Source organism: Dermacentor silvarum, chromosome 8 (genome assembly GCF_013339745.2).
Source record: "Dermacentor silvarum isolate Dsil-2018 chromosome 8, BIME_Dsil_1.4, whole genome shotgun sequence".
In the NCBI taxonomy this organism is placed as follows: domain Eukaryota; kingdom Metazoa; phylum Arthropoda; class Arachnida; order Ixodida; family Ixodidae; genus Dermacentor; species Dermacentor silvarum.
In genome coordinates this window covers 100,274,794-100,346,882 of record NC_051161.1, presented here as the reverse complement: position 1 = coordinate 100,346,882, position 72,089 = coordinate 100,274,794, and the positions used below count along the sequence as shown (strand labels likewise).

The 72,089-nt window shown below is 46.7% G+C and overlaps 1 long non-coding RNA gene across 1 annotated transcript; it reads left to right on the top strand.

Moving 5' to 3' along the window:
* The first annotated feature begins 39,093 nt into the window (after positions 1-39,093).
* On the top strand, positions 39,094-55,483 carry LOC119462774 (uncharacterized). Its single transcript, XR_005194196.2, has 4 exons — positions 39,094-39,164; positions 48,788-48,817; positions 50,785-50,817; positions 55,440-55,483. It is a non-coding gene; the product is annotated as an uncharacterized LOC119462774 (long non-coding RNA).
* Positions 55,484-72,089: the final 16,606 nt, after the last annotated feature.

The following is a 72,089-nucleotide window of genomic DNA, read 5'->3' as shown; positions in this document are numbered from 1 at the left end:
ATACTAACCCCACTGAAGCGTATTCGCAAACAGAAGACTTGATCATTCGCCACTACTCTGACCACCTAGGCACCAGTTAAACCCTAACGACATTGAACGCGCCCATCGCCTCGGACGACACTCTAAGGACAGGAAACGTTGAATTATCGTGAAGTTTACGTTCTTTAAAACTAAAGAATCAATTCTTTCTAAAGGTCCAGAATTCAAAGGTACCGACTACAGCGTAGGTGAACAGTTTCCGCGCTGCGTTCAAAACTGCCGGAAACAACTTGTCGCGTTTGCGAGGGCGAAGTCTGTGCCTTTCTTTTTCCCTGAGATTTAAAACTTTGCATATTGGCCCAAACGTTACGTCTTTGATGAAATTGCAGAATGTGCAAAAGAAATATCTTAACAATCAACTCATCCTTGCCGTTCATCACGCTATCCCCCGCCTACTCCCCGTGTCAACGTTTCGCTATCAGTAATCTTTACTAACATTCGCAGCTTCCTGCCGAAACGCGATATCGTATCAAACCTTGTAACTTCGTTAGGCAAGAGTGTACTCATATTAACCAACACGTGGTCGAACAACAGATCACTGACTCAGAAATTCTGTTTGACCTGCCTAATTTTCATCTTTCTCGCGCCGATCGCAAAGATTCTCTCGGGGGACGAGTTCTAATTGCAGTCAGTGAACAATTGTCTTGTTCGGCCATTAATGTCGCGTCAGACTTAGAAATTTTGCCGGTTATGAGCCGCGCTTCACCACTTACGCTATTAATTGGTGTGTGTTACAGGCCGCCTCGAAAAAGTCCTGACTTTCCCCGCAAGCTTCACGATGCTCTACATCAACTAGTTTCAAAGCACCCTAAAGCACGCATCCTATTATTCAGGGATTTCAATTACCCCAATATTGACTGGAGTAGTCAACGTCAGCCCATAAAGAGCCGAATGACTTCGTTGAAGTTTGCCTTCATTTTAACTTGACCCAAATGGTATCCGAACCGACACGCGTCGCAGGGGAAGCAGCTAACACTCTAGAGCTCATACTGACCACTCATCCAGACAGCGTTAATTTCATTAGATGCCTCCGAGAAATCAGCGACCATAAAGTAATTCATGCCAATTTTAACTTCTCACCTGAATTAAAACAAACTTCCCAGAAATCTATTAGGCTCTACGATAAGGGAAACTACGAAGCATTCAACACTGAACTAACGAACTTTCTGTCGGCTTTTGAAACGACCTATCTTTCCAGAAGTGTAAATGAGAACTGGACACTTTTCAAACATACAATTATCGAACTAACGAATCAATAGATCCCGTCATGCAGTTTTCGAAAGAGTAATCAGAAACCCTGGTTCACAAGGACACTAAAAAGGCTTGAAAACATGAAAAAACGCGCATTTCGTGCAGCTAAGGGCCACGCAAACTCACACGCGTGGGAAAAGTATTATGAAGCTGAGCACGCATACCTCGCCGCAATTGGAAGCGCTCATTTTACGAAGTAGAGCTACAAAAATGATAGTCGATAACCCTAAGAAATTCTGGAAGGTGATGAACCCGGAGGAGGCCCGCGCTGTCACCCTCACCAACGATGCTGGTGAAATCATGACTGATACAGACTGTGCAGACACCTTTAACACTGCATTTTCATTTGTTTTTACCAATTAATCTGAAGCACCACGTTTTACATTACCACCTATTGTTACTACAACCATGCAAGCCATAACTTTCAGCAGTAATGGAATTTCGCACATAATAGATAAAATAAAAGATTCATCTGCCGCTGGAATAGATGACATCAACTGAAACATTTTGAAAAACGCTAACCAAACCTGTTCCAGTATTTTCTGTGTAATGTTTCACAATCATTCTCTGAAGAATCCATTCCAGACGACTGGAAAGTGGTGAAGGTCATTCCCGTGCGCAGAACAGGTAATACTGATTCACCTCTTAATTATCGGCCCATTTCATTAACAAGTATACCCTGCAAAATCACGGAACATGTCATTTACTCCCAAATCATGCAATTATTAGATTCCAATAATTTCTTCCATCCGTCACAGCATGGTTTTCGTAAGGGTTTTTCATGCGAGACTCAACTAGCCATTTTTCTTCATGACATTCACGCCAACCTTGATATTATTCTGCAAACTGACGCCATCTTCCTAGACTTCGCTAAGGCGTTCGATAAAGTACCTCACCAACTCTTGCTTCTTAAGCTTTCCCAGTTGAACCTCTATCGAAACATCATCGCATGGATTAACAAATTTCTCATGCATCGCTATCAGTCTGTCTTCATTAATAACCAACCCTCACCTCCGTCACCTCCGGCGTCCCGCAGGGTTCTGTCCTTGGTCCGTTGTTATTCCTCATTTACATAAACGACTTACCCCAGCGCGCATCTTGTCATATCCGTTTGTTCGCTGATGATTGCTTTATTTATCGTTCGGTAACTAGCCCTTCTTACCAAGAATCCCTTCAGGCAAACCTCAACCACGTGCTAAACTGGTGTTCGCAGTGGATGATGACACTCAACCCTAACAAATGTAAGTACATGTCTTTTCACCGTCATCGCAACCCTTTTGTCTTCGAATATACCGTTTCTAACTCCGCTGTTGACCTCGTCCAGTCTTTGAAATACTTAGGTATCACCATTTCTGATGATTTATCTTGGCATCTGCACGTGACTAACCTGATGTCATCGGCTAATAGAACACTAGGTTTCTTAAAGCCTCATCTGCGGGAAGCCCCTCAACACGTCAGACTACAAGCATACGTCTCCCTCATCAGAACCAAACTGGAATACGCATCGGCCATCGGGAACCCTCATCAAGCATATTTAACCAATGCCATCGAAGCGGTACAAAACCGGGCTACCATATTTATTCACTCTGCATACACATACGACGTTAGCATATCATCTCTCAAATCGCAATCAGGTTTCTGTAATCTTTCTGCTCGCCGTCACATTGCCAGTCTTGTTTTGTATCACAAGTTCTTTTATTCGCCCCTAAGAAAGGAACCATAGATCTGCGCACCCCCACCATGCAGATCCGCTCGCATCGGTCACCCTCTGCAAGTTTTGCGTCCACGAGCCCATACTACTACCTTCATGTACTCATTTTTTTCACGAACAGCAACCGACTAGAACGGCCTCCCCCCCCCCCCCAACCATATCGCTGCCATAACCTGTCCATCGACATTTTCGACTGCTGTAAACGCCTGCATGTAACGCCTGCTGTAAACTCCCACCCCTTATGTAACACCCCAGTAGGGGTCTTTAAGGAAAATAAAGGTGATGTGATGTGACTTCCAACCTCAGTGGGCCAGTGCCTTGTGCCTTTTTCAGGAGTAGCTCAAGGCCAGTGATGTCGAACAGCGTGTCTAGCTCCGTCGTGCATGTAGCGAGTCCGCCGCCGCAGTTCCACTGGAGGACGTAAAGAATAGTTGTCAGGTGTAAAAGCGAACGAATATGCAGAGATAGGTGAAATGTAGAGGACGAAGAAGATGGCATCGAGATGGTGATGCGCACATTTCTGCCGATGCAGAATTGTGCGCATTACCATCTCTATGCTAACGGGTTTGGAGGAGTTGCATCATTTGCAACTTATGCCGGTGTCGCTGCTCTAAGAGCTTCATCTGGCATTGCCGCTGCTGCTCGAAACCTTTCCGTTGTTGCTCGAAGAGCATCTGCATCTGTTCTGTGTCTTCCTTCGGTAACTCGAGTAGCTGCGTGAGTAATACAATCATGGGGGTGTTCTCTGGATGCGTTTTGGCCTCCCGTTTCTCTGGGGGATTGGGCGCACCATTTGCCGTCGGTACTTCAGGCGGTGGTGGTGACGTTGGTTGTGTGGAGGTTGTATTGCTTGTATCGACTGGTTACAAGTGAGACTCGTATAACTGGTTGCTACATGCACCCGCCGTTTTCTCCTATATTTACAGGCGATAGTCGTCTTGCGCTTGTGCTCCTATTGGTTCTGCGCCTGCAGCTGCAGGACTTCCTTTGCCACCTTTTCTTATTTGCTGTTTCTTCGTTTCAGCATTAGTCAGGTAGTTCTTGTCTGTGGCAAGGTGTCCTTTCTTCTTGCAGTTTGCGCAGTAATTAGACATGTCTGGACTAGAACATTCATCTTGTTCGTGATTGGTTCTGCACCGCGAGCAAGTCCTGGGGTGTGGGCAAATACCCTTTTTATGGTTGGATTCGTGACGATTTTGGTACACGACAAAGCACTTCTCGTATGCCACAACACGGGTGATTCCGAGACTGTAATTAACTGCATGAACTACCTCTCCCTCGAAGGTAACTAGGCATGTGCCTGCTTTGCCCATGAGTTGTGCGCAAACGATGGGGTGTGTCTCTGCACGGATAGCCTGCATCAGCCTTTCATTGTATTCAGTGATATCGACGCCGCGGACCACACCACAGCAGGTGCATTGTCTGTAATTTTTATGTGCAGTTACTGGGATGGAGTTCCTGCCGTCAACGCTGAGCTGTTTCATGACTGGTCCAGCAGATTCCCATCTGTTGGGACATTGCATATTACTGTTGGCTTAAAGCCGGCTACAAAGCCGCGGCTTCAGTCGGCTTGTTTTTAACCGTACCGCCTCTTCGACACCATTTCTGACGAGTTGATTTTTTTCCATTTACAGCTTTCACTTCGTCGTAAGTGATCAGCTGTATGGTGTTAGTGTCCTACAGAATGCGGTAGGATACATGTTTGGTTTCTTTTGATTCGGGTGCAAGTCCACGTATCTTCTGTTCAAGTGTTCCAGCAGCTATAGAGCCAACGGAAAACTGCATTCTAAGCCTGATGGTGGTGCGATATACTGCAGGCGAATAGGTCATTGTTTATTGTCAGCCATTGCGTTCTCGTTTCCTTGTGCATTGGGCTGGGTCCATTCAGGTCGATTCTGGAGGCGGTTTATTGTGGCTTTCACATTATAACGAGTGGGACCTTATGGCGGCGATACAGGCGTAGTTTTCACTATGCCTTTTCTCTTTATTATGTTGTCGTCCTCCCGTTCGTCTTGCGTGCAAGAAGTGGCATACGCAGTGGCGGTGGTCATCGACGTGGCGTCGTTGTCGCTGGAGCTGCATGTTCGTGGTCTTTGCGCTACGGAACAAAAACATTTGGACGCATATCGGCTTGCTTCGCTGCAAATGACGCCGAAATACGATAGTCTGCTGCCGCCTCTGATCCGTAACATCCTCTCTTCACCCCCCTCCCACCTTCTTCCTCTCCCCTTTCACTCCTCCCATAATGGATGCAATGGAGGTTTTGCTGAATTCAATTCAAATTTCCCGCGTTAGTTCTGCTCTCGCGCAGTAGGGACCCATCTGTTGGGACATTGCATATTACTGTTGGCTTAAGGCCGGCTACAAAGCCGCGACCTCAGTCGGCTTGTTTTTAACGCGTACCGCCTCTTCGACACCATTTCTAACGCGTTAATTTTTTCATTTACAGCGTTTCATTTCTTTCTGACTCTCTCTTTATCTGTGTTCCTTTTTCTTTCTTTCTCTCTCTCTCTTTCTTTAAATGTCTCTCTCTCTCTATCGCTCTCATTTTCTCCTTCTCTCGCTCATAGCAAGTTCTGTTACAATCGTTGAGCGCCGGAGTCCAGCCGTTGAATTCGGTGACACGCTCAAAGGGATCGAGCTAGTCTTCAGCATCATCGAAGGCATCCCCATGCAAGGATTTGGGGATTCGCGGGTGGTTAAGGACGACCTGGGTCGATGTGGTTGAAGAAGCAGGAACCGATCTGCTCATTCTTCTGACACGGATGGGCAGAGGCTCGTGCTCAAGTGGTACTTCTTGAAATCGACGGCTTGTCCGTACGTGAACAGGAGTCAGCTCGACCGGACTTCGTACCGGAATTGAAGACGGGGTTCGATCTGGGAGCGGTAGCAAGTACCCAGCACCTCCACCAGAAAAATGTAATGTAGGTTGAAGTCTGAGGCTGGCAAAGTAGACGCTTCTCTTTAATGGTGGACAAGAATAAGAGCGTGCAGCTAACGCGCTTTGTCGTCTTTCATGGCATCCACCATTGCGCGCGTCTTCCTGCGGTGTGGAAGCCCCACATCATTGTGTCAATATACCGAAGTATATGAAAGAGGTCGGATGCAGTGAAGGAATTGCACCAGATATTGTCAAGGCGTTTCCGAAGTCTTGGGTAGAGTTCTAAGAGTTGCAAAACAGATCCCTAGGGCTTCCGTAGGGTGTGCTTACTCCCCTTTGCTGCTTCACTGTTTTTGATGTATCCATTCCTCGGATGCGAATAAATCTCAGAAGGCTTTCTTATAATTTTAAGGAAAGAACGCCGGTCTCAGCACAAAGCACGGATGTAATGAAACACATGAAAAGGCTCAGGTATATCAAACCCACTGAACAACAAATATCCGCAGGACGTCCGGAAAAGAAGCGAAAGACCAGAGCCGATCGCTGACGTCCGACAGACGATCGGAAGACGTAACACCCCGGGCGATATTTTTTTGGCCGAAAATGAAAATCCTGTGGACTTCAGTAGTGTTTCCACTTGGGCTTATTGGTTTTCCATTAAGAACGTGTAGCATTGCGCGTAAAAAAAAACATGTACAAAAGAAGGAACGCGGTTTACACACACGAAGCGCAACACATCCATAGACGTCCACACAAGACGCCCCACGGACGTTTTGGTATGCATGGTTTCGGATTGCCAAAAAAGACATCTGCAGGACAACGACTGCGGAGTTTTGCTAAGAACGCGGGATGCAGTTTGTGTAGTGCAGAAATTCAGGCACGCGGGTTGTTGTGTCTGGCTGCTGTGCTTTCTAGGAAGTAATTGAATCATTTGGAACCAATTTGTCTATGTCCGTGGATTATCTTTACTCAGAGGCCGTGTAAATGTCTATGTAAATTTCTCGACAGTCAGTGCGCAGGGCCTGCTATATATGTACATTATGTGCCACCTTCGTCACCAATTACGCCGTCACATAAACATTGAACGATGCAAGCATATGAACGATACAAGCATTGAACGATGCAAGCATGGAACCGAGCTGTTCTTATTAAACACTACAGAAAAATAACATATTTGAACGCACGCCGTCTTGATAAACTGCGCGGCTGGAGGCCGAGCGCCGGACTTTATTGGTGTCCTTCCGTCCGCGAGATGTTTCTTTGTGTCGCATAACGAAATCGTGACAAAAGGATTCATTGTCTGACTATTTTATATCTGTCTACCCACGAACACCGAACTCTCTCAAAGATCGCAGTTGGGAAACCACGGACCCCGGTATAACATGTTTATTCAGGGTAATGAAAATTTGGTTGCAAACAAAAAATACCCTTGGTAGATCTTCTCTTTTCTACATTAAGTAATTTATGCATAATACAAAATAAACTGTCATTTTTGTATAGATTTTTTCGGTGTACCGCGCCTTGGTGTTTGTTTTCCCTAATCGATGATGATGATGATAGGCTCGACACGGGTACTAATTTAGGAAACAAATAAAGCGCGCACTTTGTAATTTTATGATAATTTCATTGTATAACTAAAAAAGTAGGAAGCATCATCGCAAGCACGGGGCACGGGTCGCGGTGGTCGAGATCTGGCCTCCAACATCCGGGAACATATAAAGGGAGCTGCCATCCGCAGAAGCAGGCACCCGGAACATCATGCCGGTCGTCACCAATCACACTATGCTCAGATGCCGCGCAGTGCATCCGAAAAGCAGCCATAACGGTCAGCGTTGTGGACCATAACCTTCAAGAGGTGGTCTCGATGACGGTCCGTACTACCAACGCCCTCGAAGCGGAGGAGACAGCCATCGTCTTAGCCATCACCTAAAGTCAAACTAAAGAACACGACCTCACGTCAAACTAAAGAACACGTCACAATTGTTACCGACTCCCAAGCAGCTTGCCGTACTCGAGAGGCATAATATCTTCCATCGCCCACCGACTCCTCCAACAAGCCTCCCATTTCTCGGACGTTGAAATAGTCTGGACTCCAGGACACGAGTCCCTCCGTGAAAATCAGCGTGCGCACGCTGTAGCCCGAGCTCAGGCCACCCGAGCGCCACAAGAGAGGAATACGGCCGTATCTATGGAGCCCATACCTTTACAATACAACGCCATATTACAACACCACAGATTGTACAGACGACAATACCCATCCCCACACAAGACCCTCTCACGCGAAGGCACAGCAGCATGGCGATAATTACAAGCCAACACAAAACCTCATTTAAGCAGATTCACTATACTCGTACAAATACCACCTTTTTAGCGACTACGCCTCTCTATACCACGCCACATTGGCGTGCCCCAACATACAGGTAGCCCCGCAAATTACCAACCCCACACCCGACCAGTGGGAAGCCATGTTGACTAGCTCGGACCCTCATGACCAGCAACAACTGGTGCGGCGGGCCTGGAAGACAGGAAGAGCCGCAGGAGCCCTGGGCTGAGGTCGCCTCCAAGCACAAGCAGGAAGCCACTTGCTTGCTCTTTTTGTTTTTTCTTTTTTTCAATAACGGTTTTTCCACCGCCACCACGAGCTTCGTAAGCTACAAGCTAGATGGGATGACGGAGGCTGCTTGTACTCCGATTTCCGCGCATTTTGTGTGTAGCATTTTGTGCTTAAGCATCACCATAAATCTGGTCCTTCGTCGTTCGTGTGTTTCGTTTTTACAGCGAAGCTGTCTATGGCTGTGATCCCGGTATCTTTTCGGGGCTTAACGCCGACACAAAACAATGGTGGGTTGATCCCGGCGGCAGTACAGGGCAAAGCAATGGCTTACACCCCCGTCAGGCAGAGACTACAAACCGTGACTCATCAATAGAGAGTTTTATCGTGTCCTGTATTCGGGTAAACGCAGGCAGACTTGGCGTTTTAACGGAGGGGCGGAAGCGTAAACGTGAGCGGCCTGCATGGTACTACCACCTGGTGGCGCAGAGCTTAGTCAGACAAACACAGCTAATATTGCAGTAACCAAGTGTTGCTGGTGACTTTGTTCCTGGTGACTTTGTTCCGGTTACTTTGCTCCTAGTGATAATTTTTGGTAGCAACACGATTACCCCGTGAGTGAGTGAGTCAACTTTAATAAATTGATGGCCTGGGTCTAGGCCGCGCCGGGGGCAGCAGAGAGACCCTGTCTCTCGGTAGCTTCCCGGGCTTGCTGGATGGCCCAAAGTTGGTCCTGAAGATCAGAGCTAGTCAGTGCGGTTCTCCACCGCGCCCTTAGTTCATCCGGGGGGACTGCAATTCTCCTCTGAACTATTTCGCAATCCCAGAGTAGGTGTTCTAAGGTGGCTACTCTATCATTACATAACTTACATTTGGCCTCAGGGTATAAATCTGGAAACATGCGGTTAAGATGTACCGGGTTCGTGTAAGTTCTAGTTTGAAGTTGCCTCCAGTCAACCGCCTGAGACCTGTTTAATTTTGGGTTAGGAGGTGGATATATACACCTCGACTTTCTGTAGAATTGGGTAATGTCACTGAATGAGAAAAGTCTAGCCCTATCCATCCGTTCCATCTCCTCCTCGGCCAGAGCCACCCCCCCCCCCCCTAGTCGGGCGCGGTTAGTGAGTCCTCGCGCAACACGATGGGCAGACTCGTTAAGGTTTGGGTTGGCGGTGGATTCGCAGTCTGTATGGGCTGGAAACCAGATGATTTCCTTGTCGTAATATTCCTCAGATGATATAAGTTTGGTTTCACTGTTTAGAATTTTTGCAGCTTCAACTGATATCCGTCCTCTGGCATAATTTCGTCTAGCCGATTGAGAGTCGCTAATAATGTATCTATACTTGGGAGAAGCGATAGCCAGAGCGATGGCAACCTCCTCCACAACCTCAGAGACACTGGTTTTGATTGAACACGTGCGTACGCTTTCTTGCTTTGTATTATTTGCTGCTGCTGTAAATGCTGGGTGATTCGAATATTCCGCGGCGTCCACGAACAGCGCTTCCTCATCATTGCCATAGGCTTTGAGTAGAGTTTTAGCTCTGCTCGTTCTCCTGCCCTGATTGAATTCCGGGTGCATATTTTTGGGTAAATTGGGGATTTTAATCCTGCTCCTGATCTCTCTGGTCAACGTAACCTTCGGTCCTTGCTGGTTATCGTAATTTATTCGTAATTTGTCGAGTATACTTCTGCCAGTCCGGCTGCTGGCGAGTCTTTCCAGCTGAGCTATCTGCTGAGCTTCGATCAATTCTTCTAAGGTGTTATGCATGCCCAGCTGCATTAATCTCTCTGTACTGGTGCTGTCGGGCAAGCCTAGGGCCTGCATAAAAGCTTTCCTTATGAGCGTATTGATTTTGTCCTTTTCTGCCTTGTACCAGTTAAGGTATGCAGCTACGTAAATGATGTGGCTTATCGCAAAAGATTGAATCAGCCTAACAATGCTAGCCTCTTTCATTCCCTGATACTTGTTCGTGATTCTCCTAATCAGCCTAATAGCGCTAGTGACCTTGGTCCCGAGCTTTCTAAGGGTTTCGCCGTTAGTTCCTTTAGACTCAATATTGAGTCCCTGGACCCTAATTTGTTCAACGATGGGGATGGCCCCGCCATTATTTGTACGAATGTGTATCTCTTCGTACTCTCTCTCTTTGATGTACCCCTTGGGCGGCCTTCCCTTGAGGGTGGGTCTGTAAAGGAGAAGCTCTGATTTCTCTGAGAGCATTCAAGCCCCGTGCCTGTAAGGTACTCCTCTACTTTACATACCACTTCCTGTAATTTCTGTTCTATCTCTCCATCACTGCCTTGCGAGATCCATATGGTAATGTCAACCGCGTACAAGGAATGATTGATTCCTTCGATGTCTTCGAGCTTTTCCGGCAATCCTATCATAATGAGGTTAAAGAGCATGGGCGACATCACGGAGCCCTGAGGCGTACCCGAACTGCCCATGTCCTTCACCTCTGACTTGAGTTCCCCCATCGTGAGGGTAGCCTTCCTATTCGTTAGGAAGTCTCGGATGTAATTGTACGCCCTTTCTCCGAGGTTTAGGTGACTGACCTGACTGAGTATGGCCGAATGTGCTGCTTTGTGGAATGCTTTCTTGAGATCCAACCCTAATATAGCTCTGGTGGACCTAGTGTTACTGTCTACTATTTAATGCTTGACTTGCAGCATAACGTCCTGAGTAGAAAGACCAGCCCGAAAGCCCAACATAGTATTTGGATATATTTCGTTTTCTTCCAGGTAATTGTTTACTCTGATAAGGAATGCGTGCTCCATTAGCTTTCCTGCGCAAGAGGTGAGAAATATGGGCCGCAGATTTGAAATATTAATTGGTTTGCCAGGTTTGGGAATAAGTATGACCTGGGCTTCCTTCCACTGTTGTGGTATAGAGCCCTTCGTCCAGCATTCGTTTATGTATTTCGTGATATTCTCTATTGCCTGATCATCCAGGTTTTTTAGCATCTTGTTATTAATCCTGTCTGGTCCCGGGGCAGATTTCGTCGCTGCCGAAAATTTACACCAGCACCGAAGTAGAAGACACCTGGCTACTGCAATATTAGCGCTCTCTCTCTCTCTCTCTCTCTGTGTGTGTGTGTGTGTGTGTGTGTGTGCGTGTGGTGTGTGTGTGTGTGTGTGTGTGTGTGTGTGTGTGTGTGTGTGTGTGTGTGTGTGTGTGTGTGTGTGTGTGTGTGTGCGTGTGTGTGTGTGTGTGTGTGTGTGTGTGTGTGTGTGTGTGTGTGTGTGTGTGTGTGTGTGTGTGTGTGTGTGTGTGTGTGTGTGTGTGTGTGTGTGTGTGAGCTCTGCAGGTGGCTGCACCATGCAGACAGCTCACATTTACGCCCCCGTCCTACCGGAAAAAACGCCCAGTCCGCCTGCGTTTACCGGAATACGCGACGAGTTAAAACTCTCTAATGGCTCATACACCCGTAAGCAAGCAAAAATGCAATGGCTCATACCCCTTAAGGCAGATGTTACAAGCACCCGGCAAAGTAAAGCGAACAGTGCACACATTCTTTGGAATCAAGCATACAACATAAAGAACACATGCGTTTTAATAAAGAACAAGCTCAAAACAAGCATCCGAACCACACAATCGATGATAAGGTGCTGCTGATAACATTGCGAAGTACGTAGTGCTCCCCGGATACGTTTCCCGGTAAAGATTACTGTTGCGCAAGCTGCCTCGGCGACGGCCGCTTTCGACGTTGAGAATGACGTCCCTAGCCTTTCGTATATAAAACAACCAGCCTAGCAATTGATATCAATGTTGTTGCAGCACAGCTATGGGTGGCGGGGTGGTGCCAAAATTACCGATGCTCCCATTACTACGATTGCTCTAAATAGCATTACTACCATTACTATAAAGCCATAAGGCATCGCTTGCTCCCCTCAGCAGTACTAGTGGCGGTTTTCAACACCTTCTCTGCACATCCACATCCAAGCCGGGAGGGCGAGTCAATTTTTACCTTCCACCTCTCGAGAAACTGAAGTTGCATGCCAAGTAACTTCAGTACCGGTGCTTACTTCTTGCAAGGAGGTCAGTCTTCTTTCTTAGGAATTTGTTGTCTCGAAACGTAGCAATTTGCCAATGGCGAGCTGTGCGGTAGTGGCAGGTTGGGGCTATAGTGTGCTAGTTTGGGCTAATTTTTCTTGTTTCGCTTTGCAAGTCACGACGAGACCATGCATAAGTTTCGCGGTAAATCGGCTAATAAGAAGACGCTGAATAAGAGCGAGGAACATTCAGGGACCTTGATAATGCTTGCGTTGGCGCCAAGGTATATGCCCGCATGGCAGCGAAGCTGCCATAGAAGCCCATACGCCCTGTAGTGGCGGCTTGATCATGATGATTTAATGGCCTTCCTTCTGAAACGGGGCGGTGACAAATAGTCGCCTAGCCTGCGTGATTTAGTCAGACATGCTATTTTTTATGCACATTTCATTATTCTTTTTTTTCTCAATATCTACCTTGCACTTCTACCTATGTCTAAGAGATCAAATCAGGTCGTATCAATCTCTTCCCTGCTTTTTTTTTTTTCACGAATACTCTAAACGTCTCTTGCTTATCCGACTGCTGCCCGGTCGATGCTTCCGTTCACTTTAAGCCCAAGCGCTTCTGGAAGGTGTACGTTACCTACTATTTTCACAGGGCGAACCCCTTCACATTCCATTAGGATGTGTTGAGTCGTCTCCTGATATTTGCTGCAGAATACACATGCCTCATCTAGTTCCGAATATTTTCTCCGGTATGTTTTGGTCCTTGGGCAACCGGCTCGAGCCTCAAGTAGCAAGGAACCGCCCTTTGTCTTATCGTACAGATTTCCCCCTCTAATTTCTTTCTTCTCATTCTTGTAAATATCCATTGTCCTTTTTGTTTCCATTGTTTGCATCCAATTCATTGTCTCTATCTCTCCCTTTCTTTCTGATGAAGCCTGGTTTTCTATTTACAGTTTGAATTATCCTGTACTTGATCGCCAACTTTCTTGACCTCTTCCTCCATTGTGTGTCCAGGTTTTCAGATACAGATACTTGTGCACTTTAGCCCCTAATTTATTTTCATCCATGTTCCTGAGTCTTTCTTCGAAACTAATTTTGCTCTGTGCTTCTCTGACTTTAACGAGGTCAAACCCATGTCACCTTGCACTGCCTCATTTGTGGTTTTACCGTGTGTCCCCAAAGCTAAACGGCCTACGGATCTTTGCTTAACTTTCAACCCCGACAAGATATCCGATTTTAAGCATAGCATGGCGTTTGCGAACGTTAGCGCTGGCAACATTGCTCGTTTACAAATTCCACACACCACCTCATACTTACCGTGGCCCCACTGTGCTCTGTGTTTCATTATTGCTGCATTCTGCTTACCCTTTATTTTCAGATTGTCTTGGGGATTGCTTGAGTAAGTCTTTCCTTCGTTTAGGTGTACGCCGAGGTACCTATATTGCTTGACTATTGGTATGACTTGTTGAATTGACACCACGTAATTACTCATCTGTTTCATTAAAGATCATAATTCCTGATTTCTCTGTGCTAAACTTAAGGCCTAGATTTGTCGCTGTGTTAATTTCCTTAGATATTAGGAACTATCTGTAAATCATTTTTATTGGCCGCTAGTAGCACTATGTCGTCTGCGTACATCAGTCCAGGGACTTTCTGTTGCACGATTTGTTCATTACGCATGTAGGATAAATCAAACACTAATTCGCTGCTTTCTAGTCGTCTTTCTATGCCCTTAACATAAAGTGTGAACAACGATGGTGACAGAGCGCATCCTTGCTTCAATCCTTGGTGAATTCCCACCATTTCATTACCGTTTTGACCTTCCCATACAACTTGGACTCGGTTGTCTCTATATAACTACCTCAGCAGCTCCCCGAAATCGTCATGTGTACCTTCGCGCTTAAGAATATCCCATAACAATTCCCTGTGTACGTTGTCATATGCTCCTTGAAGATCTACTGAAATAGTTATGCACTGAGTTAGTTCAAACATATTCTCTAAGCATCTGCCTGGCCTGAGCTCACTCTGTAGTCCCCCCAGTACATCATTTTTCTCCACCTACTTCGACAGTTCTAATTTTAGGGCTTGAATTTCCATTCTATATATCACCAATGTTACTGTAGGCACGGCAGCACCATCTACATTTCGGGGGGCCAACTTCTCGTTTGAAAAAAAAATCTACATTTGCTCTTCGAGGCTTGTTGGGCAGAGTAGTCTACGGCGCCTGCTCACATCACATCGCTATGACATCGCATATACAGCGCACACAACGATACAATGGTAAGTCAGAATATTCGCTACAACAACGCGTCACAATCTAACCTGTACTCACCCGTTTATGTTGCACCGAGGTACTTATATTGCTTGACTCTTGCTATGACTTGTTGAATTGACACCACGTAATTACTCGTCGGTTTCATAAATGATCATGATTCCTTATTTATCTGTGCTAAAGACATTATAGGCCTCAGTCTATGACGGCACGCATAACAGGTGAGCCTTGAGAGCTTTGCATGAATTCAGAGAAATAGGTTCACCCAGATTTTCGACGAAGTAGCATATCCATGCGTTTTTAGTACCAACACACATCTCTTATTTCGAGGTTAAGATAAAATAAATTGAAATGATTCACAAAAACCACACTTCACTCTTCACTAACACAGCACGCGTGCCGTGCCACCTGTAGTTTTTCTCTGGTACTGAAGACATAGCTAGCTAAAACATATTATTTAGCGAAAAGGCAGTTCAAAGTTAAAGTTTGTGATCAAATCTTATAAGTTTAATACTATATATATAGTCATTACTTTTTATGGCTACGCATAAGAGAACTTTAGGACATTACAAGGTTAAATACGGTAATATAATCTCGGCGTAGCGCAGCGTGCATCGCCACGAGCAAACTTCAGAAAACCTGCACAGTTTTGTGCTCATGATTATTCGTGCATGGGAGCAAACAGCCTGGGACTTCACATTTTTCTATTCTAACGACATAGTCTCTACTTTCACAAATGTTTTCAATTGAGACGTGTTGGATGAATAATTTTCAACAACTGTTTTCCCCGCGAGATGTAATCGCGCTTCAATCGCACGACCATAATTGATACAACGGCTCATTGGCTTGGAACGGTATTTCAGCCTCGCCTTCGCGACCATGTGAATTGACCATGGTGACACCCCCTAAAGTCCCTATACCAAGCAAACGCTGGTAACTGAAAACAAAATTTCAGCTGAGATACGATTCTTCGGAAGCCACGCCAACTTTCCAGACAGAAAATTATTGAGCCAACGGTGCCTGCGAGCATTGTGCGTAAAGTGGATACGGTACGATGCCAGTGATAGTAGCTGCAACAGCGCCGATGCGATGAGATTGCGCCACGCCGATTTTCGAGCCGAGCGCAACGCGATACCGCACTCGTTATCCAGAATGTGACGGTGTAATAACGGGCCAAAGCTTCAAAGAGTTGTTTCGGCGCTGGGCAGTAGACAGTTGTTTTACAGGAAGCCGCTCGCTGAAGAGCTGAAATTGTTGAAAAAGCAGGAGGGCTTCTCGGTTTTGCGACTGATGCGAACGGCGCGCGGCCTCCAGACAGCTGCCGGCAAAACCTGCAGCGACACGTTTTCAGCTATTGTCACGAGTACAGGCTAGTACATCCACTTTGGATTCGTATCTGGTCGGCCGCGTGCGCTAAGACGCCTAGAAAACCCTCCTGTCGTCCTGGGGTGCTATGACGTAAATTGATTCCAAACAGTTTTGATTCTAATTTCTGCAATCAGCCTCCACAATTGGTCAAAACATTTTCGAGCCACTCCCAACTTCACCTGTCTGTCACACGACGTCACGAAAACCGTGATAGCTCCCCATGTAATAACGTGTAAACACTGATTATGCATTAATAACCCGCACAAAAGAAAAAATTATCATTCCTGATTTAACACCTTTTCACCATTAGCCCTCTGCTATTCGTCCAATGTTTTCTGGCTACGCCCACTTCGCCTGTCTGTCACGCGACCTCACCAAACCGCGAAAACTGACCCCGTCAATATAACGTGTATGCGAAAAAATGTATTAATATGCTGAACAAAACAAAGTTTTTTTGAATAGACACAGACTGCCCCGTTCCGAAAGGAATAGAAGACGGCTGCCCGCCGATCGCTCATGCCCTCGCTACTCGCACCTGCCGGTGAGCATGTATTTATTTGTGCATGATAAAACTTTCTGCGTGGCAGTAAAACGTTATCGAGGCCTTTTGGCATGCATACGACATTGCTCTGCCAACTCTTCCTTGCTGAGGATCTGCTTCAGCGGCATACTTATCCTTCAGTTGCACGCCGCCACCATTTTTGACCAGCCACCGCAAGCTAAGTAAGGCGAAGCGGACCAATCGGAGAAGCCGGCACCACCATCTTCATGCGATTATCTATTTTCACTGTGCTGGCTCGGCCTCATCGAAAGCCTCTGCACTAGAGCGTGCTCCTCGTCTCTTGTCAGCCAATTAGATAAGGAAAACCGCTGAGTGTAGACAATGTTATTGGTTTTGAAAGGGAACAAGGTTCACCTCCTATAAACGATCAGAGTGTTTGATTGGTTTGTTCAGACAACGCTGCGGATCACCGCCCGATGCTTGCGTCAGTGGTTACGTAAATTTGACGTCAGGAGTTTGGAATCAAAACAGTTTGGAATCATTTTAAGTTATAGCGTCCCTGCTCACAGTAAACGTGGATGGGATTCCATGGGTCGAAAGCTCCGAAACATAACTCTGTTCAATTCAGCGCTCCATTAATGACTGGCAATCTTGCACCACTTGTAGTAGCAGCATATGCAGGTCTCTCGAAGCCAGCTTTTGTGAATGAATTGCTGCTCATTGAAGGCACATTCAAAAACATACTGAAAAATACTTTTGGGGAGATGTCGTTTAATGCCAGTCAATGAAAACTGATAAATGACCATGTATTGCATTTGAACCGGTTATTTATCAATTTTGGTTGATTGTGTTCTCATGTCTCCAACTGCCTGGTACTACAACCTGAAGTACTGCGTTGTTTTGCACTGGATTCCATTTCAGCCGCAGTGAGTTGGCTGCCGGATGGAACGACGGCTACTGCTGAGGCACATATCAAGTTATGACTGCGGCGTGCGACCGAGTCGCTCTCACAGTAAAGTTCTAAAAGACCTTGCAAGGCCTGTACAGAGTTTCTTTTACATCTAAAATGCCTTTAGAGCTTTTTATTAAGCTTACAGGTCTTAAACAAGGCCAAAAATTCCTGCACAAAGCTCTAAAGACATCGCAGAGAAAGAATTCCTGCACAGACTTTATGAGCAGCTCAAGCAGGTGTCGTTCGTTACTTGAGTGTTTGCCAAGCATTTTTTTTTTTTGCCGCATCTGCATTAAAGCTTACTGACATGATAATTTCAACTATCCTTTTTCTTCGTTAAGGGAAGGACCTGGAATCCTAAAGTCTAGAAAATATTGTGACGAGCCTCAAAGTGCCCTAAATAATGTATTATAATAACTTTTTTTAGCCAGTTTCGGTGTCTTCCCTGCAGGATACTGTGTTTGATGTCATGACACGGTATGAATTCACGTCAAAGCAGGGCATAATAACGTTTTGACACTCGCTCTGACTTTCTGGGTCGCCTCTTATGCTGCTACTCGTTCTGAGAAACGATGTAGCACCATACTGGATGGCAAAGAGAGTGTCAAAACGTCACAATGTTCTGCTTTGACGTGACCAGGTACTACGTCATGACGTCCCAACCCAGTAGAAACAATTTTCTGATGACGGTGGGGTCGCATAATCAGGCAAGTAATCCTTTCGTATTAAAGAGAGAAAAGTCTCACCAGTGCAAAATACATCCTGGCCTGCAAGTTTTCTGCGGGAAACATCATCCTCTGGTTGTTATCCTGCAGCAAGGTAATGATATTCGCGTAAGAGAGCGGCGACACCAAACTGCAACATTCATTTCTGCATATTGATTACTCTGCGATCCCATTGATAGCACAGATTTACTATAGCAACCCAAATATAAGCGACACCTTGCTCAAGCTCAATGAGCACCCACAGGAACGAAATAAAAAGTAGCTGTCGTGGCGCAGGTACAACAGAAGAAATAATAGTCCACACAGCTCCACAGAGCTCTCTCCCGAATATTCTTGTTTCCCATATGCTTGCACTGTAATAAACCACTTAAAATTTTAATTTAATCGTGATTTATTTCCAGTTTCTAGAAAAACAGGGTCTCAGGGTGGGAAGAGAAAATGAGTGTCACGGCATTGCTTGGCAAGCCTCGACACCCCTTAAGTCAGTAAACTGCACAAACAATACAATCAACACATTTTTCAGTAAATTCAGAACAGTTATTATTTGGACCAAAGAACCTGCTTCGCTGAAAATATTGTTACGTGGAATAATGTACCCCGCACATCCACGAAAATGCTACGTGGAAAGAAACTAGGTAGAAACTATTTACACGGTGTGTAAACAAGCATCACAGACACTGGACAAGAATGAAGCCAGTCCAGGTAAGCACAAGGCACCTGTTCATTGAGTGGCTGCTCTATTTTTTAGAGTGTCACGTAGCAATATAAAGCTATAAATTTTCAACAATTTTTATAATTGTGCATCACTCATACAGAATGACATGTTTCATGACAAAAATACAAAATCCTAAATCTGCAGCAGATCACGTGGGCAAGATCAAGGTGTGGCATGGACACACATTGTTTTTCAGACATGGAGGGATTAATGAATTCGGGCAATGTGAATTTTAACCTAGCAGTGCCGCAATTATTCCAGCACCGAGGCAAAACAAAAGGGCTCACGGTTTATATTTACACAAACGGTCGGACGAGCTACAAGAGTTACAATGTTCGAAGAAATTTTCTTGTAAAACGTGAAATAGCAGAGCTTCATGCAACGTATGGTCGGGAAATCCGAACACCACTGAACACACAGATTTATTTTGCGTAGAAGCCTACCCGGTGGCTCGGCGGCCATGACTTTCTTACTCTGAGCACACGGTCGCGGATCGGGTGTACGACAAGCGCATTCCGATGATCGCGGAATGAAAAAGCGCCTAGGCGCTTACACCAAGGTGCACATTCAAGAACTTCGGGGGCAAAATCAGAAAGACTTTCATTCTTAAGCGCTCGATGCCATTGCCGGCAACATTCTCTGCATATATGCATAGCATATATTCTTGGAACAGATGTAGCGTACGAACGTTTTTGTGATTATGGGTGCTGATGGACAAAATTATTCCAAACGCTTCCCCTATATACGGCGTCCCTCGTGGCCTAGCCGTTCAGGGAGAGATAAACAAAGGAAACGCAGGGAGGTTAACTAGGAAAATTCCGACTTGCTGCCCTGCACAGGGCGAACATAATTTAGCAAGATGGGAAGAGAGAAAGGTGAGTGTCCAAACGGACATCAACGCACAACTTTGAAGCGGCGCACGTCGCTTTCACAGCCTAGCTCGCAGGCCCGTAGAACGCAATGAGTGAACCAGTGCTCTGGCCACCTTTAGAGCAGGCGTCCGTTGTGACAACTGTCCAAGTCTCTTTTGCTTCGAGGTGTGAAGAAACTGTGATGTGTGGGTTATGGCTAGGTGTCCCGTTGAGAGAGAGAGAGAGAGAAACTTTAATGAATAAAATGAAACTTTAGGTCCCGTGGTTGGGGCCCCTAGTCCAGGGCTCCACTGGCACGAGCGGTTCGCTGGGCTTGGTCCAGGAGAGCCAGTTGGCTGTCCTGGTCCTCGTCCGCAAGCCGCGCCTCCCACTGCCTGTTAAATCTTGTGTTTTAGTAGTGTGGAGTTTATATGTTTCGGTCTGTTTGGGCATATCCACGTGATGTGCGGTAACGTTGGCGTGTCTCCGCACCACGGGCATTCGTCAGTGTATCGTGCTTGGTGAATACGGCTAAGTGTATGTAGGTTTGGTTATGCGTGTGTTTGAAGTCGGCGCCAATTCCTCGCCTGTGCACTGTTTAACTTAGGGTGAGGGCGTCCATATTGCCTCCGCTCCTGTCTTTGGCGTTCGAGGATGTCGCGCGGTGTAGAGGGAGGCTCGTCACTGGGTCGGTCCGCAGCTCGGATGCTTAGTACGAGAGCTAGCCGGTCCGCCCTTGTGTTGCCCTCCATGCCCTCGTGTGCGGGGCACCAAGTGAGGTTGTGGAATCCGGTAATTTGAGATCTAGAATTTTTATTACTAAGCGCGGCGCCGTCCCGGACAGATACAAGCGACAGGCGGTTTGTGAGTCCGTGAGTATGGCAGCAGATACGTCCCTATTCTCCACGTCCCTAATTGCAAGTGCAATCGCTGCGGCTTCTGCTGTGCTGGCAGATTTCGCCCTGACCGATGCAGCTATCACACGATTTTGGTTCGTGGCTACAACCGTATACTTATCCCTGTCCGTTTGACTCGTGTCTGTGTAGTACACGTCCGGTTGTCCTCTAAATCTCTGGTGCAAGGTTCTCGCTCAGGCCTTCCGGCGCCCTGCATGATATCTCGGACTGATATACTTCGGAATTGGGGACACCATTATGTGGTTGCCTGACATCCTGGGTCATCTGCACTGTCTCTTCTGCACTGAACTAGGGGCGAAGGGCAAAGCCCAATTTGGTTAATATGGCCCGACCCTGCGTTGATGCGCACAGTCGTTCCTTTTGCCCGATGAGGGTGGCCGTCGCATATTCCTCGAAGGTATTGTGGATTCCTAATTAGTCGAAACGTTCTGTACTAGTATTTTCCGGGAGCCCTAGAGCAGCTTTAAATGCCCGCCGAATGATCACTTCAAGCTGTTTGAGCTCCTGCTTGGTAATGCTTTGAAAGGGGAGTGCATACGTTATCCTACTGATGACAAAGGCGTGTACCAGTCGGATCGTTTCTTCTTCCGAGAAGCCCTCGCGGGTTCGCGTAACCCTACCGATCATCTTGGCTACATTTTGTGTAGTACCTTTGAGGAGGCGGAGCGTGTGCGCTACTCCGGCCGTTTGTTGGATCCATAATCCCAGGACGCGGAGTTTATCCACCTCTCTTACACGCCCCCCTTCCAAGAAATGTTCGAAACTCGGACGATTTTCTCGTCTCGCGTACTTCGCTCTTATACGAATAAATTTGGTTTTTCTGGGGCACATGTCATGCCGGCCCCTTGCGTGAAGGTCTCGACCTGTTGGATGGCCCACTGGAGAAGCTCCTGCTTATCCCCGTAGGATCCCCGATTTGCCCACAGCGTAATATCGTCAGCGTAATTGGCGCTCCCTAGGGCTTGCTTCGCATTCGGTTCTAGTGCGAGTTTACGCATTCCCAGATTAAATAGGAGAGGGGAGAGTATGGACCCTTGTGGGGTTCCTCGATCGGGGACTGCAAAGGGTTTCGACCTAGTTGAGCCCAGACCGATGGTGGCCGTACGGTTTCTCAGAAAGCTGCGTAAATACTGGTAAATGCACGTCGCGCTACCTACTGCTTCTAGTCCTTCCAGTATTGCATCGTGGGAAATCGTATCAAATGCCTTTTTTTATGTCGAGAGCAAGCACAATGCTGTCTTCGGAACCCCTTACCGGGTGCAGAACGTCCTGCTGAAGCATCAGAAAAACGTCCTGTGCCGACACATCCGGACGAAATCCGAACATGTTTGTGGGAAAAACATTGTTGCTTTCTATGTAGCGCGATAACCGGGTCTGTATCACCTTTTCAAAGAGCTTTCCGGCCCACGATGTTAGCCTTATAGGTCGTAGGTTTCGAATATCTCGGGGCTTCCCCGGTTTTGGAATAAGAATGATTTTTGCTTCCCTCCATTCAGCTGGTAGTTCTCCCTGATCCACCCATACATTCTCGTTAAAGTATTCAGTTAACTGCTCTATGGTTTCGTCACTCAAGTTTCGAATCATGGCGTTAGTAATCTGATCGGGCCCTGGCGCCGTGTTTCTTTTCAAGGACTGCCTCGCGGCAGAAACCTCCGCCGTAGGTATAGGTGCGTCCAGATTCGGTTGTTCCGGCCCCGTATAGCTACCGCACCGGCTTGCCCCTTTGGAATTCGTACCTATATAAATATGCTTTAAGTGGTCAATGAGTTCTTCGTCGTTGCCCTTGAATTCATTCTCCAGTAGCTTGAGCGTCGTGTGCGCTGCCGTCTTGGTTCAACCGGCATTCATCATGCTGCGGAGAATGTGTCATGTCTTTTTGGTACTGAGGGTCCCCCTAAAGGAATCGCAGAGCTGGCGCCAGTTATCGTCGCATAATTCCTGCGCGTACGTGTTTGCCTCCTGAGCTAACTGAGCAATGCGGATTTTAAGCTTCCTGTTTAACCTCTGCCTTTTCCATCTATTGCTGAGGCTACGGTGGGCCTCCCGTAAATGTAGCAGATGCCTGTCCACTACCGGTGTCTCGCGTTGTGTCTACAACCTTCGTCACCCCCGCCAGCATGTTGAGAAGCTGCTGCGCCCAGATTCCGACGTTCATTATCGGACCTGTGCTGCCCTGGCGATCGCGATATTTCGTCCAATCTGTCAGTGTGGCCTGCGCAACCTTGCGTCTTATACGGGACGAGTTTACCGAAAGGCTGAGGATACAGTGGTCACTTCCAAGGTTGTCCCCTAGGTTCGTCCACGTTATCCCATCCGCTTGGTTCGTAAAGGTTAAGTCCGGCGAGGTATCTTTCGAGACGCTGTTACCGATTCTGGTGGGTTCATCAAGACGAGTTAACAGGGTTAAATTGTACCTCTCCATCAAATCCAGCAAACGTTTTCCTTTCGCAGAGTCTGCCGCGTATCCCCATTCGGAGTGTTGTGCATTGAAGTCCCCTAAAACCAAGACTCGGTCCCGCCTAGACGCTAAACGCATCGCTGCGGAAACCACATTATTAAAGTCCGCCAGCCTGTCTCTGGGAGGGCTATATATGTTTACAATCACTGTTTTCGGCTTGCCGCGCTTATGTGGCCATATCGTGATTATTTGATGTTGTATAGTCTCCCCATGAATGTATTCTACACTTAGCGCGACACCCTTTTTGGCGAAAGTGGCGACCTGTGGGTAATCGGGATGGGTGTACAAGTCGTACCCTTTAAGATTTCTCTTGTGCTTTCCTATTTCTTGCAAACAAATGATATCCGGAGGAATAGGCACGGACTCCATATATTGTATGAAATTAGCGTGTTTAGTAGGAAACGTGCAGCAGTTCCACTGCCACGCCTCAAACCTTTCTGCGACACGTGTTCCTAGTTTAGCCATGGATTGTACTATCGCTGTCAGTCGCATCCATACCCTTTGGTCCCCGCGTCGGCGCTCCCGGGCTTACGCTCGTGCGCTTGCGGAGTCCCGCGCGAACTGAGGCAATGGCTTGTGAATGGTGGTGGTGGTGGTGAATTGTAGCAACAGGCGGGTTTAGCCTGGCGATAATGGCCGGCAATTGCTCCACCTGAGCGTCTCTTACAATATCGCTGAATGGTTTCACCATATGTCCATCAAACCAGTTTCTCTTAAGAATTCCATAAGGAGACGTGAAGTTTCTGTGCGGGCTATAACTGATCCATCGGGAAATACAAGGTGTTGCAGGCACGCATGCGGAAGGTCCTTTTTTCGTAGATTTTCCAGGAGAGCGTCCGTTTCAACTTGGAATTGCTGGCATGACCACAGAAAGTGTTCAATATCTCCTGTCTCGTCACATGCCATACAGTTCGAAGAATTGATTCTTCCCGTCTTAAATAACCAGGCCGGTGTACTAGCAGATCCTGTCTTGATTCTATATAAAAGTGATGCTTCCTCTCGATGAAATCTCTTGGTTTAAGCGTGTGAATCTCAGCGAATAGTCTCTGCAAATTTTGGGCTATCTGGTCTAGCATCGTCGTCGGCGAGCTAGTTTCAGCCTGTGTGTGCGCTGTCGCTGTAATTACCTGTCTGTTCGTGTCGGCCTGTGTGCGTGCATTTGTATTGTTCTGAGCAACCGATCTACGAAATGCCTCAAACTCGGCTCTTAGTTCCGCCAAGCTACTCTTGAGGGCACGCTTCTCCTCCACAATTTTGAGATATTCGGGGTTCTGTGTAATGGGCGTCGGCGCCTTTTTGGGAGAGTTTGGTTTGGCAGTGTGAGACGCGACTTGTGCCCAGCTCACCTGATTATGTTGTGGCTTGCTCTGTGCCAGCGGACCCTTCGCGGCCTTGGCGCTGTCTTCAATCTGGATGGGATGTTGCTGCTGTTGGTTTCCCGGTCGCGACTGTGACCTTGGTCGTGGTTGTACTACAGGTTTCCCGGACCAGGGCCGCTCCCTCGCCCTCGAACGGGAACAGCCGCGTCGATGTTCAGACCAGAGTCCTGGGTAGGCCTCTAGTTCAGAGTCCTCGTTCTCGCTAGCAAACCACCGTGGTGTGCGCTTGGCTAGCGGAGTCTTCTTTGAAAGTCGCACAGGTTTAAGTCGTCTTCGGCAGCTGCGGTCACCCGTGGGGTGATCCTCCCCACAGGCAGCGCATTTCGGGCAGCACTCGTGTCCTTCCGGTGGGTCCTGTAACCCGCACACGCGGCACAGAGACAAGTCCGGTTGTGGGCACACATCCGTTCGATGGCCTACGCTGCAGCAGGTTTTGCACACCTGAGTTGCGTTACGGTACGGATGGCAGGCCTTCTCTCCACCGTAGTAGTATACGGATCTCAGTATTACGTTTCCGAAGAAAGTAATCACTGCACTTTGGGAGTTCCCGAACATTCGGGCTTCCACTACCTCCACTCCTTGGGTGCGGATCCGGAGGTTTGCCTTTAATACTGCGGGTGACATGTGGGGTTCGATTCCGTGCACTACGCCTCGTACTGAACCTTCTCCAGTCGTTACGTACGCATTAACGGGATGGGGTCGTCCATTAATGTTCAGCATTTTTATGTTCTGCATCATCCGTGCGTCCTCCTTCTCCGGTGCCGACACAACGGCAATGTTCGATCCAGGTTTGATACGTAAGAGGAAATTGTCGCTTCGTATTTTGTTTTGGCATGCCTCCACGACGGCCTGGGCCAGCCTTTGGCTGCTGATGTTCTTAAGGGGTAAGCCCTGATACGGTCCGATAACCACTTTCAGATCGTGACGCGGTAGCGATAGCAGACGTCTCCTGCGTGGTCGGTGTCGTTGTTTGCTCAGTTTGTCGGTTAAGTGCGACGAGGTGTCTTCTCCTGGCGCGTTCTTGCGCTACCTCGCCTGCCGTTTCTTCTCACGTAGTGACAAGACTTTCTCCCATCCCGTGTCCGCCTCAGTGTCATGCAGTGCTGCTGAACGAGCGCTGCCATTGTGGAAGTTGGAATCTCTCTCGGGAAGGGTCGACATGCGGTTGGCAAAAGGGTCAGATACATCCATACCTTCATCGCCGCAGAGCCCTCGTGGGATGTCGTGGGTCGATGTAGAGGCAATCAACCTCTCTATATGGCTTTCATAGATTATAAAAAGCATTTAATTCAGTATACATACCAGCAGTCATAGATGCATTGCGTAATCAAGGAGTACAGGAGGCATACGTGAATATCTTAGCAAATATCTACAAAGATTCCACAGCTACCTTGGTTCTCCACAAGTAGAAAATTACCTGTCAAGAATGGGATCAGGCAAGGAGACACAATCTCTCCAATGCTATTCACTGCATGCTTAGAAGTATTGAAGCTCTTAGATTGGGAAGGCTTAGGAGTGAGGATTGACGCCGAATATCTCAGCAACCTTCGGTTTGCAGATGACATGGTCCTATTCAGCAACAACGGAGACGAATTACAACAAATGATTGTGGACCTTAATCGAGAAAGGGTAAGAATTGGGTTGAAGATGAATATGCAGAAGACAAAGATAATGTTCAATAGCCTGGGAAGGGAACAAGAATTCAGGATCGCCAGTCAGCCTCTAGAGTCTTTAAAGGAGTACGTTTATCTAGGTCAATTACTCACAAGGGACCCTGATCATGAGAGACATTTACAGAAGAATAAAATTGGGTTGGAATGCATACGGCAGGCATTCACAAATCCTGACTGGGAGCTTACCACTGTCGTTGAAAAGAAAAGTGTACAATCATTGCATTCTACCGGTGCTAACATATGGGGCAGAAACTTGGAGGTTAACAAAGAAGCTCGAGAACAAGTTAAGGACCGCACAAAGAGCGATGGAACGAAAAATCTGAGGAGTAACTTTAAGAGACAGGAAGAGAGCGGTGTGGATCAGAGAACAAACGGGGATAGACGATATTCTAGTTGACATTAAGCGGAAGAAATGGAGGTGGGCAGGCCATGTAATGCGTAGGATGGATAACCGGTGGACCATTAGGGTTACAGAACGGATACTAAGAGAACGGAAGCGCAGTCGAGGACGGCAGAAAACCAGGTAAGATGATGAAGTTAGGAAATTCGCAGGCGCACGTTTCAATACGCTAGCGCAAGACAGGGGTAATTGGAGATCGCAGGGAGAGGCCTTCGTCATGCAGTGGACATAAATATAGGCTGCTGCTGCTGCTGATGATGATGATATGGACACTATAGGTAAATTTCTGCCATTGTCGTTGCCATCGTCGCCGCACCGTACGCTGATGTGCGAGTGAAAGCAAGCGACGGTGAGCCGGCATCCCGGTTCGCGCGCACACGGGCGCGAAGCGGGAAGAGCGCAGTCTTCCAGTCGGCAACAACGCTCCGGAGGGCGGGTAGGCAGGTAGAGGGGCCGCGCTTTACTGCGGCCGCGCGCTCTCGCCGGGCCGGAAGTCTTCAGGGGGAGGATGGGCTGGTGGAGGGACAGCTCTTTACTGCGGCCGCATGGTCCCACCTGGATGGAAGGCTCCGGGGGGAGGGATGCGGGAGGGGGGCGTTTAGCACCGCTCGCACCCGCTAGCGCGGCTGCATCTTGAAAGCCATCAGCGGCGCGGCAAAGTGTTCCCTCCCTGTGTTTTCGCTCGCTGCTGCTGCTGCTGCGCTAACTCAGTGTAGCGTTTTCACGGCGAGTTTCCGCGGTCCTTGAGTGAGATACTGTCCATGTTTCTTTGTGCGCGCGTGACACCATGCTTCTTAATTTAGTTAGTGTGCCTATGTTTACAAGGTTATACGGCCAATAAAACTGCTATCTTTACTTTGTATAGCTGTCCACTAATTTTCTACCGCAATCGATGCTGTGCCTATCCGGCGGAACTGTCTCTTTTTTTCAAACAAGAACGGAGCATCAATAAACTAACCGCAATAACATTACTATGCGTTCGAAAGTTCTTGAAGATAAAGATGCGATAAGTATGCAATTCCTTGGGCATTGGTTTGAGTAAGTATGCCAGTGAGACCAACATTATACCTGAAAGAGCGAGACGATTGATCCTAATGCAAGAGTCGAAGCCGGTCATCTGGGGAGCTCATAACCACTTTCAGACATGCAATAAATTATGCTCTTAATTTAGGCAGCTCAATGAGTTCTAGCCAAGTGCGCCCAAAGAACCGGAACTGAAATGCCAAAGAGCTCGCCTCTCATGCTTTTATCAGACGGACATGAAGAACGTGACCACGCCTCAGCGTTGGCCGAGCAGCGTCATTATCAAGCCGCGATATCGCTCCAGTACAAAGGTAATTGCTCTAATTACATAATTGCTATTCCAATTACTACCTCGAGTCATTTTAGAGTCTATGCCTCTTTGATAAAAATAATGCCAAGTAAATCACTTATTACGTCTTCGCTAACTTTAAGAGATTTTCAGGGCATTTTTTACAACACTAGTACATTAAAAATGCTAGAAATTGGAAGTTAAAACCAAGCTTTGTTACTCCTTGCCCAACCTCATATTTTCACTCTCATGAAGAACTTTGCGTGTTCATTACCTCTATTATAGTGGCCAATGCGTCAGCCGAATTTTAATGGCTGGCCGCAAAGTCATGCAGTAAAGGCCAAATTACAGCCAAATCTTGCGGTGTCGGTCTCTACTTCAAAACAGTTATCTTCTTTAAGGCAGAAATTACCTTTTTAATACATATTTAAAGAAAAACTTCATGTCCTTCTTTAAGACGGCCAATATACGGAGTTTTACAAGAACGCAACAATTTTCCATTCAGGCGTAAACTGACGTAAAAATGCTGTGTTTTCTAAGTTCAGGGTGGTTGAAGCGTGGTCGTGCAACATTAAGGAACAAATCGCTTTAGGCAGATACTGTTTTGTGGACATTCGTATGAAAATACCTTTGAACTTGTGTTTCCAACTATTTTTTTGCACATGACCTTTTAGAGAATGCTAAATTTTGTCATTTTTAGAAGCCACTACAGGAAGGAGAATAGTGACATATTAGAACATTAGTTATTTTCTAATAAAGAAACTCTGTCGAGGAACTGTGCTTTCACAGGAAAGTTTTTGGATAAATAAAAAAAAAAAACTCGTTCTTGGCAAATTTTTACAGCGAAGCTGTCTATGGCTAGGATCCCTGTATTTCCTCGTGGCGTAACGTCGACAGAAAACAATGGCGGGCCTATCCTGGCGGCAACGCAGGGAAGAGCAATGGTTCATAACCCCAGTAAGACAGAGGCTACAAGCAGTGACTCATCAGTGGCTCATACCCCAGTGGGCAAGCAAAAATGCAATGGCTCATAACCCTTACGAGGCTCGAGCCTGTGGTGTTGCAATATCACCGAATAGTTGTTGGGTACGGCTTCCACCTCTTCTACCGCGGGTTGGAGGGCGTGTGGGGCGAGGGGAGCCCGGCTGACGTGCTCGCGGGCAGCGGCGTGGGCCGCTTCGTTCCCCTCTAGTCCCTCGTGCCCGGGTACTCACGTTACGCAGGTGTACGGGAGCGGAGTGCTACGTCGTTACAGTAACTTGAGTGCATCAGCGGAGATGCGGCCCCTCGAAAAATTTCTACAGGCGGCCTGAGAGTCGGTGAAAATGACTGGTGCGTGTGTGCATGTGGTGGTGGCGAGAACCATTGCCGCTTCTTCGGCCGTTTCTGGGTTGCGTACCTTGACGGTTGCCGATGCTAACTCGCGGCCTCGGGAGTCTACGACGCTGAGAGCGTATGCGTTCCGATACGGATACTTGGCCGCGTCGGTGTAGGTCTTGCTTGAATCTTCGTTTGATGGCGTTGGCTCTAGCTTGCCTTGTACTCTTGTGGTATATGGGATGCATGTTGCGCGGGATGGGTGCAATGCAGAGGGACTCTCGAACGTCCGATGGGATTCGTTATTTCTTGTCCGTGTCTGCGACGTACGTCTCACTGTAGTTCAGGTGTCGGAGTACTGATCTCCCGGTGGGTGTAAGCTTGAGTCGTTCCAGTTGGCTGTTCTTGTGCGCTTCAGCGAGCTCTTGCCACGTGTTGTGGACGCCCATCTTAGGGAGACGTGTAGTAGACGCCATAAGGGGGAGTCCCAGGGCGACTTTGATTGCCTTCCTTATCATGATGTTGATCTTTTCGATCTCTGCGTTCTTTAAAGCCAGGTACGGCATGCCGTATGTGATGCGGCTGGTGAGCAGTGCTTGTATTATTCTCAGCGTGTCTTGCTCCTTGAGTCCTCTTCCTTGGCTTGAGATCCTCTTGACGAGGTGCGTGAGTTGCGAAAGGGCGCGTTGTAGTCTTGGTAGGCTGACCGCTCGAGATCCGTCCTTGTAAATAAGGAGTCCCAGTATGCGTAACGTATTGACTTTCGGGATTGGCGTCCCATTGAGGGTGACGCAGGGGTCGGACTCTTCGTAGCTGGGTGGCCTGCCTGTCGTTCTTGCTTTCAGGACGAGATGCTCAGATTTCTCGGGGGCGCAGCAGAGGCCACAGTTTTGGAGATAGCTTTCGATGGTGTTTACGGCTTCTTGTAGGGCGCTTTCTTGCCTTCCAATGTTCTCAGCTCTGGTCCAGAGCGTGATGTCATCAGCGTACATCGCGTGATGCAGATCTGGTATGGTCTCGAGAAGTTTGGGTAACTTGATCATAGCCACGTTGAAGAGTAGCGGTGAGATGACCGACCCTTGCGGGGTACCTCTGTTTGGAAGTTGGAAGCTTTCGCTGCGGATGTTACAGATCCCGACGGTTGCCGTGCGGTCTGTCAGAAAGTTTCTGACCTACGCGTAGGTCCTAGTGCCGCAGCCGGTGCCTTCGAGGTTGTTGAGGATCGCGTCGTGACTGACGTTATCAAAGGCTCCCTTGACGTCTACTGCCAGTATGCAGTACTTGCTTCGATTGTTAAGGTGATCAAGGAGGTCTTCTTTCAGTTGTGATACGGATGTCCGAAGAGCTTTCCCACGCACGAGGTAAGGGAGATCGGGCGTAGGTTCTCCAAGCTGAGATGTTTGTTGGGCTTGGGTATCATAGTGATCTCCGAGTGTTTCCATACATCAGGCAGTTATCCTTTCTCCCAGCACTCGTTGTAGTACCGGAGGAGAGCCACAGTGGCCTGCTGCGGTAGGTTGCGTAGATGCTTGTTGGCAATCCGGTCTTTGCCGGGGCTGGTATTTCTAGTCAGCTTGGATAGTGCTACGTTGAGTTCGGCCTGCGTGAAGGGTCGGTCAAGTACTGGATTCGGTTTTCCTGCGTATACTTTGCTGCTAGTTGACGCGCGAGAAGGTGCATCTCCGCAGAGCTTCTTTTGTATTTCTCGGAGGAGATGTTCTTCTGATCCGTCGTGGTTGTGCATAAGTCTGTGGAGATGTTGCTTGTGTTCCGCTTTGGTAGGTTCCGTGGCTAGGAGTGCGCGTAGGAGGTGCCATGTCCTTTTGGTGCTCAGAGTCCCTTGTAGCTTATCACAGAAAGCGGGCCAGTTCTGCCTGGTGAGTTGGTCTGCATATTCTTGAGCCTGCTTGGTAAGGAGAGCGATGCGTGTCTTTAGCTTTCGGTTGAGCTTTTGTCGCTTCCATCTCTTGAGTGGGGCACTTCTGGCTTCCCAGAGGTGGAGTAGATGCGCGTCGACCGCGGGCGTATCGGCATCGACTTTTATGACCTTGGTGTGGCGTTCTGCTATATCTAGGACATTTTTGAGCCACTCGTCAATGTCGGTTATAGTTGCTCCGGAATCTAGGTTGTCCCTAAAGGATTTCCATTCAGTTAGCCGTGCAATTCCGGTCGTGGTCTGTCTACGGGTGTGTGCTACATCTAATTGGAGGATATGGTGATCGCTCCCTAGGGTTTCCGGAAGTCGACTCCACTCTGCCCAGGGGACGTCCGCCGTAAAAGTAAAATCGGGGTTTGTGTCCCTAGAGACGCTGTTTCCAATTCTCGTGGTCTGGAGAGGCTCATTCTAGAGCGTGAGTCTGTGTTGTTGGGCGGCATCGTCCACTCTAACACCCTTCCTCGTGGTGGTATGATAGCCCCATGCTGTGTGCGAAGCGTTGAAGTCCCCCACTATTACGACTTGGTGGCCATTCATGGACTTCTTGATTTTTCGCACAAAATGATCGAAGTCCGGTAACTGGTCCCGAGGGGGGCTGTACACGCTGGCCACGAATAGGCTTTTCTGCGTCTTTCGTTCGGGTAAAACCTCGATTAGGGTGTGTTCTGTCTGGGTGTTCTCTATGTCGTGTTCTTGCGCCGTGAGAGTTTTCTTGACCAGTATGACAGTGCGTTGGGTTTGCGCATAAGTGGTGTATCCTTGCAGTCGGACATTCTGCCTGTTGGTTTCTTGTAGTGCTATGACGTCGGGTTGATTCAGCTTGATGAATTCTTGCAGGCTTCCGTGTCGAGGGTGGTACGATCGACAGTTCCATTGCCATATGCGTATAGTTGAATGCTGGTTCTTTGCCTTGTGGTTAGTGGTCGCCATCGTGGATGGATTCGAATTCGCGTCGGCGATTGCGAGTGGGCGAGATGGAGCGAGAGTCACTGTGGCTGTTCGCCTGCGCTTTCTTCCGAGTCGTGTGGCGCGAATTGTCGAGCTGTGCATTGGTGACGTAGTTTTTCTTTACATGCGCAATAAAATTGTTTAGCTGTGGCGCGATCCCATCGATCTTGGCGTTTAGCGTGGAATCTTGTTTTCGAAGGTTGCGGCTGTTTTTTCGACTGATGATTGGACGATCTTTTCCATCGTGGCGTGAATATTGTTCATAAAGGCTTCTTGAAATATCAGGCACCTTGCATCTACTATGGCTTCGACATCCGCCTTGGTCAGCGTCGTTCCCGACTGTCTGTTAATGTTTTCGAGCTCCTGGCATTTTTGATGCAGCTTGTCTGTGAGTTCTTGCTGTTCATTGCAATTTTTCGAGCAGTTTGTCGGTGAGCTCTTGCTGTCTCTGTTGACTGCGGAGTAGTTTGTCGATGAGGTTTTGCTGGCTTTGCAATTGGCTGTGCTGATTCTGCAGTTTGCTCTGCTGGTTCTGCTGTTTGTTTTCGAGGACCCGCATGGCTGTGGCTTCGGTCGACGAGGAGTCCAAGCTGCTCGTACCACTCGAGGCGCTCGAGCCACTTCCCACGTCGGCGTAGCTCGCGCGTTTGACCGAGCGGGAGCGCGAGCAGGAGCGCGAGGTATTTCGCAGTATTGACTTGGACCTGTTGCGCCTTCGGGAGCTGCCCGCACTGTTACTGCTCGAGCTGGTGGCTGAGGTGCTCAGCTCCGGGAACTCTTCACTGCTGGTGCTCCAGCGGTTGTCTCTTTCTTGGAGCCTGCTGAGGCGCTGTTGCCGTCACACATCACACCTAATGATTTAAAATTACTGACTATATCCATTGGGTTGCCATTTAAAAAGGTTGAAAAATCGGCTGTAAGTTGCTTGCCCTTTGATCTATATACAATTGCCTTGCTTTTCTTCACATTTATGGTTAGTCCGTTATTTGAGGCCCTGAGTGCTAGTTGGGAGATGATTTCACTCTTCGGGGGAATAGTGCCACGTGATTCCTTTCTGGAATGAACAAATTTGTATCGTCCACATATATTACAAATTTTAATTCTTGATCAAGTAGTGTAATATCATTAATGAAGAGAATTAAAAGGTAAGGTCCTAAACTGCTGCCTTGGGGTACGCAGCAAGAAATAGTTTTCACGGGAGAAAGGAGATGAATTGCTACACATTGCCTACGATTGCTCAAGTAGGACTGAATCATGTTGTGCGCTAAGCCACGTGTGCCTTATAATTATACATTACGCAGAAGTAGACTGTGGTTCATGGAATCAAACGCGTTAGTGAAATCTTTAAAGATACCTAATATGAAATTTTTATGTTCAGTGTTCTCCAATATATACTCTCTCTGTGTGAGGAGGGCAACCTCTGTGGACCGGTACTGCCTACACCCAAGTTGTGCGCTCGTTATTGGGTTATCATTATCTGTAAAAGACGGACAAGCGAGAAAGTAAAGATTTTTCTGAAACCTTTGAGAGCACAGGCAAGATTCATATAGGCCTGTAATTGTTTAAATAATTCCGGTCACTTTTTTTGTGAAGGACCGCCACCTTGGCGATTTGTAACTGCGTTGGGAAAGTACCATTGGAAAAGCATCAATTAAAAATGTGTGTGAGTAGTTCCATAATAAGATCCGCAACAAATTTTATTGGGCAGACCTGAGATCATAGAGAAATCCTCGCACTCAGATATACTGCTTCAGAACACTGTATCCTTGCCTGATTATTTATGATGACATCTGTTAGTATCTGCGATAAGGGGACGATCCATATCTACAAAGTAATCATTAAGAATATTTGCTATTTCGTACCGTTTAATAAGGTCCCAATAATATTAAGCTAAATATGTTTGTTAAGTCCCTTATTGCTACAAAATGTTGTATTTCCTATTTTCTAGGTGAGTGACGGGTTGTCTGCAGCTTGCGCCAAAGTGCTATTAAAATATGCAGTCCTAGCATTCCGAATTTTGTTATTCAGCTTATTACGGTATGCTTTATAACTCTTTAATAACTGATGGTCACGAGAGGTGGGAAAGACGTCATACATTTTATATTTAAAGTTGAATTTGTTCATCAATTTTTTCGTGATCAATTGCTTACGAATTTTTCTAGATGGTCAGAATTCTTTGTATGGTAAATGTAAATCGTAAGCCTGCTTGCGTTTCTGTATAAATCTGTGAAAGGCTGAATAAACATCCCCAGCAGCAAAAATCGCATCCCAGGATACAATTTTTAGATCCCTACAAAAGTTATCTAGATAGCGAGAAGTGAAGTTTTGTATGAGTATGCATGGTCTCTTTTTTGACATGTTCATTGATAGCCATACATATAGGTAAGTGATCCCTCAAATCACATGAGAAAGTCCCAGACATTATATTGCTAACTTCAAAACTTGTAAAAAAGCACTCGATTAGCGTAGAAGAATGAGTGGTTATTCTAGTGGGTGAATTAATGGATTTAATTAGGCCAAAGCTTTCATATAGCAAAACCATTTCACTTGCCATTGAGCACTTTGTGAGCAAATCAATGTTGAAATCGCCACCGCATACTATATGAAGCTCATTGGAGTTACCGTAATCAAAATTTTTTTCAAGATGGCTGAAGAACTTAGAAGGACAGCCGTTGGGTGGACATAAACAACTGATATAAGTTTGTCGTTCATTAAAATGCTCAATGCTTCGCAACCCGCTTCTCAGAAGGTAAGGTCGTCAAGTAGTTCGCAGTTTGGTGTCTAATTTATCAAAATTGATATCCTTCTACCCTGTCGACAAGGGCGATTTAAGAAAAACACATTGTAGCCAGTCAAGGTGAAAAGGTTGTCATCAGTGTACCACGTTCCCGTTAGCATGATGACGTAAAACAGGAAACCCAGCTGTTCACAAATATTTCAAGAGAGGCGTGCTTATTAGTTGAGGATTGAGCGTTCATATGAAAAAAACTTCAGCCCAGATTGATAGTCTTTTTTTACATAGTTTTGTAGTTCATCAGGTATGATCGCCATGATGATGGAGCAACTCTTAACCGTGGTCAGGTCGACCTTAAGTAATAGTTGCAGGTCGTTCTTAGACCGGACTCCGATAGCTCGATCACCCTCTTTCCGCTTTACAAGTACTTTCCTGTTATTGAACCAAACAAAAGAAAATTTCCTCTCACGAGTCCGTGGCTTAGAGATCTTGCCTGTTGGTTAGATTATCTTGAACGTAAACCGTACAGTCATGTGACCTCGGTTGCCTGTGCCTCTCGAACCACTTATTCCGAACTGGTTGCCGGCAAAAACGGACAATGACGCCGGGTATCCTGTCCGACCTCGCCGGCAAACGATACATGGCAGTGACGTCACACTCCTCTAACGACGGTAGCTTGATAGGCGAAGCAACTGCAATCACCTTTTTAAGCAAGACCTCATGATCTGTTTTCGGAATAAGTTTTTTATGCTGCCATTCAAGTTCATCGATATCCCGTTTAAAATCTGTGAGCTGTTCTTTGCACTGGCATTCTCTACCTTCCTCAAGTCGGCACTTAATATCCTTTATTTCTTTGTCATTTCGATTCAGACCAGCAAGCACGGTATCATATTTGTCGGGCAGTAGCTGTACAATCTTCTCGATAGCAATGACAGTGTCCTTTAGATCTCTCAAACTTGAACCTGAAGTTCCACAATCGCAACTACATTGCCATTGTTTGCAGTCATATTTTGTTTCTCGACTCTGCAAAACTGGCATCGCCATTGCTTACGAGAAGCCTCGCCTCGAGACTTAAATGTTTTCTCCTAAACACCAGAGCAGCTTTCCCAGATGGTATGCACATCTACGCTCCTGACACAGTGAACGATCATCATCCACAACCGGCATACCACAATCAAAACAGCAATCAGTGTGATTTCGACTCATTCTCAGCAGTAAAATAAGCAGCAGAGCAGCAGCACAGAGACCAACATAAGCTAAACAAGGGTGTCAAGCAAAAAGCAACAGACCTCCGCGGAAATTGCAAGTCTCAGGGTTACTGACAGTCCGAGCTGCTGCTGCTGCTGCTGCTGCTGCTGCCCAAATGGTCGATGCGTCGTGGAAATCGGACTTTATACTTCGACGAAGGCAGCGCTGGAGCAGGACGATGTCCTCACTGCGCAGGGTCGGTGACACACCAGATCTTGGCTTTCTGGGGCTTGTGGCAGATTTTCTTGTATCCGGGTTGACTTGCGCGGAAATGGCAACGTGCCTCAAGCTTACTGACAGTCCGCGCTGCTGTCGCTGCTGCTGCTGCCCCAAAATATGAAAAACGCATCATGCCGCCATTCCAACCTTCTTTACTCTCATCTTCCATCTCGCCCACTTACATCGGGTGTCTCCACCACATCACACAAGAGAGTCTCCAAGACAGAGCTGGCCTTGATGTTGGTGGTAACTTCACTGTAAACATTCTTTGAATGTTGAATGCCCCGCTATGTAGAGATGACGCTTTCTCACGATTCAGGGCATTTAGCTTGAAAAGCGAGCTAGTAGCGTCGCTCGCTCACAATGTTGAATCAGCAGTTCAGAACAAATTGTCACCGACATCAGAAAGGGTGGTTACGGGAGCAGCGATTGAAGAGCGACTATTTTTGAAGGGAGCTAACAGTGGGAAAGAAAAAAGCGTTTTATAATTAAACAGAGACATAGATTCATTCAACAAAAATAAAATTCCTAATCAATTTTATATATGCATGGCGAGAAAAGAAGAGACAACTCTATTTTACTTTATCATTATAAATAAATATCTTTTTTTTTCGCGCCCACCGCAAGAGCGCCCATCGATAGCAGCTGGCGTTGACGCCGCTATCACTTGCAATGCAATGGAGCTCTTGAAGTGTACAGAAATGCGCGCTCGTAAAAATCACTTGTTACAATACGCCCCCCTCACATGTCTTGTTGTTTTGCTTGTCGACGTTTGCCTAAATTTGGTGGCGTGTGTAGTTTCATTGTTTCTTAACCTGTTCAGTCAAAAGCAGTAAGTTACGACCGCCAGATAATTGTTTAATTTAGTTGTTTACGTGCCACAGCGCTGTCCGACGGGCTTGGCGTCCGACGAAGGGACGAGCACTGTACGCCCAAAACGTTCCTCGGTCTCCAATAAAAATATGTTCTGTGCAGAGATGTGATTTCAACACTCGTACTGTTGACCTTTTCCTGCGTCGATCAATACCACTGTCGAGAACAGACGCAGTCACAATGCTTCGTTCCCTCGCATGCGAGCTAAACGTAGACTCCGTGGAACACCAATGGTTTCAGCAACGCACGCCTCCACAGATTGAATCCACATCTTCAACTCCGTCTTCCACCAGGGTTACCACGAGCGGAAGCAACACTTCTGTGCCGCCTGTGGCTCGGCCGCGTTGGAACGAATAGGCGTTCCGCATTGGAAGTGCTCGCGACTTCGCTTGATGATGATAAAAACTTTTATTGAAAATAAAGTAAATCTTGGGTTACGGGAAGACATGGTCAGTTCCCTAGTCCGGGACACCGTTGGCAAAAGCCGCTGCCCGTTCTCTTTCGATGAGGACTCGTTGCTGCTCGAGGTCCGAGCTAGACAGGTCCGCCTCGCAGTCCTCCCACGTTGGCTGATTTATTATTGCAATACTGCTATTTTTCTGCCAAGTCCATACCATATGGTATAAGTCTGCCTTTTGGCCACAACATTTGCACTTTGCCGAAAAAGACTCGGCTTTATGGCGTGAAGCCTAGATGGATTATTAAATGACATAGTTTGTAGCGACTGCGCCTGAAAAACTGGACAATCGCCCCCTCCCAGAGGAAAAAGCTTTAAAACACTGGTCTAGATGGGCTTCCGCACTCAAGGCCTTAAGGTATCTGCTGAAGTTTAAGGGCTTGTGAATTGCGCGACCGGCTTTGAACTTTGTCGCGCGTAGGGTCACGTTATTGCGCGCATTTTTCTGACTTTAATTTTTTTATTTACTTGTTTCTTCTATCACCTTTTATTCCCTTTACCCCTTTCTCGCGTACAGGGTAGCCAGCCGGTATTTACACTGGCTAACCTCCTTGACTTTCTTTCCCTTTCTTTCTTTCTCTCCAGCATCGCTTTCAGCGCTGAAAGCTCGGAACGCCCATCAAGTCGAATGACTGGCCATTTGAATATACAGCAGTAATGGCAGGCCTCCAGAATAAAAATTCGCGCCTTTCAGAACAAAATGACGTCACTTCTGTTTTTAACGAATATGACGTCACATTTTTTTTCTTCCGCCAGAAGTGTTCCCTCCTCACACAGATGGCACTAAGCCCCATGAACCGCCGATGAAGCACCATGTTTTCAACGTATGGGCTACTATGGAAGCTTCGCTACCAGGTACATTTACCTTGGAGGTTTTTGAACATAGCGAAGAAACCAAGCAAACTCATTTTCATCAAAGCATTTATAACGAACGTTTCGCTTGACCTTTCAAAAATTCAATCTGCTGATGTCGAAAGAAACACTGCGCTCAAGTAGTAGTAGCAGTACTAAAATACTGTGTTTAAAGGTAGTACAAAAATGTCTCCTATTTTGATGTACTAGCGAAGTGGCGATATTTTATTCTGCCTGGTAAGCCGATGCGAAGTTCTACTGCTTTTGTGTTTCATTTTGTTTTTTAGAACGAAGTCATTAAGATTACAATCGAAATAAGTCTTTGCATTCCTCAATTATTTCTATGTACCTACAGACAAGGCACGGCCGAATGAGCCATAAGTAAATGCGCGTGTCATGGCCGAAAGGATGTTGTCGTGATATTTCAGATGTGGAATGTTAAAAACAAACGAGCTACATAGTCCCAAGCAGATAGTTAACGATTGTGCTATTGTTTTACTGTTTGTGTCAACAGTATATATTTTGACCGTTCTCCATCTCCTATCGCATTCTGCTTTCTGAAGTGGCAACGAAGCAATCCTAACTAAATGGCTCTGAACCGTTGGTTTCTTCTAGTAGCGGTCTTTTACGGTGAGTTTTCTTCGCAATTCTGCTTTTCAGTGTTACTTGGACGACGCGTCGCCATGCGGCTGTCTATCACTCCGTTATGCTCCCATACTTGATCTTTAATTCCGCACACGGAACTGCAGCTGCCTTTAAGCGAACTGCTGGAATCCGAGCCTGAACACATTATTAGTTCTAGGTTGTGGTCTACCGCTCCATCCCGCTTTGATGGTATTTCTTCATTCCCGGTCATCTCAGTGCAGATTTATTCATCAGAAGTGATAGAGGGCGAACAGTTCAGGCTCGTTTAAGGTCTGATGTAGTCGGAGCGCCTGAGAGCGCTGGAAGAATTATATCATGTCAAGCGTGTTCAGCTCCGTTTTGTTGAAACAAACTGTTTGTATAGTCTAACGGTGCCCACTGCGACCGGCGTAGATAATGGAGCGATAGTTGGACAAATTATATGCGCGCACTTGCGACCGCCAAATACAGCCAGCCGTAGACACCTCGAACGCATAAGTGCGTTATAGAAACACCAAGAGGCAGCAAACAGACCCTTAGTGCTTCCGAAGGTCCTCATGACTCGATTATACAGCTTCGCTGTCTTCGATGCATCAGTTGCGCAACTGAGGGATACCTGTGAGGCTTTTTCTTTTCATTCATTGTAATGCAATAGAGGAAGCAATTTTTCATAACAAAGACAGAATGCACAATAACGCCTTGCGGAATGTTCTGGAGAGATGTATCCACACGCTGCTGTAAGGTATGAGGCCAAGTGCTTGGAAGAAAAGTTAAAAAAAGAAAGACTGTGATGAATGAAAGAAAACGACGCCGAAGACGACGAAGTGTGCACGCGTTTTTTCGCGAGTGGACCACGCATTGGAGTGATCCCGCCAAATCAGCGATGTCCCAGTGGTATTTGGAATATGCGTCGTACCACGATTGGGCCACGTATGGGGAGCGTGTGGCGAAATGCTTCGTGGCGATAGACGCACCTAGTCAGCGGGAGACGCAAGACAGCAGGCCGACGTGTCGGACGCCGACAATCAAGGCTCTAAGGAACGCGGCCGTCCCTGGAGCTGCCGCCCGACCGTTGGTTGCCCTTGGCCAAGGCGTTCGCCAGCACGAGTAATGCAGCTCGGAGCGTGGCGTGGCCTGCTGTGATACCACTTGCCGCGAACATTGCGGATCGCGGGCAAGGCGTCTCCTCGGTCAGCTGTTCGGCGGAGCATCGTTCGTGGCCTGGCTAATGGCCGCATTTGCGCCGAGCACTGCGGCTCGAGCGCAAGCTGTCCGCTGGGCAGGCTGACCGTTCCTGCAGCGTGCATTGAGGCTCGGATGCAGGCTGGCTGCTGAGCGGTCGTCTCCAGTTCGTCAAGACCCATCTCCTCACCGTCCAACATCGAGGCGTGTCCGACGTCGTCGCGTCATCGCCCCTCACTCCCGTAACCTGTCCACGTACTGTGAGCTGCTACATCTTTCGAACTGTGTGTTTTTTTGAACTCCCACCAGCTTTAGCTCTTTTAGCGTGTTATGTGTGTCTTGTGCCGTAACGTCCTGTCCCGGTGCAGTTTGGCTTTGGTTATAAATGTTATTTGTATTTTGCATCCCGAGTCAGACTGGCTTTTCCTGCGTCCTTTTCCCTCATCGCGCGGCACGACAAACGAGTGTGACGAACGTTCTTTCGGAAATTTTTTTTACAAAGACAAACAACACAAATTATTGGTCTACATCATAAAGCACACTTTGTTAGACCCATGTGAGCTTTTTAAAGTATGTATTATTTTAAGAATTTTTTTTAATTTGAAAAACCTAATTAAATGTGGGTCTCACGCTAACACTCATAACTCCAATTTAACTCGATAACAAAACACAATTTTTGGTAGCGTTATAGGGGGGGGGGGGCTCTTATCTGTGCAATGAACCAAGATTACTTTAGATCAGATGAATCCTTGAAGCATAGTGACGAAATAACCCAAAAAATGTGTGCTTCCACAGGGTGTGTCTTGGTGTAAAAGGCAGCCATATCAAAACTTGTGCACCAGTTTACTTGTTGAGGTTCGTTGCACACCCAATAATGTGAGAAAAAATTGTGCCAAGTTTCGTACAAAATCTTTATTAGGGAAAAAGTTATAAATGTTTGCGTTTAAAGAAATCGCGAGAAAATCGGTTCTGAGAAAATCAACTAAAACATTTCAAAGCGCAGCGCTTATCAGCACACCTAAAATTCCCTATATTTATAGACAGTTCCGTATTTCGTCTTGTTCTTGTCTGATTTATAACTCGACTGTTTTTTCTAGCTTGCTTTGTAGTATTAGCGGTAAAGTATTACAGGTACTTGCAATACGTCTCCAGTCCATTGCGCACTCCGACTTCCTTGTACGGATTGCCGGCAAACTTTCATTTTGTGCGTCCTAGTGCTCTAAACTTCCATATTATGTGGCAGCCAGTAAGAAAAAGTAGGCGACAGAGAGTAAAGACATCCAGCAAACTCCTTTACCGCGTGCGGAGCCTCCACAAAGTAAGCAATTGCACGTGCAAAACATTGCATTCCACATGGTGAAGCGCTTATTATTTTAATTGATGAATAAAGTGTTCAAAATGCGATTAGGGCATCATTACATTTTTGTACGTGATACGATTGTTAAATAATCGGCAAAGTACTGCAAGCCAGGCATTTTTTTTCTGTTGCACAGAAAACGGGCACTTGCAGTTTCGGTATCGTAGCCGCTGAGTGACTTGACATTTTTTTATGTATCTTTTGAAAGAAACTGCGTAGGAAGGAACTTTTTTTGGAGAAAAATGATGGAGAATAAATTCCTCATCTAACAAAGTGCAAAAGAATAAATTGATATTCTTTAAAAAATTTCGAATTTGGCCTCATACCTTAAATCTTTGAAGCGAGCAGTTTCCCAATCAACGACTTCAGTTTGATGCGAAATCGTCAAATGGTCCACTGAGCGAAAAATCCGGCGTCAGTCGACTGGCGCAGCGAAATGGCACCTAAATTTCCAATGGGTGCGACGTCACGTCACGAGCGTGTCTCGTCTGAGTTCCCCGTTGCCTGCTATGCCACGTCACGACAGCGCCTCGACATAGCAGAGCGGGCGAGTGGCAACACCTGATGTTCAATAGCCCGCCAAAAGTTGCATGAGTGGAGAAGGCATCGCCGCTACCCAATGTCACCCTCGCTCACGGAATCTGGCGCAGGGTGCGTATCTCTCTCTTTCACCCGCACGTTGCTTAGCTGCAGCGCGCGCCTGCCGGGCCTGGTGGCCGCTGCTGCGTCCTCTAGGTCTGTCGTCGCGCAGGACGTTGGTGGTATGCCGCGTTGGCACCGAAGGCTGCTGGTGCTTTCTGGCTCGGGAAGCACATACCGCTATGGTACATTACTCGCCACCCAAAACTGCAAGACAGCTCAGCGGTGTTCTATTGAACATTGATGCTGTCGCGTTCACAACTCAAGCTTCGGTGCTTCGGTGTCCTCGGAATTTCTTTTTAAATACCCCCCCCCCTTCCAAAGAAAAGAAATTATTCTAAGGACGACAAATCGGATGATCTCGAAGGCCAGGCGATGGCTTCACATCGTCCTTCCATTGGTCTGCAAAGTTGGGATGTAGCGACCGCCGAGATTGAGCTAAAAATAAATTTGGAGGATGCTTAAGTTTCGCCTTTAAGAGTGGAACACGATAGCATTCAAAGATATCTGACTGCCTCTCATCCTTCCCGGCAGGTGCAGCTTATGTAACCGTAATGTTTACCGGGAAACGCTGGCAGCGGACACTATGCACGAAGGCGAGGTTTATGGTAGAAACCAGGCCCCTTAGTAGGGAGAGAGGGGTGGCTGGCGAGACCTACCTTGTCAGTGCCAAAAGCCACCAGTCTCTACGTGCAACAAATTTGAACAAATCTTTAAAGTGAAGATTTCTGGCCATGTTCGATGCACGTTTTCGTACGTATCTGGTCTCTAACCCCAGACGCCTTTATCGGGATGGTAGTGGCTTCTAGAAGGCATGCGGCTAATTAATAGTTTACAGTTTCAAGCATAAAGTTTCATACAATAATTGGTAGAGGGAACGTAGGCGCTGGCGCTTACGGAAGCTACGCGGGGTGCTTGAGCGAGTATGAGAATTATGCGTCGGAACAAAGACAACTTCCCTGGTGGGAACAATGGTTTTTACATGGATTTGCCTAAACTTGCTATTGTTGACTTCAAAGGGCTTTGTGACTTTGCAGAAGCACTATCTTGAACAAAGGAGGGTGTTAAAAATAATTAAATAAACATTAATAAATTCTTCGAACGGCAGAATTCGAACACATGACAAGGTAGCATACAAGCATCAAATTGAAACCATTACGCCTCGGGCGCATGCGTCGCCCTTTTTCGAGGGCGACCCAGCGCATTGAGACTGTAGGCGCGTTTCGATCCGCAGTTGCACAAGAAGAAACTGACGCATCAATCAATTTAAGCAATCAACATAATGTTGCACATACGCGTGAGGAAAACGAAGACCGGTGAGCGTGCTTGTGGTCTCAAGTTTGAAAAGTGGAACAGGACGACCGTTGAGTTCTTCAACCAGCTGGCCGCTCTTGAGCTTACATTCGCGGCCTAAAATAAACGGGCCCCTTCAGTCATGAGGGTGATACATGGTCTCCTTCGCATGTAACAGAGTCGTGGAGGTGCTGGGTAAGCACTCACAACAACAGAACCGTCGCTGCTACAAATTCGTCGAAGCCGTTGACTTGCCGGCCTCCCGCCGTCTGCCGTGACCATCTTCGACATGCCTGAAGAAGGAGCGGCTCAAAGGGCAACGCTGAGCAGGAGTACTACCAAGTTCCACCCACCTTCAGAGGAAAAGCGGGAGAAGATGCCGACGCGTGGCTCGTTCACTACAAGTGAACAATCCAACGGGAGTGAGCAAATCCAACGGGTCGGACGCAACCGCCCAGATCTCCAATGTGCTGTTCTCCATGACCGATACTGCACTCGTGCGGTACGAGAACAACGAGGACACGCTTACGACGTGGTAACTTTTTGTTGACGACCTAGAAGCGTGTTTTGGGGTCTGAGTCGCCAAAAAGAAGCGTGCTGAGCAGGCACTGTCATAACGGGCGCAGCTACTAGGTGAGACATGCACCACATACTTGGTGTTCAAAATTAAGCTTTAAGGAATTTTTTATGTTCGCCCGTGGCAGGTATTATAATTCATGTCATTGAGCTGGGTTATTCAATGAGGCGGACATTAGTAGCACGAGACATCGAAACACTTGTTCAAGTAATGAACAAAAATTCACAAATTCATTGCTTAGTTAATTACGTTACCACACATATTGCAATTTACGATTTGCAGCACGTAAGTTTGCAAGACGGATACACTTGAAATGAATTTCCAGAATGGCACCAGTTTCGATATATTATTTCCCAAAGTGTGGGACGACACACATGGGCGTTCCAGTTAATTTTGCACTTCAATGTATAAAACAGCATTTCGGTAAAAAGTAAGCGGAACAACAGTGCATTTTACGGCGAGTTTGATGGTGCATATCCAAACTTGTGTCATTCTGGAAATTTATTCCAAGTGAATACGCCTGACAAGCTCACCGGCTACAATTAGTAAATGGCAATATGTGTGGCAACGCAATTAACTAAAAAGGTCATTTCGGAATTTTTGTTCATTAGTTGAATATCTGTTTCGATTTCTCGTGCTACTAATGTCCGCCTTATCAAATAGCCCAGTTCAATGATAAGAATTAGGCTACCAGCCGCAAAGGCGATTTCTAAAAATTCCGTAAAGAAGTGTTAAAGCTGTGCAAGGTGGTCAGTGACCGTACGTCGGAAGAACATGAAGTCGTACATATGCTGAAAGGAATGGCTAAGGACGTGTACAATTTTCTGATCAAAAAAGAAAGCCTAAGTTCTGTGTCCGACGTTTATCGACATAGCAGATCTTTTGAAACGCTCAAGATGTGTCGGATTACGGCAGTGTTTGGTCGGTTTGCAAACGTTACGACGGTCACCAGTGTGGACGCGAGCCCTTGCATTGACCTTCCTTCGACCATCCGACAGATTGTCCGTGAGGAACTTTCCCGCAGCGAAGAGATGTCGCATTCAGCAGCTGACCACCATGGCGCGTACAGGTCACGTGAGGCTATGACTGCGCCACATTCAGCTCCTTGGTAATCGATGGGTAGCGTAGCGGCTGTAGAGTACAGCGCAGCCCCACAATTAAGTATGACAACACGCTCTCATACTCTGCGGTATGACCGGCGCGCTCAGCGCACGCTTTCTCGACGCCCGATGTATCGTTATGACACGCGATGAACCAACCCACTACACAACGGCAAATGATAATATTCGGTTCATCGACGAACAATCAAGGTTTAGAAGGGTGTAAGATTGGGCTTGTTGGTAAAACATGCTTCAAGGTAGGTTATGCTTTCTGGGAAGAAAATAAACTGTTGGACGTTCAGCGCTCTGTTCTCTCTTCTGTCCCCTCTGGTGGCCTTACGCTGTTAACGTGATTTGAAGCAAGGTTTAGACTTCTCATGGCGTGTTACTCGTGCGGTGTCCCGGATCATATATCGCTGTTTTGCCATCACCGTATGATCGCATGGTATGGCCAGCCCTCACCGTTTTCACGGCCCTCCTAACGGTCCCACGGTGTCCCGTGGCAAGCACAGGCATCGTCTGGCGACGAGTATTGGCCGGACAACCCCCGGAGTCGCCCCCGGCATCTGACGGGAGTTTGACGCTAACATTGCGTCATCGTGATTCCCGTTATCCCTCATCGCTGCGTCGCACCACGTCCCCTTCGTCGCCGGAAAACTAGCTAGCGCGGGCGATGGAGTTGAGGTTGCTGGAGATGTGCAACTGACAGAAATACCTCCTACGTTAATGCTCAAAACAAAGTGCACGTTTTCGTGGATAATGTGCCTGTTGATGACTCTGGTAGACACAGGAGCAACAATTTCGCTTATGAGTGTCCCTTTTAAAGACGTGTTAGGGTGACAGAGTTTGCTTAAATGGGACGAAGCTTCCGAGTTATGTGGATTGAGTGGCGAGCCGTTGCGATCTATCGGTGCGTGTGTGGTGTAGTCCTGGCGTGTTTTACAGCGTAAGCTGTTATGGGCTCATTCCAATAGCCGTTTCGGTTCGCGATGGTTTCCGCCGCCGCCTACGCCGACAGTGTCCGGTGACCGTAAGCGCTATCGCCGGAATTGCGAAAAAAAGTACCCAGTTCCCGCCGGGATCGAGCCCGGACCCACTGCGGGGGAGTCAGATACTCTACCACTAAGCTTGGTATCATGTACTCTACCACTGAGCTTGGTACCAGGTAGCAGAAAATGCCCTATAAACGCGTCCTAGGCAGGCGCGCAGGCGCAGAAGACGAGATGCGATTCAGACTTGGCGCGCAATCAACGCGATCCTGAGCCTCCGCTAGTATGGTGGCGTCATCTAGTTAAGGCGCCAGCAAACGTAGACCTACATGCGCGGCTAGAACCAGGCATCATGGGGCTCAGCAGACTGCTGTGCAGAGAGCATTACAAGCCGCAGCTCGTCGTCGACGCCGGACGGACAGTTCAGATCGTTTTTGTCAAAACAAGGCGAAGAGACTTTGCCGCGAAGGCATCGTTGTGCGTGGTGCCGAAATTGGAGCCTTGAGCCGCTCCACCAGCTTACGCTGTGATTGTGTTGCGTTTGCCACGTAGGACTGTGAGATTTTTGGGAAGGCCATACTATTACGACAGAGTTTGCGATTATTCCTCGTTCGACCCATGAAGTTATTCTGGGCTTGAATTTTTTGTGGGAGTGTGGTGCCTCTGTCGAATGCCACAAAGGGAAGGTATTCAAAAGTGATAGGATGCCGGCAGTTTCCTGGAGAACCCTGTACATCACCAAACTAAACTGTGTGTTGGCGGTTATACGGTCGTACCTAAATCGTCGCAGGGCCGGGTTATCTCAGAAAGGAATCTGCATTTTACACGTATTTCAACAGGCGACATCGGTGTGAGGCCCGAACTAAACCTTCCTCTTAAAAGCGGGGATAATTACGTAATAAAAAGAGAAGTGCTTCCGCATGCGCCTAAAATGCGAGGCCAACGATAACGCGCTATCTGTGCAGGTTTACGTCACTATCAGTATTAGGCTAGAACATAGTTTTATGGCAACGCTTTCTTCAAGCGCTCCTCAAGTAAATATGTAAGCAGACAAAGGGGGGGGGGGGGGCGCTTATGTGGGAACCCGCCATGGTTGCTCAGTGGCTATAGTGTTGAGCTGCTGAGCACGAGGTCGCGAGATCGAATCCCGGCCACGGCGGCCGCATTTCGATGGGGGCGAAATGCAAAAATACCCGTGTACTTAGATTTAGGTGCACGTTAAAGAACCTCAGGTGGTCCAAATTTACAGAGTCCCCCACTACAGCATGCCTCATCATGAGATCGTGGTTTTGGCGCACGTACAAGCCCATAATTTAATTTATTTTTTTAGTTTTTAGCTTACGTGGGAAAACGAACGAAAGTTTGAAAAAATGAAGGGGAACAGTAGCGCCTCAGTAATGTAGCGTCATGATTTTTGGAAAGTTGTTGCTTATTACTTTAAGCACGAGAGACTTGAACACTTTATATTAGAATGCCTTGTTTCGCTTGCCGAGCGCATGCCGTTACTAAGGGACATTAGTATACTCCTGATTGGTGCTTGTGTCCAAGTGGTTGTGCTTCTCGACACGACCAGGCTTGTGGCACGCCGCTTTCCTACAACAAACCGGCTTGGCTTCCTGTTTCTAAAGCATTTTTCAGCGTTGAACGAAACATTTTTTAAATACATTGTTGTCATTCTTTTGAAATAAGGGCGACCTACGTGATTTCTTTTTTCTGCTACCGCATATCTGTTTTGCTCCTACTGGCACGCTCTGTCTTTTGTTGCTGACATGGTTTAGTATTTGTGGGCTGTTACTTGTGTTTATCTTCAACGTCTGTTTCTATATTCTCCATCCTGAAAATTAGGCATGCCGTGTGCTCCTCTCGGTGGCTGTTTCCACCTGATCTCTCCCTCTCTCTCTCTTTCCCTTTTTGTCCTTTATATATAAGTGTAGTCATATGTAATGTTAATAACATAATAATATAACAACATTTGCATGCCTTGCGCCTGTGGTCCACACTTAGAGCCTCGTAAATAGAAAAAACACGTTCACATGCTGCTGTTCAAAAGAGTCAGCGAAGTTCAGGATATCGAATGACCCAATGAATACAACAAACAGCAAAAGCTTTGCAAACGTTTACGTGAACAGTTCGTGCTGTTTCAAAAACGTTTTCTTTAAGAGCCATATATCAAGCATGGCACGAAAGAGAGCATCGGACAAAAATTACACGCAAGAATTATTTCTGGAACAAAGCGGTCCCCTGCACAGCGTTTCTGCTTTTTGTAGAGAGATGTGTTTGATGAAAATAAGCATAAAATTGAGCAATTTTATCGTCCGCATAATACAGAGAAACAGTAATGTCATAAGTGTTGCTATGTTGCTGTACCTGGTCTTACATTGGAGCAGTGATATAACAAAATTTATGCAGAGCACACTGTTAAAAAAATATGCTCAATTTACTGAAGTACAGAAGAGCTCACTTAACTACACTGCACATGATTTGCCTTCCAGCAAGACAATGGATTACTGCCACATGCGACGGTAAGCTAGGACATAATTTTTTATTATTATTATTATGATCATTTCAATGTTTTTTTTTAGATTTAGGCATGTATTTGCTGCTGAAAACCGGAAGCATCTATGACATGAGAAATCGCCAATTTGACTATATTTTGAAGCTGCTCTAAATTGCTGTATTTTCTCTACAGTGTGAGCGAGTTCCACTACATTTATAAATTTTGTATACAGCGTAACGATGTCCCAATTTATTTGCACGAAGAACGCGCTGTATGCAATGGCGGTAATTTGTTACGCAATACACTCACATTTCACGTCATATTATCAACGTCAACCTGCTTTGGCATCATTAATGCCAAGGTTTTTAGAATGAGGAATCCGCATTCCACAAGTGATCAATTGCGCTTATTTGAATTTTCCGAATCAGGAGAAATGAGAATAACATGCGTACCTAAAAGGGTATTTTTGTGGCAGTTAGATATTGTAAAACATGCTCAGAATTGGAATTTCAAAGTTATTCTTCAAATTTACAATGCCGTTACTCAACACGGAAAAATTCATATAACGCCACTAGATTGCTCCTATTACGACGTGTAAATGGATCAAATTTGAAATTCATTGCGCCATTTTGAAAATTGCAAATATTTTCTGAGTTAGATTTCAGTAAATGTTACACATACGAAATGAAGTACTTCATGAAAACCAACATTGTATGCATTAGTTTGTCCCATTTAGGAGCTTAGAAGGTGTAAACTCCAAAACCGAATATCTGCTTTTGGTGCACAGTTACCCTGGTGGTACTATTGCTTGAAGTGATTGAATGTTGCCCGTATTATTAATTTTTTTAATGGAAGCCGAAATTAAAGGTCTTCTCCGTGCCGGTAATTATAAGTTTCTTAATTAAAAAACTACAAACTTGACTTAAATAGGTGTGGTGTTTATCAAATGGCAATTGGACATTCCACTTCAAAGGGAAAAAGAGTGCGTTGCTTTCTCAAGCTTCCTTTTAAGCTCTGCAACATCGTGAAAATTGAAGACGTAGCAAGATGCAACGTGTGCGAAGCAATAATCATCGACAGGTATACCCTCACTTTTATTTGATCGTGACTTAATTTTTTTTAAATCCCTTTTGTCATGTAGGACGCGTACAATTCAACTTCTTGAGCTACATTACTCGCAGAAGCCGACATCTTTTAAGCGGGAAATCAAGATCACAATTTGAATAATAACCAAGTTTCTCTAATTACAATGTAAACTAGGTATTTTACAAGACAGTGAAGTTTACGAATTGTGGCCGGTGACTTAGAAAGTCGTATTCATTGTGAACGAATTCTGAGGGCGATACCAGATTCTAGATATGCGCTCCCATAGTATTGGTGTTCTGGGAACTTTTGAGTTTTAATGCATAAAGAACCATTTTGTTAAAAAAGTGAGTAGATCAACAGCGCATTTTAATCCAGAAGTTTGACGGCGTTTACCTAAAAACTGGTCCTAGTAAAAATTCCGTTACGCATTCTACTTCTCTGTTGTGCGGCAACAAAGTGCGAGCAGTGTCACAAAGGGCCTTAGCAGCTGCGACGCTGAATGTAATATAGACTAATAATGTGACTAATGTTAGGTCTGCGTACACGGCGATTCGTTGTTGCGGCGCAAGACAAGGTGTTCCACAAATCGTTTAAAAGCACAAAAAGTTCTGAAAGCATTGTGCGCACTTTGCGAATTCTCTAGAATGCATAGTGTTCAGCGACACAAGGATAATGTATTGCTAGCTTTATATTTAGAGTTTTTATTGTATCAATAATTCATAGTTGTGGAAGATGACACTTCCAACATATTGCGGTATCATGTTGGTTCAGAAAAGCACGTTTGTTGCCCGGCGACGGGCAATACAGGTTTCAGGGTAGCACTGGTAGTCTATGAAGATTTACATAGTTTTGTAACAATGCACACAATATATAACAATGACATTAAAGTTTTCTTCCCTAAAACAGAGCAAAATTTTACAGAGGAGTATGATTACGAAGGTAAGTTTAATTGAAATCTGATAAAATTTCGCACAAGGTTTTGTCTTTTTAATGTTGCATATCACTCAGTGTCTACTTTTGGATTAAAGTGTGGAAACTAAATTGAGAATTTACTGATAGTACATCATAAAATAAAGTTATTTGGTATGTTGTAGTGGTAAGTGGCTTTTAAGTAAGAGAAGAAGATAAAAGTGCAGCACAGTAACTGACTCTCGCTAAGAGGTCACCTCAACAATACTACACGGGGAAGGAATAATTGGAATAAAAGAGTGAGGAGTGAAAAGAGTAGAACGGTAAGACTCCAAATAAGGGATGAAGAATTAGCAAAAACGGCGCTTATAGCCACGTTTAAAGGCTTATGGACTCAAAGAACTCAAGCAGAGCTGTGAAAGCTCGCTTGGTTATAGATGCACGTTCGCGAGACAATAGGAAAACGTTGGAGTTGTGCGTGGGGAGTCCAAGGCGGCTGTATGCGGCTGTTAATGAATCGCGGGCATGGGAATAGCGGCGCAGTCGAGGAGAATGTGGCTCAGAGTTTCATCTGAGCCATCGTTGCAGCTGAGGAAGACAGAACTGCCAGTGCCGGATAGCTGAGCAGCTCGCTGTGCCCTTTTGGCACAACCGACGCGAAGTCGGAGGAGAAAGGTTCGATCGGCTCGAGAGAGCCCCAACTTTGGGAGGGGACGAGGCGGAACACCGGAGGCGACTCGCGCGTCGGGGTGTTTGACTCTGATGACTATGGAGAAGTTAGTTATGTCATCAGACGCCTATTGAGTAAGGTATTATGAGGTTCCGAGAGCTTCTTCATTGATTAAAACTAATAAACCTACTTGTTGAGCACGTTCTGCTTGTAAGACATTTTCTGTAAAGCATACTATATTACACGAGAGGCCTGGAGCTGAAGAATATTTCATACTTGGGAACCCAATCAGATAATAATAAAAAATTGCAGATTTTAAGGTCCTGAAATTGCAGAGCAGGCCGCAATGGAAAGCTGCGGAATAATATTAACCACCTGGATATCTTACGTACTTTCCAAGAACGGTCCCCGAGCGTTCTTGCATTCCTTTCGCACTATAATGCGTCACCGCGGCCGGAAATGAAACTTCCATCATCGTGCTCAGCAGTGCGACGCCATCAATACTGAGCCATCGCGACACGTGGACATGGGAGATTGGAATATATCGAAAAAGATCGACAGTGTTTAAACGTAGCGTTTTTTTTTCTTTTCACGGAAACATTTGCTCGGAGGCTCCGATCTAAATACATGGGGAAGGCGAAATCGGTCTTTCTCGGCAACCGCTACATCAAATTTGACTGGGTTTGTTGAATTTAAACGAAAAAGCTAAATCATAGTGTCTGCTTGTTGCCTTTTCGATTTAGCCGTGGTAGTAAAAATACTTCAAAATGGCGACTTTTAAGAAAACTCAAGAATCAAGGTTGTAACTCCGTTACTCAGCAATTAAATACGACATAAGAATTTTGGGAATTGCTCCTAATACTACATCTAAAGCGAAGAAATGATTGATTGGACATGGCTCTCAAGCAGACCACTAGTAAGTGAGTAGTAATATTGCAATACCCTAGTAAGCAATGTGACCAGTCCACGTCATATATAAATTCATATATCAAACATGTCCGCTTTATAACTGCTAACGAATGCTGTTTACAGACCTACGATATCCGCTCTGCGTGCAGAGCTATGAATTTGTAAACTTCGCGCTTCTATATTTTGCAAGCTCACAAAATTTCGAAAATTCTTTTAAAGAAATTTTGGCGTTAAGCTGAAATTCCCCTTCAACAGTCACTACAATTTAACTCTTTCTATCAAATGGAACACTTTTTATTAAATTCGGCCCAGTAGTTATCTCAAAAAGCGTTTCAGACTTTTAAATCTATTTGAATAGGCGGCATTGTAGTTGGGCCCGATCACAAGCTTCCCCTTCAGGTGCAAATTTTAAAAGCGAAGCTTCTCTTTCCGAACCTCGCCGGGTTTCGTGACTGTGGCTGCGGCCTGGCTGTTCACTTGGCGAATCGGCCAACCAATCATAGCGGAGTACGCACGCGTGCGCCACCGGGTTCCTTGCACCACCACCAGATGGCGCTCGTCTCCGTGCAACTCGTTGGATCTGCTGCACTTTCTATTAAAATATTGCAGGCGATCTTTCAACTTGCGTGTTGGCCAAACCATCGGAGATTGAACGTTTCATATACTTTTGGTTATGGCCAACGTAAACACAAATAAGGGTAGCGTTAACAAGTGCCAACCATAATTGCCTGTGGCACAAGACATCATGGTTTACATGCATGAGGTGTGTTTTTTTTTTTTTAGATACGGATAATAGCGCTTCTGCCCGTCGATTTTCGCTTCATGTTTCTCTTAAGACATCGCGCTAAAGATCTAAGAGTTGTCGCTGAAAAGTCGTAGTTTTGACCGAAAGGTGAACCGTCGGTATGAGACAGCTATACGAAGCAAGGATAGTAGTTTTATCGCCTGTATAAACTTGTAAACGTTCGCGTACTAAGTAAATTACCAAGCATGCTTTACATTAGAGTGTACTAGAATGAGGGAGTGGGTCCAGCGGACGCCTTAGCATGCGCCGAGGGTGAAGCAAAGAACGCGGAAAATGTCTGCGCTCGCCTTATTCTGATTCTCCGGCCAATAAACGTTGGCTCCGGCTATTTCGGCAGCGCTCATTGGCTGAGGCGAGCTCGCGGGCTGAGTAGCTGTCGTCCGCTTGACGCACCGTCGTTGTTGTGTCGTTTGCGCTCTTTCCGCCGCTCTTTTTCCATTTTATTCACAATAGATCAGTGGGGAATAATTTCAGCGTTACCGCCACCGAGTATCCGCCTGTCAAAGCTCCATGCAGCTGCGGTAGGGTCTCCGACGCGATAAGCATCCGGCCAGCGAGCGGCGCCGCTCATTGGGAAGAAAGTGACGGTGGCACCATCTGGACTTTCAATAAAAAGTGCCTCAGCGCAGAGCCCTCGTTGGGCCCACTCCCCCAATCTTCTATACTATACTTTAAATAAACAGGAAAAGATGAACACATCTAAATTGAGCACCGCGGACACTCGCTGTCAAAACGCTGGCGTGAGGGAGAGTGGCAGCAGAAGCGAGTGAATCGACCTTCATGCTGCCTCTTAAATTCAACCCAAACTAAGAGGCGAGAATAGAGCGCACAAAAAGCTACCAACCTTCCGCGCGCCTACACTCTGTACCCATCGCAGATCACTTTCGAGGTAGAGCCAGCGCTTCCTACCCGCCTTTCTGTTTTACGGGCGCCAGATCGAGCCACCATCCCTGGTTCAGCTTCCCACACTTCCTCTCGTAGCAACAGCATACGGCACGTGGGCACGATGTTATCGCACTTAGACTTTATACGGAACATCACGGCGACGACGACGGCTGAAATGCGCCTAGATTGTCCATACAATTATACTATCACAATAATATATTTCACTTTAAAATTTTAATGACAACCTCTTTAGACAAGCACGGAAACTGGAAGCTTCCATGCTTGATGTTGTAAGTTTAAGAAGTAGTGATATAAAGTGTCATTGCCGTTTATTCTCTTTTTCTTTGCCTTTCTTTATGCATTTTTTGTTTGTGGTCTTAGGTAGCTGGTGGGTCCATTATTTTGCTTAGAAGCGTGATAATAAGCCTGATGCGGCGCTGGAAGACCATGACCAAAGTCAAGCAAATTAGCCACTTCGCAGTGAGCACTTCTCCTGGGAAAGCTAGGGAACCCGTTTACCAGTGTTTTACCGTCGACTTCTCACTGCACTTAGCCTTCGGTAGCACATTCATGGTGTGCGTGGTGCAAGTCAGTGGTGTACGGTGCCAGAAGGCCGGCACAGGAGGTTCGTTTACCTGAATGGCTTCTTTTTCACGTTCAATGTCGCATTTCTCTTGTACGCGTTCTGAACTAGTGCAATTAAAAGGTATTGTAATTGATTATTTGTTGAGCTCTGAAGTAAATGGGGCTTCATAGCTTAAGTTCTAGGTCGATAGCTATAGAAAAAGTAATGACCTTAGAATTTGCTGTGAGTACTTTAAAACACCTGCAGGTTAGGATGCATTCCTGGATGCATTCTCAGGATGCATTGCCACATGTTAATAAAATTTTGTGCGAGAGAAATAAGAAGAAATAAGGGACTCTGAGGTACCTACAGGCCCGCCTTTCTAGGAAGCGTTACATGATGTGTTAGGATACGCGCAGTCTTATATCGCGAGCGCGTCTAGCCCGGGAACAGAAAAATTAAAAGCAAAGCCGCATCGTAAAGCTAATCACAGCCGCATTGCATTATTACCGGCGTGCAACTTAGGTACTTTATAAGTATTGCAGTAATGGTAGATAAATATATTTCAAAAGGCAAATATTTTTGCAGAAAATCTTCACAGCTTTTAGATAAGGAATCCAATGCATTATGGGCATAAAAGAGCATATCATGTGCTGACAATACCCACATGACATGAGTGCCGTCAGGGATTGGGCATCCCTGCAGCGGCTTTTTTTTAATATAGCCGCAGATTGCTAGATTGACCTTTATTATAATGTCGTAAGGCGGTATTAGAAGTAGTGTCGTTGGTTTCATTACATGTCATCGGTTCTTTCCAGATTCGTGGTGCGGGTATAATATACTGTTAACATCAGGGGGGCCGGTATGTATCTTTTTATTCCAATTTTCGTTGTCTGAAGACTTTTTTACAGCGTAAGCTGTTACACGCTAATGCTAACAGCCGTTTCGGTTGGCGATGGTGTCCGCTGCCACTGCCGCCACTGCCCGTGATGTCCGGTGTTCGTAGCAGCTATCGCCGTGAATAAGAAAATAAGACATGCCCAGTTTCCGCTGGGATCGAACCCTGACCCGCCGCGTGGCAGTAACCTACTCTACCACTGAGCCACGCCAGCGCTTGCTAGCATGCAGCGGGAAAATGCCCTATAAACACGCCCTAGCGCGCGAGGAAACGCACGATGAGACATGTCCGCCGCGTGTACACACTGTGCATTGCATTCGCATATCGAACCTAGACGTTAGCGCCATATATCGCCTTCCTGCAAGACCTGGCAACATCCCCGGTGTGATAGTTAGGTTCATAAGGCAAACCACACGAGACCAGTGGTTTGAAAACATACATAAATTGAAGGTAAATAACTCCAGTGTGTTCATACTCGAAAACCTGACCAGTCGCAACAAGCACTTACTTGGTATGGTGAAAGAATGGGCGAAGGAAAAGGGGACCGTTACGCGTGGCGCCGAAATGGAAAGGTATTTCTGAGGCGGGCGGATGGCGACCGAGCACTTGTGATAAGAAATGCACATGACCTTCCTGCTTAGTTTGTACTTTCATAACTACACATTGTTTTTGTTAAATGTCCAGTATGACACAACATATATATTTTCTTCTGCAAGAATTAGATGCAGCTGGTATAACTGAACATAAAAATTCCTTGAAATGCCTTCACTTGAATGCACACTCGCTCTGCGTTAAACTAACAGATATCGTGGATTTTATCTCTAGATTTTCCTGTTTGTTCGATGCTGTCATGGTCACGGAGACGTGGTTCAAAGATGACCACGATGAATTTAGCTTGGCTCATTTTTCACTCTTAATTTTTAAATCGTTCATATCGTTGAGGGGATGGTGTTATGTTGCTATTGAAAGATGCAGTGAATTGCGAATTGCTTCCATCGTTCTGTAGCGTATGTGACGACTTCGAAATACTTACGGCACGTGCCGGAAAATACTTGTTCTGTTTGTTATAGGCCCCCAAATGGGAACCTTCCTAGTTTTTTCTGTATCTATGAACAGTTTTTGCGTTTTGTTTCCGAAAATAACTTGTTCTTGATATTAGGCGGTGATTTTAACATAGATTTGTCTGTAAATTCTGCATGCGAGAAAGCAATGATCACTATAATAGAGTAAAATATTGTGAAAATCTGATTGCTTCGCCAACCCGAATTACAGAGAGTAGCGAAACTTTAATCGACTTATTTATAACAAATATGCAGAACAAGAGCATAACCGCCGATGTGCTATCGCACGGCATAAGCGACCACCTTCCAATATTTATCATGATACCTAAACATATTTTTCGAGGCAAGAGGCGTGCGATATGTTTCACTTATCAGCCAATTACAGCAGCCAACCTTGATGCTTTTAGAGCTCAGATGTTAACCTGAGACCTGGAAGTTATCGGTCAAATCACCAGTGGTGAAGAGGCATATACAAAGTTCATAGATATAATTTCTAAGGTGTACAAGTACCACTTTCCCGAAAAGAGAATTACCTTAGGCAATAAAATTCGTAAACCCTGGACAACGCCTGAATTGCATGCAAACCTACATTGCAAGAACGCGTTGTATCATAAATTTATGAAAAATAAGGACCCAGACACATTGAAACAATTCAAAACATATCGTAATAAACTGAATAAGGAAATAAAACTAAGTAGAATCGACACATTCAGTCGGAATTTGAGTGCCCTACACCAAAACCTGATTTCTTACGGAAAAGATTAAATACTGTCCTACATCGTAATAAATCGTATTTTCGTATAGAAAAGCTGAACATAGATGGCAGTGAGATATCTGGCATCCCTCTCGCCACTATGTTTAACGATCAATTTGTTAGGAATGATCAAAACAGTTCACCTGAGACATTGTTTCAGTTGATGCCTGTTGCCAGCCCCTTTTCATTATTTCTTGAACCTGTCTCTGAAAACGAAGTTTTCTCTGCTTTCATGTTACTGCGAAATAGTTCCTCGTGTGATTTTGAAGGCATGCAAATTACAGGAATAAAGCACGTGTTAGTATTATCACACCGCAACTTGCATATATTTTTCATTTATGTTTGTCCAGTGCAACTTTTCCGAAAATAATGCATATCGCTAAAGTGAGTGTTTTATTTAAAAAGGGAGACAAAAATGATAACCAAAATTATAGGCCTATGTCCATATTGCCTATCTTTCCTAATGGCTTAGAAAAAATCTTACATCGCCAACTTAATAATTTTTTCGAGAAGAATAATGTAATATCGTCTGTCCAATTCGGCTTCAGAAAGCTCAAATCTACCGAACATGCACTATTGGAACAAAAGGAATTCATTTTATCCCAGTTCGAAGAAAGAAGACTTGTGCTTGGCGTCTATGGGGATTTTAGCAAAGCATTCGATAATATTAGGCATTTAACACTGTTTGAAAAACATGAAAGCTACGGCATTCGAGGTCATTGTTCAGCACTAATTAAATCATACCTGGCAAGTAGACAGCAATTTGTTCAGATAGATAAGCATTGATCAGGTATGAAGCCCATTTCAAAAGGATTTGCGCAGGGAAGGGTTTTGGGGCCCCATCTTTTTAACGATTATTTCAATGATTTAACGAATATTTACCTAAGCGCGAAATATTTCCTGTATGCTGATGACACCAGTATATTTGTTTAAGGAACAAACTGCACAGATATAGAGTACGAAACAAACCTTATCCTCTCTAAGCTGAGAGGGACTGGTCAATAATGAACCAACTAGAAATAAATAAAAAAAGCAAAGCTGTGCTCTTTAGGCCTAAAAATAAGGCAGTGAATTCAAATATTAACATTATGTATCGCGACAAAACAAATGGTTACTAGTATGAAAACTCTCGGCGTAACGTTTTCGAGTAATTTGCTTTGGGACGAGCACATTGACACCCTTACAATGCAGTTATATAGAGTCATTGGCATGATGTGGAAATGTAAATCATTGTTGCCGTTTAAAGTTGAACTTCTAATTTATAACTCTCTTTTTTATTTATACCTCTAAATTGCTTATTGGTATGGGGTACAACTACTTTTTTTATTTGCATAAATGACTTGTCTTTCAAAAGAAGTTTGTTCGGCTGCTGTTTAATGTCCCCCTACATCTCCCATACTATAAACTTATTTCACGAAGCCAACATAATTTCTGTGTTAAAATTATACCAGTACAAGTTAACGACTGCCCTTAGGCGAGAAGCAAAACTAACCCGCTCATTTCTACGAGAATTTTGTAGCCTTGAACTTAATGACAAATTTTATGTTACTCCTCATAAAGAAATATGGCGGGTGGTCACACCCAGAACAACTTATTTGAGGGAAAAGCTATCATACACAATGCCAATGCTTCTAAATAAATGTAATAATCTAGGCGTTGATGTCACGCAAATAACGGCCCAACAATTCAGAGACTTGTATGTGCAGGATTTTTAGGATTTTTACGGTACAGGTTAAGTGTAGTTCCTCTCGGTTAGTATTAATACAAAGTGTGTATATATTGTTACGGGGAGTATTTAATTAACCGTGAACGGCTAGCGCTTGCCTAGTCAAGACTGCACAGAGCGCACAGGTTCCAGCAGGTTTTCAGTCCGACAAGAGAGCCTCCGACCCAGCCCCACTACAATGTCTTTGTCTTAGCCATTGCTCGTGACATTATCCCCGGCCGATGAAGCACCGTCCCGGGACGGTGCTTGTTGTGATCAAAGTGGATTATCACAGTTGTAAAGTTTCAGGCGGGAAACATGTACGATGTCAGTTCGCGGTGCGGCAGTCGATGAGGTGGATGCCATGGGAGATATCTCATAGGTGACAGGAGTCACCTGGCGCAGCACGCGATAGGGTCCGACGTACCGCGACATTAACTTTTCACACAGGCCGACGCGACGAGATGGGAGCCAGAGAAGGACGAGAGAGCCCGGTGGAAAATCAGTATCCCGGTGTCGACGATCGTAGATGGCCTTTTGTGCGGTCTGCGATGACGTGAGCCGAGCGCGGGCTACTGTGCGCGCGACGAGCGCACGCGTGATGACATCTTGCGCATAGGAAGTCGTGGACGTGGAGGCCGGATCAGAAGGGAGCAAGGTGTCAAAGGGTAGTAAGGGATGGCGTCCAAAGAGAAGATAGAAGGGTGAGTAGCCGGCAGTTTCATGACGCGATGAGTTGTATGCAAATGTGACGAACGGGAGCGCAACGTCCCAATCATGGTGGTCATCGGAAACGTACATGGAAAGCATGTCGGTCAGTGTACGGTTTAAGCGTTCGGTGAGTCCATTAGTTTGAGGGTGATATGAGGTCGTGAAGTTGTGATGAGTAGCACATGATCGAAGTAGATCGTCAACCACACGAGACAGGAAGCAGCGACCGCGATCTGTGAGTAGGTGACGTGGAGCACCATGTTGGAGGATGACGTCGTACAGTAGGAAGTCGGCTACGTCTGTGGCGCAGCTGGTTGGCAACGCTCGAGTAATTGCAAATCGAGTGGTATAATCCGCAGCGACTGCAATCAATTTGTTGCCTTTCGTGGAAATTGGAAAGGGACCCAGCAAGTCCAGGCCCACTCGATAAAATGGCTCAGCTGGAACGTCAATTGGCTGAAGGAGACCAGCGGGTAGAGTCGCAGGTTTCTTCCGACGCTGACACAGGTCACAAGATGTTACGTAGCGGCGAACGAACCAATAAAGGCCCTTCCAGAAAAAGCGTCGTTGTATGCGATCATAAGTTCTGGAGACGCCTAAGTGCCCGGAAGTGGGGGCGTCATGAAACTGTATGAGGACATCCCTGCGCAGATGATGCGGGACAACGAGCAGGAGTTCTGCGCCGTCGGGGTGCATGTTGCGGCGGTAAAGAACGTTATCCTGAAGCAAGAACATGTTGAGGGAAGGGTCGAGGGTGCCGGATTGCAGATGGTCAATAAGAGAGAGCAAAGATGGATCTCGACGTTGTTCGTCGGCCACATGGGTGAAGTCTGTTATCGCCAAGACATAGGTGTCGGGGTCCGTTTCAGTGGAGTCGGATGGTTCAACGGGATGGCGGGAGAGGCAATCGGCGTCATTGTGTAACTTGCCAGATTTGTACACTACCGAGGACGTGTACTCCTGTAATCGTAATGCCCAACGGCCGAGCCTCCCTGTGGGGTCTTTGAGTGTTGAAAGCCAGCAGAGCGCATGATGATCTGTTATGACCACGAACGGCCGTCCATATAGGTACGGACGGAATTTCGCGAAAGCCCAGACGAGAGCTAAGCACTCCCGCTCTGTAATTGTGTAATTGTTCTCCGACTGTGACAGAAGACGACTAGCATACGCTATCACACGGTTGGCTCCGTTCTGTGTTTGGGCGAGGATAGCACCAATGCCATGGCCGCTTGCGTCAGTGCGAAGTTCTGTTCTAGCAGCAGGGTCAAAATTAGCCAGCACAGGTGGTGTAGTGAGGGCATAAATCAACGACGCAAAGGAAGACGCTTGGTCCGCGCCCCAAGAAAAGGCCGCATCCTTTTTGAGTAGGTCCATGAGGGGTCGAGCAATGTCCGCGAAGTTGAGAACAAAGCGGCGAAAGTAGGAGCAGAGCCCAAGAAAGCTGCATACTTCTTGGGTGGACCGTGGAACTGGGAACTCGCGGACGGCACGAACCTTGTCAGGGTCTGGTTGGACACCAGTAGCGTCGACTAAGTGTCCAAGTAATTTGATCTGGCGGCGCCCAAAGGTACACTTAGACGAATTGAGCTGGAGGCCAGCCCGGCGAAAGATGTCGAGAATGGCCGACAGACGAGGGAGGTGGCTGTCAAAGCTGGGCGAGAAAACGATGACGTCGTCCAGATAACAAAGACAGGTCGACCATTTCAGACCGCGTAGAAGAGTGTCCATCATGCGTTCAAAAGTTGCAGGAGCATTACACAACCCAAAAGGCATAACCTTAAATTGGTAGAGGCCGTCGGGTGTGATGAATGCGGTCTTCTCGCGGTCGCGGTCATCGACGGCAATTTGCCAGTATCCCGAGCGGAGATCTAGCGACGAGAAATATTTGGCACCATGGAGGCAGTCGAGCGCATCATCAATTCGTGGGAGAGGATACACATCCTTCTTCGTTACCCGATTGAGATGGCGATAATCGACGCAGAACCGCCAGCTGTTGTCCTTCTTTTTCACAAGCACTACAGGGGATGCCCAAGGGCTAGAGGAAGGCTCTATAACATCTTTATCAAGCATTTTCTCTACCTCCTTTTGGATGACTTCGCGCTCAGAGTGAGATACTCGGTAAGGGTGCTTGTGAAGGGGGCTGGCGTCTCCAGTGTCGATGCGGTGGGCCACTACATGTGTACGTCCTAGTGGACTGTTCGCAACATCAAATACGTCAAGGTACGAAAATAGGACACCACGGAGTGCTTCACTTTGGGAAGGTAGGAGGTCGGGGGATATCATTTTGTCCAGAAGTGCCTGGGTTGGCGCCGGTATGGCAGGTTGCGTCGCGGTCTCAGCGTCAGCAGCGAATGCAGAAAGAATACATTCTTCCAAAGGTGACAGTTCGGCTAGTGAAATTCCTTGAGGAAGAACATGGGTCGAAGTAGAAAAGTTGAGGACTGGAAGCAACGTTTTGTTGTTGGCAATAAGCACTACGGTATGGGGAAGTGCGATGTAGCGCGAAAGGATCAGATCTGTGAGGGGAGCGACCACATATTCACCATCAGGGACTGGGGGAAACGGTGACATAAGGACGTATGTAGCAGCCTGCGCGGGTAGTCGTAGAAACTCCATGGAACGTAGGCGAGCGTTACTTGATGCGGTGTCATCAGGACACAATGGCAGTTCGAGCCGCAAAATGTCAGAAGAACAATCGATGAGGGCAGAGTGGGCGCTCAAGAAGTCAATGCCAAGAATGACATCATGTGGGCAAGCGTCGAGAACGGCGAAGAGAACTGAAGTGTGGTGGCAGGCAACAGTAACGCGGGCAGTGCACATACCAAGAACAGGTGTTCGGGTGCCGTCAGCTACTCGCACAGTAGGAGAGACGGCAGGTGTCAGCACTTTGCGTAGGCGGCGTCGGAGCGTAGACCTCATAACAGATATGTGGGCGCCAGTATCGATGAGAGCAGTAACGGGCACGCCGTCGACGAGAACACCGAGCAAATTGCGTCTTGAAGTAGGGGTTGATAGAGGTTTTGCGGTCCTTGTCGTCAATGCAGCCCCACCTCCCGGAGCTGCACTGGCTAGTTTCCCGGGTGGTGTCCAGAGGAAGCCGGAGAAGGAGAGCGACGGCGTTGAGGGGAGCACGCCTGGCGACTCTGAGGTGACGGCGATCGGCTGGACCAGTGTCCTTGTGCGGCAATATCGGCGTAGGTCGATTCTGAGCGCGAAGAAAGACGGTGAGGATCACGGGCCGGGAGTTGGTCGTCAAGAAAAGATGTACTGTAGTACTGGCCACGATCTTGGCGGCGGTCACCGGGGAAACTTGGTCGGTAATTCTGACGATTGCGGCAGTGGCGTGAAATGTGGCCGACGCGAGAGCAAGAAAAACAGATTGGTCGATCGTCAGGCGTCCTCCACTCAGAAGGGTTGCGGTAGCGGCGTGTGAACCGGGGAGCGGAAGCGGCAGCAGCAACAATTGGGGCGGTGTGGTGTTCAGTGGGAGGACCGGACGCGCACATGGGCGGAGGGGCGTAACTGGGGGCTTGTGGAAATACGACGCCCATATTGGCAACCTCCTGACGTACGACGGCCTGAATGAAGGATATTGTCGCCAAATGGTCGTGAGCAGGTGCCTGATAAGCGGCTGGAGCCATGGCTTCGAGCTCCTGGCGAACAATCCTGGCCAAGTTGTTAGGCGGCGAGAACGGAGGGGGCGTCACGGGATCATCGCAAGAGGATGTCGCAGCTGTATTCGGGAGTCTGTTAAAGCGCTGAGTAATCCGCCTGCTTTTGGCTTGTTCAAACCGCCGGCATTCAGTGGTAATGGAGTCAACCGTGGTGCAGTTCTTACACATGAGGATGTTGAAGGCATCGTCAGCTATGCCTTTCAACACGTGGCCAACCTTGTCCGCCTCTGGCATGTCTTTGTCAATGGTACGGCACAAGGCTAGTACGTCTTGAATGTATGCGACGTACGACTCCGTGGACGTCTGAGCTCTGGCCGCCAGCTCGTGCCGGGCTGTCATTTGGCGCGCGGCCGATCGGCCAAACAGTGCACGCATCTTCTCCTTGCATAGGTCCCAACTTGTAAGTTCTTCTTCGTGCATGTTAAACCACACCCGAGCCGTGCCGCGAAGGTAGAAAATGACGTTGGCAAGCATTAGAGTCTCATCCCACCTGTGGTGCTTGCTGACGCGCTCGTACAATAGGAGCCAATCGTCGACGTCTCCGTTGTCCGTGCCGCAAAACGTGCCGGGGTCGAGGGGCTGCGAAAGGACCACGGTTGCCGGCGCCGCGGGCGCAGGCTGCGATGACTGCGTACTGTCTTCGGCCATGGAGGCGGGAGAAACGTGGTGTCCGCTCCGAAGATCCCGGGCCGGGTGGAATAGAGCCCGCAACCTCCACCAAAATGATGTTACGGGGAGTATTTAATTAACCGTGAACGGCTAGCGCTTGCCTAGTCAAGACTGCACAGATCGCACAGGTTCCAGCAGGTTTTCAGTCCGACAAGAGAGCCTCTGACCCAGCCCCACTACAATGTCTTTGTCTTTGCCATTGCTCGTGACAATATTGTAAATAAATTACCAATAAAGTGCACGAAAAAACAGCATGACTCAGATGGAATACGAACCCCCGCGTTTTAATGCATAAGCATTCTTGGACGAGTATCTCAGCAAATTGTGATGCCTTGTTTCTGCACAAAAATGCGTAATTAGCGAAGTTAATACATTTGATTTTTATAATAGTGTAAATGTAGACTATTGGTTGCTTTATAAACAATAAAGAAGAATTTAAACCAAAAATTTATGAGTGCCTCTGCTATCGCAAACACCACAGACCAGCGGAACTGGGGAAAGCCTAGTAAAGTAGTGGCAAACCACACACTTAGTCTAACTTTTGCTGGACTTCCCCCATTTCCTCTGGTCTCTGGTGTTTGCGATAGCAGAGCCATGCATAATTTTTTGACATGCCAGTAACAGATTGCGAATGCTAAGATTAGCAATCTTTCTTTTAGCAAAGCCACAGAAATTCATAAAACCAGTATGAGAAACGAAGCATTTTATTTTCCAATTTTCGTAAACAGCTTCCCTAGCTCTCGCTTCAGTGTTTCGGAAGCGACGAGTGCCCAGTTCTCTGGTCGAAACCTGCCGAGTCGCCACCAGAGGCATCGGCTGCAGTGAGAGACACCAGGCGCGTTCGGCGCGAACGCGGGGAAACGCGATCGGCGTCGGCAGCAGCTCTATGCATCCCACTAGAGCACTGCACGGGCCGATTTTTGCGGCCCGGGCCCGGCCCGGGCCCGTTTTTACATTGGGCGGCCCGCCCGAGCCCGATCAAAACTTTTATGGCGAGACCTGGGCCCGGCCCGGGCCCGGAAATATTCTACGTTACCCGCCCGGCCCGGCCCGCCACCCCTTTATCTTAAGCCCGAGCCCGGCCCGAGCCCGACTCGAAACCGGCCCGAACCCGGCCCGAGACCGAAAAATACATGTTTTTCAGGGTTGAGAAGCCCGAGAATAACTCGCAGAAAGCCCGAGCCCGGCCCGGGCCCGCGTCAAAAAACTCGAGCCCGGCCCGGGTCCGGGTCGAAAAGCACACCCCGTGCCCGAGCCCGGACCGAGCCCGTGAAAAAACTGCTCGACCCGGCCCGGCCCGGCCCACGGGCCGGGCCGGGCCCGGGCTTTCGGGTAAGCCCGAGCCCGTGCAGTGCTCTACATCCCACTACCATCTGCCTCACTCCTCCTCTCCACCTCGCATCCTCTATGCTGCGCGATGATATTTGTATACTCTGCTTTCACTCTATCTCAGCTCTATCTCCCCCAGCTCGGCAAAGCTATAGACGACAGAATGATCATTATAGTGAGGTTCTAACAGCTCTGCTGGAAAAATTTCTCAGAGAGAATACTCATACAGTATACTCACATGGCTCCATGCAAAATGCATGGAGAAGCTTATAGTAGGGGTGCGCCAAGTAAAATTTGGGGTCGGGCCAACTTGAAATTTTGGAGTGGGCCAACATGAAATTTGGGGTGGACTAACTTAATTTGGACGTGGCGCAACTAGAAATCTGGGGGTGGGCCAGCTAAAATTTGTTGCTGGGCCAACTTGAAATCCGGGAATGGGCCACCTTAAAATTTGGAGGTAGGCCAAATTATTTTGGTGGTGGACCAACCCAAGTTTTCTGTAGGCTTACGCATACTTAGACAACTCCACTGGAGTTCCTGCATTCTTTATTGCATTACACGTGCCATGTTCTTACCAAATGACTATACCTCGGAGCCGTCTTCCCATCAACTTTCTTTGGTGTTTAGGTGTGCATATACCATATACATACTACGCCACAGACCATATACCGTAGTAGGTGTGCATATACCATATACCACAGGCTTAGGAGTCAGGAGCAACGGTGAATATCTCAGCAACCTTCGGTTTGCAGGTGACATTTTCCTATTCAGCAATAATGGGGACGAATTACAAGTAATGATTGAGGACCTTAACCGACAAAGTGTAAGAGTGGGGTTGAAGATTAATATTCAGAAGACAAAGATAATGTTTAATAACCTGGCAGGGGAACAAGAATTGAGGGCCACCAGACAGCCACTGGAGTCTATAAAGGAGTACATTTGTCTAGGTCAGTTAACCACAGGGGACCCTGATCTTGAAAAGCAAATTTACAGAATAATAAAATTGGGTTGGAGTGCATATGGCAGGCATTACCAAATCCTGACTAGGTGCTTACCACTGTCAGGGAAAAGAAAAGTGTACCATAATTGCATACTAGCGGTGCTAACATATGGGGCAGAAACTTGGAGCTTAACAAAGAACCTCGAGAACAAGTTAAGCACCGCACAAAGAGCGAAGGAGCGAAAAATGTTAGGCCTAACGTTAAGAGGAAGTGAGCGGTGTGGATCAGAGAGAAAACGGGGATAGCCGACATTCTAGTTGATATTAATAGACAAAATGGAGCTTGACAGGCCATGTAATGCGTGGGATGGATAACCAGTGGACCATTAAAGTTACAGAACGGATACCAAGTGAAGGGAAGCGCAGTCGAAGACAGCAGAAAACTAGACGGGGGGATGAAGTTTGGAAATTTTCAGGCGCAAGTTGGAATCAGCTAGCGCAAGACGGGGGTAATTAGAGATCGCAGGGAGGGGCCTACATCCTGCAGTGCACATAAAAATAGGCTGATGATGATGATGATATTGATGATGATGATGATGATGATAATGATGATGATCCAACCGGACAGTTTGTAAAAATAAATCAGAAAAATCTGAAGTAACTGAAGTTATATCAGGAGTACCGCAGGACAGCGTCTTGGCTCCTATCTTACTCCTAATTTTATTGCGACAGCGTTAAGGGCCCCGTATCCCAGAAAATACGGCGTAGGCATCGGCTTGGATGGCGGTGTCCGTGGCGCACAAAATCATCCCCAACCGCCTCGACCGCGCACGTGGTGCACGGTTTTGGTGAACAACAATTGAATTTCTCACAGTGAAATCCGTCAGAAAAATGCTAAAGTACTACTTAACCACAACCGATTGTAGTTGGAATGAACCGATTGTAGTTGGAATGTAGGCCAAACATCATTCTACTACGAGGTAACTCAAACACAAACCACTTTTTCAGCATTTCTACCCGATTTACAGCCGCGCGCTCGGGTGGTTTACTTGCGAAAATGATATCCAGATGGCGCTCGCGTCCTCGCCAGGTCAAATTGGGACTTCGCCTGCATAATGCGTTTTGGACACGCGCGCCCGTCGGGCGAATAGCAGACAAATAATAAAATAATAAAAAAATGTGCCTCCTCCAATTTTTTATTAACCATCTACCCTCATCCATCATAACTAACATAGAGCTTTTCGTCGATGATTGCATCATTTATAAAGAAATTAACTCTCGTTCCGATGATATTGCTCTCAGCAATGTCTTATTATCAGTCTCAGAATGGTGCGCGAAATGGCAGATGTCCCTAAATGTAACTAAATCATCCTTGCTAAGAATAACACTTATGGCACGTACACACTATAGCGGTAAAACTAGGGTGCCTCGATGTCCAGCGCCGCCGTCCAGGGTGGAGATATAGAGGCTAGAAGGGTTCTCCTAGTGTCGGGAGCGGGCGCTCTTTCCCAAAGCGCAGGAGAAATCAGTTTGGATGCTTGGCGGCGTAGTTCGAAGAGGGCGCTGCGCCTCCGGTGGTGGGTCACTGGCATGGAGCCGAAGAAACGCAGACCTATGCGCAGGCACAAGTCGTCGACAGTTTTGCGTAGCACGTGCGGCGACGGAGTTTACCGTGTGCCTGCCTTCCTTTACGTTGACAACGTAGTGCGATTACCTGATGCGCTGCAATGTGCTGAACTTCTGTAACTATGCTTTCAAAAAAAAAAAAGAGAGAGAGAGGACATGTTTTGTTCCCCTTTGTAGGGGCAGTTACAAGTCATCTACAGAAAAAGGTGTCATTGTTCCGCGCTCCATCCGACCCTGTGCGCGTGAGGAAATGGGCTAGGAGCATCAAGAGAGTGAGGGCTTAGTGAAACGCTTAGTGAAAGTGCTTAGTGAAACCTGTCTAGTGTGCTCTCGCCACTTCGACGAGCGATTCGTTCAAAGAACGTTCAAGCACGTAATCAATGGCCAGACTGTTGAGCTCGACCGCGAACGTCCGACGCTTTCTCAAGACGCCATTCCTACAATTTTTCCGGACGCACCATCTTATTTCACGACGCAACAGCCGAAAAGAGAGCAAAAAGAAACCTGGACAACAGCGATACCCCGCCAGCGAAGCGTAGAGCTCCGAATAACGACCCAGCTGAAGCCATCGAAACACTCGCCTGCACTGTTCTTTACAAAAGCAAAGAACATGGAACGAAACACACAAAAAGAAAAGCAGAAGCTCTTGAAAGTGAGGCGATGCCAGTAGAACGACACTGTCTCTCGAAAATGCTCTTGCTTTCGTACATATATTCCTTCGTGGTACAATAAAAAAAAACTTCTAACATATACATTTTCAAAACGCTCATCATACAGTGTTTTTGTAGGCCATAGTGTGCAATTTTGTAAAGCTGCATAAATGCAATAAAGTATGTGCACGAGACGACAAGATTGCATTCAATTTCCTCTCCTCACATTTGTGGGCTGTTCGGTGCCGCTTCTCCCGTAAGACTCTGTTTTATTGCGGCTGCTTGAGTAGCTTTCATCACTCTGGTTAAAACGGCAGCGCAGCAGGGATGAAGAAGACAAGATACGCATCACAAGCGCACCGTCTTGTTTCTGTATCTCTTAATCTCAATTGCGCTGCCCTATGAGGTATGGGCCCACTCGCCCAAACCAAAGATTTATTTCATCATTCGTCACGGTAAGCATGCTCGCTAATTTTGGAAGCTTGTCAAGACCTCAGATTATTGCATGCCTTTTTTCTGAACGAGTGTTCCCTTGCGAAGAGTAGCGACGTGCGGAAAGCACCGGTCACTTGGGAGTGCCCGCTGGCAGCTGCAGAGCGCGCCGGAGCTCGCAAGCGCAACCCGCCAGCGAGCGCCGGCGCCATCTGTCGGAGCATAGCAGAGTATTTCACATCGGCTCGCGCCTTCACGACACTAGAAGAACCCTTCTAGCCTCTATAGTGGAGACAACCCCGCTGGCGCCGCCATATTGAGTCACACGAGCTGAGACTCAGCTACGCTTGCGTTCCTAAATAGTGTTACTCGCGGCGCATTTCCAAGTGCTTTGCCTTGATGAGGATTTTTTTATCGGTATCGCATCTGCACATCTTTATAGCCAATAGCCGTTAACTCGTCGAAGGTCCAAGACGTAAATGTATGGCGCCGGGAACATGCCCCAAGTTGCCTAATTGAATTTACATTTAACATGCCGTGTGTATGTTTGAAATACTCACTATTTTTTGCGCTTCGATGCTTGGTATATAAGGCTTGCGACCCCCTGTGTGTGGAATTTTTTTCTTTTTCGCTGTTGTATTTTGGTTTACACGTCACGCCTCCTTTACCGTAGCCAGCCACTCACGCACGGCGGTTAGTTTCCCTTGCGTTGCGCGTGCTATTCGCGTTCGTTGCAATTATTTGACAATATCTACGCGCAATTTCGGGTTTTTTTTGCCCACAATACTGTGTGCTGACAGGATTAAGCTGGTGTAAAAATAACTGCGATGTGAAAATAAGGTTTAGTTAGTGCTGTAGAGAAACATGTAACGTAACTTGTCTGTGTCAATCTTGCGTAGTACACACAAGAAACCAAACGATGCACAAAATACATTTACTTATAATGTCTAGTACAATCAATCATGAAAGAGATATGTACATGAAAAATTATATGTACTGTGTGGCGCCTGAAGGTTATGTTGAAAGACGAGATAAAAAAAAATCGCAAGGTAGGCTCGACATACAATTACGGATAGTGAGTTTTTTTTTTAATTTATTCATTACATGGGGGGGGGGGGGTTCAAGTGAGTACATCAACCTTATTACACACAATATAAATCGAAAACAAGAATGCAAACAAGAAAACACAACCGCGGGTAATGTTAATCAAGATATCCAGCCAGAATACATCAGCTACCATCGAATACGTCGCATCAGCCAAACACATCGATGGCGAGTACAGAACATTTTATAAATAACCATTAGAACACTGATAACTACATTGAAAAAATAAACACTGCATACATATCGCTTACAAAAACCGTAAATGAAACTAAGACAGTCAAATACAGATTAGCAATGTTTTTCACTTCGAAAATATAGTCCATGATGATGTAGGGCTGTTGACTTTAACAGACGGCGCCCATCCTGTCGATTTCCCTCGTACTGGTCCTCTTCAAAGTGTTCCTAAGTACAATTAAAACAACAAAAGTGATTATTGATATGAAAAGTTGCCTTGTAAATACAGAGAACCCATTACAGTGCTTAAAAATAAATTTTCGCAGAAGTAATGCTGTATTACCTCGCATCACACGTTTCGAAGAAATGCACAGGCTACAACAGACACCATGCCAGAAAGCGCCGAAACATTTTGGTCCCATGATGCCCCTTAACTCTACTACACCTGGGCATACCGTGCGCAGGCATTTAAAGACCGTCACAGTACCCACTACGATCGGGAATGAGCACGAATGATCATCGGCTTACGAGCACCACGCTACAAATATATTCGTCTAAAAAATCAGCTATATAACGTAACAACCTGAGATCCGCAAGATATCTGCTGATAATAGAGAAAATCACAATGCTTCGCTTGCCACGTACTCAACAGCCGCTCTCCCCAGAAGAAGCACTGCGTTCTTTAGTCCCAAATAACCAGTAGAGAAAAAAGAAACTGAGAGGGAAAAAAAAAAGAAGCAAGAGACACACGATGTGTGCTTCCCGTGAAAAAGTAAAATAGGTGGTATGTGTAAAGTAAAATAGGTGGTAAAAGCGATATGTGCGCACGAAGAAAGGAAAGCAACGCACTTTTTTCCTGAACAACCTCTCCGCCATGGCGCGCCGCTTCCGGTGCTCCCATTCATCAGCGGAGGCAAGCAAAACTTTTCATCCGTGCCCCGCCGAAGCCGCACCAGCACTTGCGTTGTTCAGCGAGCAGCGACCGCCAGCCAACGCTTCTCTTCTTTGCGGTCCGCACCTTTGTAAGTGTTAACACAGTATCTGCGGATAGGCGCTACGAAGCGCCTCGCTTCTCTCTTTCATGGCGAGAGCATGGAAATGAGATTGTCGCGAGAGCGCCAAAAAGGGCGGGCGCTCGGCTGCGCGCCCTCTTCCCTTGCGTGTCGCTTCTCGCATGCATGCACTTAATGCTCACGTCTCACTGGACTGGCACCGCTAAGCATGAACGCACGAAATGCTTGAGCCGCCGCTTGTTGATGCAAAGCTCCAATACACATCATAGCCTTCGCGAAGTTAGCGAGAAACTTAGCGCCATGCGGAAGGTAAAGAGCGGGCATTTTCATGGCGATAAGTTCGGAACTGCTGGCGCAGAATTCTATTTCGCTTCATTGTTATTTAATGAAACCTTTGGAGAACGCAGGGGGCGTCGCTTGCGCAACTTATTCTTCGTGATTTATCTGATGTGAGACTACAAGAGTTCTATGAGGTCGTTCATTGGTCCTCGTCGCCTCTTAGTCCGTGGCGTTTGAATGCACCACTGTTTCGCCTGATTATTGTAATGGTGTGATCATCGCAATTTCGTGAAATGCTTCACCAGCGAACAAGAGGTGTAATGATACAATTTATTTGGACAGGCAACAAAGAAGAGATAATCGACGGAAGTGGTACGGTTCTGATCATACATGTATAGTGACTGTGCAAACTGGCTGTCACATATGAGACACGCTGCTGAAAACAAGAT